Source organism: Haliotis cracherodii, unplaced genomic scaffold, assembly GCF_022045235.1.
Source record: "Haliotis cracherodii isolate W230 unplaced genomic scaffold, xgHalCrac1.p SCAF_4, whole genome shotgun sequence".
Lineage (NCBI taxonomy): Eukaryota > Metazoa > Mollusca > Gastropoda > Lepetellida > Haliotidae > Haliotis > Haliotis cracherodii.
In genome coordinates this window covers 22,610,945-22,683,033 of record NW_027266297.1, presented here as the reverse complement: position 1 = coordinate 22,683,033, position 72,089 = coordinate 22,610,945, and the positions used below count along the sequence as shown (strand labels likewise).

The 72,089-nt window shown below is 40.2% G+C and overlaps 5 protein-coding genes across 8 annotated transcripts; 2 read left to right on the top strand and 3 right to left on the bottom strand.

Moving 5' to 3' along the window:
• Window positions 1–8,674: 8,674 nt before the first annotated feature.
• On the bottom strand, window positions 8,675–9,886 carry LOC139479324 (uncharacterized). The gene has a single exon (XM_071262184.1). The coding sequence runs from the start codon at window positions 9,884–9,886 to the stop codon at window positions 8,675–8,677; it is 1,212 nt and encodes a 403-aa protein (XP_071118285.1).
• Window positions 9,887–15,991: 6,105 nt separating this feature from the next.
• On the top strand, window positions 15,992–26,821 carry LOC139479957 (phospholipid scramblase 1-like). Its single transcript, XM_071262905.1, has 6 exons — window positions 15,992–16,161; window positions 20,769–20,855; window positions 21,659–21,851; window positions 22,198–22,306; window positions 22,817–22,913; window positions 25,731–26,821. Exons 1-6 carry the CDS (start codon window positions 15,996–15,998, stop codon window positions 25,817–25,819), a joined length of 741 nt encoding a protein of 246 aa, XP_071119006.1. The 5' UTR covers window positions 15,992–15,995; the 3' UTR covers window positions 25,820–26,821.
• On the bottom strand, window positions 23,030–25,721 carry LOC139478268 (TRIO and F-actin-binding protein-like). The gene is made up of 4 exons (XM_071260682.1): window positions 25,694–25,721; window positions 24,175–25,113; window positions 23,610–24,089; window positions 23,030–23,478 (listed from the first exon to the last, which is right to left on the bottom strand). Exons 1-4 carry the CDS (start codon window positions 25,719–25,721, stop codon window positions 23,030–23,032), a joined length of 1,896 nt encoding a protein of 631 aa, XP_071116783.1.
• Window positions 26,822–30,515: 3,694 nt separating the features above from the next.
• Window positions 30,516–50,752, top strand: LOC139478760 (C4b-binding protein alpha chain-like). Its single transcript, XM_071261372.1, has 16 exons — window positions 30,516–30,833; window positions 31,241–31,331; window positions 32,189–32,368; window positions 33,397–33,576; window positions 35,818–35,994; window positions 36,434–36,613; window positions 37,808–37,987; window positions 38,714–38,890; window positions 42,151–42,327; window positions 42,650–42,829; window positions 44,441–44,583; window positions 44,737–44,821; window positions 46,426–46,527; window positions 47,257–47,355; window positions 47,551–47,712; window positions 48,895–50,752. Exons 1-16 carry the CDS (start codon window positions 30,516–30,518, stop codon window positions 48,984–48,986), a joined length of 2,523 nt encoding a protein of 840 aa, XP_071117473.1. The 3' UTR covers window positions 48,987–50,752.
• Window positions 50,753–55,111: 4,359 nt separating this feature from the next.
• LOC139478177 (peptidyl-prolyl cis-trans isomerase 7-like) lies at window positions 55,112–70,633 on the bottom strand. Of its 4 annotated transcripts, none has more exons than XM_071260534.1 (6): window positions 70,550–70,633; window positions 64,078–64,157; window positions 61,667–61,804; window positions 59,684–59,790; window positions 58,083–58,274; window positions 55,112–55,345 (listed from the first exon to the last, which is right to left on the bottom strand). In XM_071260534.1, the coding sequence occupies exons 2-6, from the start codon at window positions 64,124–64,126 to the stop codon at window positions 55,313–55,315; spliced, it is 519 nt and encodes a 172-aa protein (XP_071116635.1). In that variant the 5' UTR covers window positions 64,127–64,157; window positions 70,550–70,633; the 3' UTR covers window positions 55,112–55,312. The 4 variants fall into 4 exon arrangements, with proteins under 4 accessions (XP_071116635.1, XP_071116637.1, XP_071116634.1 ...); XM_071260536.1 differs by lacking the exon at window positions 70,550–70,633 and adding an exon at window positions 70,363–70,461; XM_071260533.1 differs by lacking the exon at window positions 70,550–70,633 and adding an exon at window positions 66,432–66,531.
• Between the last annotated feature and the right edge of the window lie 1,456 nt (window positions 70,634–72,089).

The window sequence follows — 72,089 nt, the reverse complement described above, 5'->3', positions numbered from 1 at the left end:
CAATCCATTTTCAGCATTAGCCGGGTCTGGATTTCTTTCCAACTCTAACTTTGCTTGGTGCAGCTTTTATTTTAAGCGAATGACATTGCCGTAGCCGCCATTTTCTGCCGTTTGTCAAACCAAGGGATGCCACGACGTCACCACTCTCCGCGTTGATATAGTTCGCTTTAAATAATTAAAGTTTGATGTTTAATGGGTTGTTTTGTAATGATTTATGTTTCTGTCGGGACGGTCGGGTAGCCTAGTGGTTAAAGCATTCGCTCGTCACATGAAGAACCGGGTTCTATTCCCGACATGGGTACAATGCGTGAAGCCCGTTTCTGGTGTCCCCCGCCGTGATATTGCTGGAATATTTCTAAAAGCAGCGTAAAAACACTCACTCACTCACTCACTCACTCACTATGTTTCAGTCAATATAAAGACATCGCGCATCATGGAATTTGCTCACGTAAGGCACTGTCTTCATCAGCTGATGAACGTCAACAAATACAACTTCAATCCTTAAATAACATAACATTCATGGCTCAGTTTGGCACGTTCACACTTCTCAATGGAACTGATGTCAATAAATCCAAGAGATTCGGGTGATGATAAGGCAAGGGTGTGTTGAGTCAGGAATGGGAATCCTTCTTAGTTGTTGTTCTTGGTCCAGTTGTCAGGTAGTAGTTCGATAGGGAGGGACCATAGGCAACTCATGTTGCCACAACATAGTCCTTGAACTCCTCACTGTGTTTCACCTCAGGAGTCGCTTCCATGGCTTCTATCCATGTGTCCTGCACCTGGCTGACAGGGAGGAGAGGAAGTCTAGCTGAACTACTTTGAACTGAAGTCTTTACAGCTTGTAATTGTGATAATCAAAACTGATTAAGTGTTAATAACCCAATTAATAATCTGATGTTAGGAGATTATAATATACTTGCTGCTACATAATCTCATGTAACTGGTTTCTATAATAAGCCACTTAACAATCACATAATATGTAATAACTTCACTAGAAAAATATATAAGTATTAATTTATTTAATGATGATATTTAATTTCTTACATTCATACCAAGTGATTATTGCATATTACTGTAGTTCTAAGGGATTATTCCATTATCAATGATAGTGGTAGGCCAGTTGTGGTTACATAACCCCTGAATCTTTTTTGGACTGTAGTTCTAATGGGCTGTAGTAAACCCACCCCTACACCCTGTCACGCATCACTATGAGGAAAGAGATGTAAAGTGTTTGTTCCAGAATAAAATGATCAGCTCAAACACAGTATAAAATTACACCAATATTTTGTTACTAAATAACTGGTACAATTTACTTAAAATCACACATACATGAATATGTAAATAATAACATTTACCTGTCAAAAATAAATATGAACGTTTGAAACATCAACATAAATATGACTCACACTACTATCACCAATGCATTACATGTACCGCCCCACCCCTGGTTATAATACCACCCTAGTAAAAATGCCATGTTTTTCTCAGTACAAAATTTCCTGGTTATAATACTAATGCCAGCTTGTTTCAGAACACACATTCCAATTCTCAGATGATAATGCCATTTTGCCTTAATTTTGACAAAACATGGTTGTATAGATTCTTTTGGAGATAATTCCCTGTTATAAATCAACAAACTAATTGCATTGATCGCAGATGATTTCATTGCTAATCCACACACGGAAAATCATTCACTTTCTTAAAATAACAAACCAATTAGTTTGATGTTTTGATTATGTGGACCCGTGAGGATCCGGTTAGAATTCAGCAACCCATGCTTAACGTAAGAGGCGACTAACGGGATCGGGTGATCAGCCTCGCTGACTTGGCTGATGCATGTCTTCGTCTCCCAATTGCAGGGATCGATGCTCATGATGACTTGATGTTACTTGATTGTTTCGTCCAGACTCGATTATTTACAAACCACCGTCATATTGCTGGTATATTGCTGGGGTTGTGGTTGACGTCGGCGTAGCCGTCTATCACATTCATCCCACGGGTATTCTGTCTGGTTCAAATCCGGTGATCCATGCTGTATGCGCTCGATCCTGCTCGAATACTCCGTTGCCGTTGGCTGCAATTGGGAGGACGTGTGGTAGGAGAATTTCGTTGATGTACCGTTGAGCCATAAGACTGCCCTGAATATGGACCAAACCTGTCCTGCCATGATGATAGATAGCCTCCCACGTCATAACGCTACCCCCTCAAACCTGTCCACAGTTTCCGGCGTAACGTTCTCCCCGACGTCTGTAGACCCGTGCTCTTCCATCCCCTCGACGGAGGAGAAATCTTGATTCGTCGCTGAACAAGAAACCTTTCCATCGCAGTTGAGGCCATACCCTGTGTTGACGACACCAATGCAGTCGTTGTTGACGATGTTGTCGACTCAATATGACGCTTCGAACAGGACCTGCTGCTCTTAAACGGTTTTGTACGGACTGGTCGGAGATTCTGCGCAGTCCGTGTATTTGGGATGCGGTTGAGGATATCTATATCCTGTCTGGGAAACTTTATAGCTTCCCTTTAACACGAGGGGTTGTCTATGCAAACGTCCCTTTGCAAATAGCTTGAAAACTTAGTGGCACATCTGGGATATTATTATCTCTTTCCTTAACCGTTTATACATGGAATAAAGTAAAAAGGATCGCTCTATATCCTGTCTCGGAAACAATATAGCTTCCCTTTACCACAGACGGAAATAACCTGAAAACTTAGTGGCACATCTGGGAGTCTCGCATTTCTCACATGGAAATAGTTTAAAATACGTGTTTGAAAAAAATATTTTATTTTTCCTTAAACATACATGCATAAACTAACGTAAAAAGAGTCGCTCTATAGCACCTGTTGAAAACCATATAGCTTCCCTCTGGTGGGGGCTAGGGGTGAGGGGTGGGCGTGGGGGGTTTGCAGCGATTCTGCTATATCTTTTACTCGATCTTATCTTCATATCTTCTTATACAATCTCTGCGTTTCACATCTGGAATTGGTTGGTGTCTCGGGGTGTGTTACTGGTATTAAGTTGTTGATCATCACCCTTTCTTGGTGAGTGTGCCTCATAACTAAAACAGCCACAAACCGTAACAATGACGACATGCTATGTCTTAGACGAACGTATTGTCTCTGAAATTAACATATTTTACAGATACAATCAGTTGTTAAATACTAGTTATGAAATATATTAATAATAAATACTCACTTCATTTTCAGAGACTAAACAAATCTGTAGAGCTATAATTGCCTGGAAATTACAACACACGTAAAGATTGCTATCACCCATCACTGACAGGCCACTGAAAGTGTTGTCTGACAGGAATATTTACTGACGCTGCTGCCTCTCCCACAAAACACACCCTCTCACTGTCAGTCGTGGGCAGTTTAGCTAATGTCCAGAAATCTCTCGAAAAATCCGACAACGATTTCAAAGTTATTTAATATTTCTTCAAAATCTAAAGATTCTGTTTGCACTATACTTGTAATGGGATGCTCTCAGTGGTAGCGAGAACTTGTATCCGATTTTATGAGATTGAGGTAATCTAGGCATGTGATTAATCCTGTTTTGTTTATTTAAAGCAGTAATTGTTTATTGTTGAGCAAGTTTATCTCTGCAGCCGTTGAAATTTGCAGCTACTCGCCGATTCGTCTCGCATCAAAACGCGAGGCTGTGTACTCGCGGGCAACACCAACACAACAACAACAATCGTATATTTCGCTTCTTCAAGGTCATGCTATGACATATTGGAGGTACAAATGGAGATTTATTGTGACACGAGGCAGGAGACAGACATGCATCAACTATACGTTTAACTGCAACACACTCATACATTTAATTAAGCATCTTGAGGATTTCTTTTACAAACTGTGCTAGTTTTCTTTGTTCAGGTAAACTTTCCGTATTGAGTAACATATCAAGTAGTATCGAGTATGTCTTGTAAAATACTTCTTTTGAATATATAACTTACGCAAGTTATGCAGAAAAGGACATATTAGTAGATAGTGATATTCGACAGCTAAGTTATGTTTATTACAGTGACTACAAATTCTGTCTTCCGCGGTATATTTTCCCATAGCCCCTTTTCTATTGGGTATTGGCAATCTAACAACTTTTTAAATACTGTGAAAAGCGACGTTTCGGTATGGATCCTTATACCGTTGTCAAGCAAGACTGAATGGGGGACTGACTGACTGATATAGAAGATTTAACGTGCGCTTTCCGACTACAGCGTATTTCGCACACGGGCCTGGCCGGACCATTTAGTGTATTCCGAGAAGGGTGAAAGTGGTGTGTGCAACCCAAGAGGGGGCTTTTAGGGGTTGCTTATATTGATTTTTTGAAATTTTTAAATTTGGAATAAATGCCGAGGTGGGTGGAGGAGGGAACTAAGGGAGCTGGGTGAGGTGGGTGTTTGTATGTTTATTGGATTTTGGTGAGTGAGTGAGTGAGTGAGTGAGTTAATATTTAACGTCACATCGGCAGTATTTCAGCCATATCGTGACGAGAAGTACATTAATAATACACATAATTATACGAAATAAAAACCTGTCGACGAAGGACAGTAAAATTACTAGATTTATCACAGATCATGTCTAAAACTAGTAGTTAGCAATAGAAATATAACAACATACGAAACAATACAAGATAAAAATGAGCTATAGATCGCCAGCCACTGAAGAGAGATCACCATGCTAGGGTCCATGGGGACTTACAGTACTTTTGCTACCTGCATGGACCCTAGCCGGATTTACATCATCCCTTCAGCTGTTGGCGATTATTGACAAATTTAGCAAACATTTAAAATAACACATATGCTACGATTAAAACCGTGGTACAAATAAATATACTTTGAAAGACGTGGTCTTACATACCCTCTTAGGGGGACAATAATTTTACACTACTTCAATCCCCTTCGAGGATATAGCCACTAACAATCTCAGTTATTAATTTTATTCGACCAATTATGAAAAAACTGATTATGTACAGAAAATAACATTCAAAATTTATGCAATAATTCAATTTCCTTTAAAAAACCAATAATTAAATGAGAACTAATAGTATTAAAAAGATCCTTCATAGATGTAACCTTGAAATAGTTATCCCTTGTGATGGAAAAATCAATGCAGTCAAGCAGGACATGCTTGACCGTGATTCTTTCATCACAAGGGACACAGAATGGAGGATCCTCACCTTTTAAAATATATTCATGAGTATAACGTGAATGGCCAATACGACATCGTCTTAAAATGACCTCTTCAAATCTGGACTGACAACCCAAGTAGGTATAACCGATATTCGCTTTTATTGCATGTAATTTATTTATACCCACTTGGGTGTCCCACTTCTTCTGCATTAGATCTCTGATGTAAGATCCAATGACAGGTTTATAATCACTGTATGGTAAAAGAAGTGGTGTCACAGATTTGTTGAGTGCTGCTTTTGCGGCAGCATCAGCCAGTGTGTTACCAACAATCCCAACATGGCTTGGTAACCAACAAAAAACGATGTCATATTGGCCAGTCGCAAGATCATTAAATAACTCAAGAATTTCAATTAAAAATGGATGTTTACATGACATATTTTTAATAGCCTGAAGGCACGAAAGTGAATCTGAAAAAATAATGAAGTCTTTAGATTTTGATTTCTTCTTGATATATTGTAGTGCTGTTAAAATTGCGTGCGCTTCTGCTGTGAATATGGAACTATTATCGGGTAAACGTGAAGATACTGTTCTGGATCCAATGATGGTGGCACTAGCAACTGCGCCACCATCCTTGGATCCATCTGTAAATATAGATTTATATGTGTCATAAGTGTTTCTTAATTGATTGTATTCTTGTTTATAAATAAGTGGATTTGTATCAGATTTCTTAAGTTTAGTTAATGTGAGGTCTACAGTTGGTCTTACCATCTGCCAAGGAGGCGATGAAAATAGTTTTGTGGGAGCTATATCCTGAAAGTTAATGTTCGCAGCAGAAACGACTGATTTAATTCTTATTCCTAGGGGTGGAACAAGAGATGTTTTCTTATTGTAAATATCTTCGTACAGAGGATTAAATACGCAATTAAAGGCTGGATTTGACTGAGTGGAATATAATTTAGTGATGTACTGTAAAGATAGTTTCAGACGGCGTTGTTTAAGAGAAGGCTCATCCGCCTCAACAGACAGACTTGGAATAGGAGAAGTGCGAAAGGCTCCAAGGCAAAGCCTCAGTCCTTGGTGATGGATAGTATCAAGTTTTTTTAAATTACTTTTACAGGCTCCACCATAGACGATGGAGCCATAATCAAGTTTGGAACGGATCAGTGACCTGTATAAGTGTAGGAGGGTAGTCTGATCCCCTCCCCACTTTGAATTAGAAACAACTTTCAACAAATCGAGTGCTTTCTGGCATTTAGCTTTAAGAGATTTAATGTGTGGTAAGAAAGTTAAATGGCTATCAAAGATGAGTCCCAAGAATTTGGCCTCTTTAACAACTTTGATAGGGGTGCCATTCAAAAATAATTCAGGGTCTTTATGCGGCTTATATTTTCTGCAGAAGTGTATGCAGTTAGTTTTAGACATAGAAAAATTGAACCCGTTTTCGAGAGACCATTTATGAATTTTATTGAGACAGATTTGTAACTGCCTCTCTATGGTATGCATATTTTTACCACAACAAGATGCATTAAAATCATCCACGAACAGTGATCCATCCACTGAATCACTTAAAACCTGGGACAAACTATTAATTTTAATGCTAAACAAGGTGACAGACAAAATACTGCCTTGTGGGACACCCTGATCCTGATTATAATGATCAGACAGGGTGGAACCCACTCGGACTTGAAATTGTCTGTCTGTTAAAAATTGTGATATAAAATGAGGCAAACGGCCTCTCGAACCAAAGTCATGTAAATCCTTTAGAATGCCATGCTTCCAAGTAGTATCGTAGGCTTTCTCAAGATCAAAGAAAATTGATACTACGTGTTGTTTGTTTACAATAGCATTTTTCACAAAGGATTCTAATCGTACTAAATGGTCGATAGTACTTCTATTTTTTCGGAAACCACATTGGATATTTGTAATTAGATTATTGGTTTCCAGATACCAAATTAATCTATTATTAACCATTCGTTCCATGGTTTTACATACACAGCTTGTTAAGGATATAGGTCGATAGTTCGAGGGATCTGTATGATCTCGGCCAGGCTTCGGTATTGGGACTACAATGGCGTTATGCCATGAAGTAGGAAAATTCCCTGATGTCCATATTTGGTCAAATATATCTAAAAGTGTCTCCAGACAAGAATCTGGTAAATGTTTTAAAAGCTGGTAATGAATGTTATCAGCTCCCGTTGCTGTGTCATGAGCTTGCCCAAGGGCGGTATGTAGCTCATGTAATGAGAAGACTTCATTATAGTCTTCACCATTATCAGAAGTGAAATTAACTTTGATCTTTTCCTGTTGTTTCTTAAATTTCTGAAACTCCGGGACATAGTTAGAAGTTGAAGAATGTTTCGTTGACGTTTCTCCAAGTTTATTGGCAATATCTGTTTTATCCGTTAATAACGTGGCACCCTCCTTAAGGTGGTGAACAGATGATTTTGAACCTTTTCTTTTTATTTTTTGCACCATATTCCACACCTTGGATATGGGCGTGCGGGAATTTATTTTGGAGACATAGTTTCTCCAAGACATACGCTTATTTTGTTTAAAAGCACGTCGTGCCTTGGCATTTGTAATTTTGACTCGATCTAGATTATGGACTGTAGGATGGCGGCGAAAATACTTTTCCGCTTTCTTCCTATATTTTCGTGCCTGTTTGCATTCGTTGTTAAACCATGGTTTACGAATATGAGGAATTGCAGAGGACTGTGGAATTGCTTCATCAGCAATTTCATTCAACAAGTCCGAAAACAACTGTATCGGATCTTGAACATGTTGAAAAATGTCAGGTGTTAATTTTTCAGTGGATAATAATTCATATAAAGACCAATCAGCCTTTGTAAAAGTCCACCGAGTTGTTGGTGGACGATCAGTAGGGTTAACAGTTTTAAGGATAGTAGGGAAATGGTCACTCCCACAAAGGTCATCATGAACTGACCATTCAAATTCGTTGTAAAGATCTGAATCTGTGATGGAGAGATCCAGTGCTGAATATGTTCCTGTAGCAGGATGTAAATAAGTGTTTGAATCGTCATTAAAAAGGCAGAGATTGTTGTCTGAAATAAAGTCTTCGAGCACTTTTCCCTTTCTGTTTGTATTTGGACTTCCCCATAGAGGGTTATGCCCATTTAGATCGCCCATTATGATACAGGGCTTTGGTAACTGATCATAAAGATTCTGAAGATCAGCCTGCTGAAGAGTAGTCGAAGGAGGAATATATAAGGAGCACAAAGTAAGTGCAATGTGCAAGGTAAGTCGGACAGCTACAGCTTGAAGATTGGTATTTAGGGGAACAGTACTGTGGATGATGCCTTGTCTGATCAATATAGTAGAACCTCCAGTAGCTTTCTCACCTGGAGGTGAAAATGAATGATAGCAATTGTATTTCCGTAAATCAAATACATCGCTGTGCTTAAGATAAGTCTCTTGGAGACACAGTGCTGATGGTGTAAAGTCCTGAATTAGCAATTGTATCTCATTAAAAATTTTCCTGAGTCCTCTGCAATTCCACTGAATCAAATGAGGCGTGTGAGTCATGGCGGCTCAATAGGTAATCTCACACGCGAGCGTGAAGAACTCCTAGCACTGGCCTGAGAAGACGGAGTTACCTCCATATCCAAAGGTCCAAAGGAGTTGTGGACAGGCACCTCTGAAGGAGAGGGTGTCCGAAGATGTTGTCTATTTAGTTTTTTTCTTTCTGTCTTCGACATATGAACATTTCCTGGCTTTTCAATGTCTGGTAAACATTGTGAATCAGTCTGTGATTCTGAGGATGATGTAGTGGGTTGACAATCAGATTTGTTGGGCTGACTGACAGATGTTGTATCAACTGGTTTCACAGAGTGAACCCACGTCAACTCAGTTTGACATTCTATTGATGAAGTAGCAACAGAACGAGACACTGCAGCAGAATAAGATAAAGTTGACGGCACCTGATTTGCTACTTGCTTTTTGGCTTCCAGATATGAAATATTGTTGGTGTGTTTCAGTTTCAATATCTGAGACTCAGTTTTCCATATAGGACAGGCCTTTGACCAGACTTCATGTTGGCCATTGCAGTTGGCACACTTAACATCTGCCCTACAGTCAGTGCTGTCATGCTGACCACCACAACGCTGGCAAACATGAGGTCGACCACATGATTTGGAACCATGGCCAAACTTTTGGCAAGTATAACATCGGAGCGGATTGGGGACATACACCTCCACTCCGATATTAACATAACCAGCTTTAATTGAACGAGGGATACTAGGTCTATCAAATGTGAAGAGATAGGTATTCATGGGAGTGATAACACCATTGACCTTTTTGGTGAAACGTTTAACAGCAGTCACTGCCTGATCCTTTAACTCTGTAACAATTTCTTGTTCAGACATATCCGAAAGGCATCGAGCTCTGTCTCGAACAATTCCTCTACTGGAGTTTAAAGTCTTGTGTGCTGAAACAGCAACCTCAACATTTGCAAACTGACTGATCGACAAGAGATTTAGAGATTGCTGTTTCTTCAGACACTCCACAAGAATAGAACCACTACGGAGACGAGTGACATTTTTCACTTCTCCACAGTGTCCGTTAATAGCTTTTGAAATAGCAAACGGATTCAATTTTAAAGGTAGTTTGTCAGCAGCCTCGATCACCAGGAATCGGGCCCATGAATCGGAGTTGGTGGGAATGTTCCCAGAATCATCATCTTCAAGACGTCTTTTTTTGTCGTTACGAAGTGAAGCAGGTTGTTTGGTAGACATGGCGAAAGAAAAGTGTTTCAGCATACCTCCTCCCCACCCCCCATGGAGTGTCAACAAGGACAGTGTTGTAGCGCATCGGATTTCCAGCATGCAAACACCAGGGATACAGGGATGTTATACTCCAGCAAATATGACTTGAATAGCTATATTTATCTACCAGATGTAGTGCCAGGCAGGTTCAGTCCACGACAAGAAACTGGAGACATACAGAATACAGAGGTCAACATCACCAGATTGGCCCATGAGCCACCGCCTTCTGGCGTAAGACTCTAGGCAATTTATTCCATCAAAAATTGGTAATTCATACAAAGTATGCATGGCCAAGTCCAAAATATACATTATAATACAACACAGGAGTGCATATACAATATTACGCACAGGGCCTGGCATGACCAGCCGATTGATAAGACCGGGCCCATCTTACCACCCGTCTAGGCGAAGTAAGGGTCGAAGTAGTGTGTTGGGCAAAGGAACACAGTTCCAGGAACCAGTGCCCTCAACTACCAGACTCCCGTCCTCCGCCGACACAGGGACGCAACCCACGGCAAACAGGTTGCCCATTTTAGTCGCCTCATACGACCAGCAATGGGAGGCTGTGGAAATATTCTGCCCCGGTTCCACACGGGGGAAGAGCTATTAGCGCTACCCAGCACTCACCACGAGGAGGTTGCTCTTCACGAGTGCCTATTGGATTTTGGATTGGTAGATTAATTAATTTTTAGATGCGCTTAATTAGGTCTGAATGGGGGACATAGTGCAGAATATATATAGTAGGTGGGGGATTAACAGTAGAGGATTAACAGTAACAACAATAGTATACATGAGTCGGATAATATAGGTAGGTGTGACAACAAAGGGATGGTGCTGTCACAACACGATGGACAGAAAACACATAGCTGGAAGCCAATAGGGTCATGAAGTCAATAAACGGGATGAGTGATTATTGTTTGATAAGTTCATAGTAGGCGGGTGGGATGAAATAGCCTTGATCTCTGTTGATTGATGGCTTGTGGCGGCGAATGTGGACTGCTTCTGTTAGTTTTCTTTTGGTGAAATCATGGAGGTTGTTGGCGAGGATTTGGACGTTGTCCCAGTTGATGGCCTGGGGGTATTGAGCGACTCCTTTTACGTTATGTTGTACCTTAATAGTTAAGGAAGGTGAACATAGTATTTCAAACCCGTATTTTAAAATATTTTGATGCGAAAAATGCGAGGCTCCCAGATGTGCCACAAAGTTTTCAGGCTATTTCAATAAGGACGTTTGCATAGACAGCCCCCGGTGTTTAAGGGAAGCTATATAGTTTTCTAAACGGGTTACAGAACGATTCCGTTTACGTTATGTTATACCTAAATAGTTAAGGAAGGAGAAAATAATATTTCGAACCCGTATTTAAACTCTTCACATGCGGAAATTACGAGGCTCCCAGATGTGCAACTAAGTTTTCAGGCTATTTCCACTGGGATGTTTGTATAGATAACCCCCCGTGTTAAAGGGAAGCTGTATAGTTCTCCAAAGGGGGATTGAGCGACTCCTTTTACGTTATGTCGTACCTAAATAGTTAAGGAAGGTGAACATAGTATTTCAAACCCGTATTTTAAAGTATTTTGATGCGAAAAATGCGAGGCTCCCAGATGTGCCACAAAGTTTTCAGGCTATTTCAATAGGGACGTTTGCACAGACAGCCCCCGGTGTTTAAGGGAAGCTCTATAGTTTTCTAAACGGGTTACAGAACGATTCCGTTTACGTTTGTTTATAACTGAAAGCTGAGGAAGGAGGAAATAATATTTCAAACCCGTATTTTAAACTATTTCCATGCGAAACATGCCAGGCTCCCAGATGTGCAACTAAGTTTTCAGGCTATTTCCACTGGGATGTTTGTATAGATAACCCCCCCGTGTTAAAGGGAAGCTGTATAGTTCTCCAAAGGGGGATTGAGCGACTCCTTTTACGTTATGTCGTACCTAAATAGTTAAGGAAGGTGAACATAGTATTGCAAACCCGTATTTTAAAGTATTTTGATGCGAAAAATGCGAGGCTCCCAGATGTGCCACAAAGTTTTCAGGCTATTTCAATAGGGACGTTTGCATAGACAGCCCCCCGTCTTAAAGGGAAGCTATATAGTTATCCAAACGGGGTACAGAGCGATTCCTTTTACGTTATAGTATGCCCAAATAGTTAAGGAAGGTAAAAATAGTTTTTCAAATCAGTTTATAAGTGCACTTAATACAAGTGTATGGTGTTATACGCTTCAACGGTTATATCACGGCGTGGGGTGGCTGCAGGAATCGGCTTCATTCGAAACATTACCCTGATGAAAGAAATCGAGCTCGGCAGTTTCGGCGTAACTTGCCAAAACTTGATTGAGACACTGAGCTACCTTATCGTTAATATGGACATATTACATTTACAAATATTACCGCGCACACTGGAATCTGTCGAGACAGGTTTTTAACTGATCAGCATTTGTAATACAAGGCGATATCATTTGTGCCGAATGTACTATGATTCATAATAACACTTCTTTGAACTTTGTTTCTATTTACATGTGTTATCATCTGTTATAATATTCCTAATACGGACCTCTGTCTAAATCAGACTAACTTTTGACCCCACAACAAGTAAAACGTTCATTTCGCCTGGATGTCAAAACAATGACTCAATGAAGTCCAAAGCAGATATTCCACTGCACTACACAATACACATTGAACGTTAAAAGCCCCATGCATGAATGCGCAATGCGGATGCGATAGGGTAATTCTCTCAAATGTTGGAGGCAAAAGGAATTTCAAAGCGGTGTTCTCAGCATTCCAGAGAATTCTGCGCTCGTGCTCACGGTAGACTACACCAAATGCATGGTGATAAATGATGATTGGAGATCTCCATTTGTTTGTTGTTTAACGCCACACTCACCAGTATTCTAGCTATATGACGGCGTCTGTAAATAATCGAACCTGCACCAGACAATCCAGTGATTAACATCATGAGCATCGATCTACACAATTGGGATACGATGACATACATCAACTAAGTCAGCGAGCCTGACCACCCGATCCCGTTAGTCGCCTTTTACGACATGCATGGGTTGCTGACGACCAAATTCTAACACGGCGCTTCACGGGTTAATATTGTTAGTAGTGGGTGACCACGCCTGGATGAACACCACCAAGCCGATAGTCCTTCATTTCCCAATGATCGTCCGTATGCCGTGTGATTGCGTTATCAATTCGAATTACGAATTCCCCGATGTCTAACAATAACATCAAAGAGGGTCGGAATTTGCTCACGTGAGAGGGCACTGTCTTCATCAGACAGCCTACCTACCCACATACCTACAAATGTAGATTAACGAGCACAACTAAGAAATCATTTTTATGAAATAGGATTGTTAAAAATACTTAAACAAAAATGCCATTAAAATGTCCACTTAAAGAACGATTTTGTAAATTCTGTAATTGTGATACTGTTGAAGATGAAGTTCATTTTCAATCTTACTCTGATCTTAGATTTTGGGAAAGATGTAGCTTCCCTAGATCTTATTTTATATACGTAGTAGTTGAAAAGCTTGTACATTAATTTAATGTCAAGTTCTACTTTTCTTAACCCCCTCGCCGCACTTCGATCTGAAATGCATAATTGGCGTCTCAACGACCATGGGAGGTATTTACAGGTTGTTACAATTAGCAATCCCCGTCATTTGAATCGGCCAGATGTTGTATTTTTAGTAATGAATTGGGTATTGTTTGTCATACATGATGTGACACACTAATGCAATATTTTCCCCTTCGTTAATGGTACCAAAAAAACTAGAGACTAGAAGGGGTTTGGCAATGACACTATGGTCATATAATTTCGTCTACCGTAAACAAACCATTTAATCGACTTAGAATTGATTAAGTATGCAACTAACTCTTCTGACAAACAGCCACAGGATCTGGCGAGGGAGACTTGGCGCCAGTCTATGTAACCCTGGGTTCACGCTTGCTGGCACTTCTTTGTGGCTCCCGGCACACGGCACATAGGAGCCTTCCCCCACGATCCAGTCAGAATTAACCATCGGGAATCTGGATAAACTACAGGGCTAATTGCTATCATTATCAAAAGAACAGTCTAATATACTGAAATCAGTGTCTCACTGTGACGTAGCTAAGGGATTTTATAAGTTTTGGCAACTTTGGAGATACAACTTTCGAAACATTTGCGAGGGCAAGAGGCCTAGCCAAGCGGGATCAGTAGCCATATCTATGCTTGTAGACCTCTGCGGCTTGAAACCTTCTCCAAAAATTAAAATAGTTGGATTTGGCCGAAATATGTTTGAATTGTTACCTTGTTTCGTTTTGTCGCTGAGTGTACATCTGACTACACTTCTTAACGTTATGACAGGACAGACCGACTGTCAACAACGTGGCCGTGGCTGGACGTCTCATAGACTAGGGTTAGAGTAGCTTCCTTTTGACCAAGGGCATTTACTCTAGCGGACAGACCGATGGATTGCCGCGAAAGGCATTAAAAACAATTGTTGTTTTGCGTTTATGTTGCTTCGCCACTGTATAAGAAATAGATTTCAGTTGTAATTTGGAACTATACTGTCACTGTCCGACTGACACATCCCTTACCCTGTGACGTAATAAATATTAATGCGCGCATCCAAGGAAAACTCGCAATGTTTCCGTAATGTTTGTGAGAGAGTGAAAGCGCTTTTGAAGTACAGATTTTAAGAATGACATTATTTGATAAAGAGGTTATCACGCTTGTGTGTTTGGGGATGGTAAATAACCTGTATTAGGAATAAACACTATGTATTTAATACAATGTTTATTCTTAATGCAGGATATTTACCATCTCCAAACACACTCGCGTGATAACCTCTATTTACCTGATTATAGTCAATATAATTCACACAAACCGTTCCATCTTCTTAGATCACGTGAATGAAATGATTTGTTATATAAATCCGAATTTTAATACTTGTCACAATTTTCTGTTTTCAATACTTCATCAAATTTCTTCAAACGAAAAAATATATAAGCCGACAATGAAATGAGAGACCGACTTCACATTACATTTCAATTTAGTCGATCAGGTTGTTTCGGTGCAGATTAGTTTTCATTGTTTTGGTATTTGTTTCGCTTTTAAATAACATAGGTATTAATTCTGTTAATAAATAAAAATTATGTAATCACCCACTGTTAAATGAAATGGCAGAACAAACGAACGAACAGATAAATAAATCAAAATCGATTGCATAAATATGAGAAATGTTAAACAAGGCTACACTAATGTACCACCAGGAGACAATCTTTGTGGCCGATTAAACGAGTTTATTATGTTTTTGTGTGCTCAAGTTACATGTTTATCTCATAGAGTGACCAGGCACAGGTGATATTTCCACGAGGGAAAATGTCAAGTTTGTCAGGCAACAATTTCCCGACATGTTATTCGAGTGAAATGTTTTTTTAACGTCAGCGAAACATTGCATTACTTTTTTCAAATAAATACATTATATATATCACTAAATAATAAAAAGGATCACCATGCAGAATCAACACAGAGAACATGATGGATAACCTCGCTCAGTTGTCCCAATGTTACTCTAGTCACGCATTAAGGATATATCACAGTAACATAGAGAGGTATCTGTCGACACAGGCTTGTTTATACAGTCAGCTGACTGTGAGTTATGAAGTAAAACCTCCACCAAATAGCCGCTTTTCATATTGTGACTATACCCATTCAAAATGCAGTTCCTCTCTCCCGTTTCAATATTTTCGATGCCACGTAGAGAATCCATGCTTGATCATGAACCTTCTTCCTCAACATCTTCAAGTCGCAATCTTTAGTCAAGTAGACAGTCATCTCCATCTCGGAGGAACTCAAATACATTTACGAGCCTCGTTTCTGATGTAGCACTTGTGTCCAGCAACACCAGCAGCAATATCTACCGATACCGGTATCTTGTGGTTTATAAGTTTGTGAGAGCTGCTTCCAGTGATGAATAGTGATAAAGTATGTACACATGAACAAGAGGATTTATACTGGACAACGGATAAAAGGTTTTACGACATGCGTCTATATAACTAGGTCAGAGATAAGACCTAGCTACAATGGAGTATGGATAGACCTATCCTCACACAGCCTTCTCCTTCCCGATATACTGACCCCAGACCCCCGGGCACGTCCCGGTCCCCTCAGGAACCAGACCCACCCCCCAGGGATATAGCCTTACTGGAGAGACAGGATGAGTTGAGGATATACCAGCAGCTGGACCTGTTGGACGGTAGGTGTCTGTGTGTATGTTATAGTCAGTAGTGACCAACATGTATCAGCCTAGACTATAATAGATGTCACAAAAACTAACACCCTGTGACATATGTATAAAGATAAATTATAATGTTTTTGTGGATCCATGAAAACAGGTACTGTCGGATACAACTTGAGGTGTCTAATGAACCTATTTCATTCAGTGAGGTTGAGATAGCTGTTAATCATCTCAAGAAAGGTAAAGCTGCTGGTTTGGATAATATTCCTGCTGAAGTCCTACAAAATAATCACTGTATTAAGCTACTCCACACATTTTTTGTTTTGAGAATTCAGTTGCACCTAATGAATGGAATAAAGGAATCATAAATCCTATTCCAAAGTCAAATAGTGATCCACTTGACCCACTTAGCTATAGAGGAATAACTCTGTTATCTATTCCATGTAAGGTATACACAGACATCCTAAATAGGAGGATTCAATCCTGGTTAGAAGATAATAATACATTAGTAGAAGAGCAGAATGGATTCAGACAGAATCGCAGTTGCATAGATCATGTTTATGCTCTTTACAACATCATCAATGTGAGAAAGTCCACTAAAAAGTCAACATTTGTGTGTTTTGTTGACATAAAGAAGGCATTTGACTCTGTTGACAGGCAATGCTTATGGTTCAAGCTTATGAAGTGTGGTATAAAAGGAAAAATTCTTCAATGCATACAGTCACTCTACAACAATGTGCAATGCACAGTTAAATTAAATGACTTGTATACAGATCCATTTGATGTGAATTATGGTGTTAAACAAGGCTGTAAATTATCCCCAACTTTATTTTCTATTTACATCAATGATCTTGCTGAGGAATTGAAAGGTTTACAATGCGGAATTGAAATAGAGAACTATATGTTATCTGTTCTCCTATATGCGGATGACCTAGCATTAATCGCCCCGGATGAAGAATCTCTACAGAAAATGCTATGTATACTCAGTGAATGGTGCAGAAAGTGGAGGTTAAAAATAAACTGTGAGAAAACACAAGTTGTGCATTTCAGACCCAAGTCTACAATCATTTCAGATTACCAGTTTAAATGTGGCTTAAATGTTGTACCATATACAGAGAGCTATAGATACCTGGGCATCTGAGTTGAATCAACATATGGACATGCATAAGACTGTAAAAGAACTTTGTAAATCTGCCAGTAGAGCACTATCTGCATTGTACACTAAATTTAGAAGTTGTGGTGGGATGTCCTATGAAGTGTATACCAAGTTGTACAATACCCTTATCAAGCCTGTTTTGTTCTATGGAGCTGGTATATGGGGGATTAACAAATACAGGGAGGTGCAAGTCATCCAAAACAAAGCTTGTAGATTTTTTCTAGGAACCGGTCAAAATGCATCTAACTTGGCGATTCGCAGCGATATGGGATGGTCATCAAGTGATGTGGATCAAAAGATAGAATTATTTAGACAATTCTTCAGATGTGAATCAATGCCAGATAGCAGAATTCCAAATATTATTCATAAGTGGGCAATGTATCAAAGTAAATCTCTTGATAAAAGAACTGAAATGCTGATACGAGACTTAAATGTGGATGGGATTATCAGTGACAGTGACAATAACAAGAAAAAAGTGAACTTACTGAAGGATATCTTGAAAGAGAAAGATAGTGAAACATGGTGTAAACAAGTGTGGGATAATGAGAACAAACCAAATGGTAACAAGCTAAGGACTTTCAGACTTTTCAAATTTGATGTGAATGTGAGCCACTATGTGAAATGTGTGAAGCGAAGGGATTATCGAAGTGTTTTATCTAAGTTTAGGTGTGGTAACCTCCCTCTGTTAGTCGAAACAGGCCGCTATTCCAAGCCACCTATTCCTTTAAATGATAGAATATGTAAATTTTGTGCAGAAAAAAATAATTATGTTATTGAGGATGAATCACTTTTAATAGATTGTTTTGTATACAGTGACCTGAGATATCAACTACTACACAAGGCAGCTGAATTAAACCAAGACTTTTATTATTTTAATAGCATTCAGCAATTATCTTATTTGATGCAAGAAGTAATTTTACAGCCGCTTTTAGCAAGCACATTATACAGCATGTATAGAAGGAGAGTGCATCTCTTCTAGTCTTAACATTGTATATAATATTTTTATTTTGTGTTTTATATTTAATAATGTTATATGTTTTAAATGCTTTTAGAGTGTCTCATAAGCCCTAGAGGCTGGATATTGTACTTGCTTTTGTTTAAAATGTGTTTTATGTACAATATGTGACACTTAAATAAACATTTCTTCTTCTTCTTCTTCTTCTTCTTTCTTCTCTAATACTACCTGAGTTTCTGTCTTACACACCGCGATCATCGAGGTACAGTCTTATATATCCTGAGGTACAGTGACTACAGTCTTATACACCCGGAGGTTCAACAGCGATTACCAAGGTACAGACTCATGCACAAGGAGTTACCCATATACATATCCGACGTCACAGTCTTATACACACCTGGAGGTAGTCTTTTATATCCGGAGGTACAGTCGTATATATCCGAAAGTACTGTCTGATACACCCGGCGCTTCTGTCATATACAATGGTGGGCGAATCGCCCGGATGCCGTAGATATGTGGACGTCGTCTCTCTGACCTCACAGATACACCCCTGGTAGCAGGGATTGAAGGGATGTGAGAGTTGCCGTCTGGAACCTTCTGTCTGGAAGATGCATGGTTTGTATCATATGTGTTGGTGTGTGGTTGTCACGTGTGGGCGGCCGCTACAGAACCGATCTCTGACGTGGTTGTTCTAGTGTGACGTCGCCATAGGTGCCATAGGGTACCCCCTTTGACGTTGAATTCAAAACGTTCACACATCGTGTTTGTCTTAGCTCTGCATTTCCGAAGCTTGTTTATAGTGTCACTGATATGAGATTGGATATTTGGCCTTTTATAGAGAATATCAGAAGCAATATCTCCAGAATATTCTTCACTTCTAGCCAAAAACATGCACTGCGGTCAAGTGTCAGTATTCATTGTAAGTTTATTTCGGAGGATTGTTAGTTTCAGCTAATTGAAGCGCTCGTAAAATAAAGTGACTCCCTTATTTTTTAAAGTCCATGCTCCGTCCCAGCGCTAGAGACCTTGTTTATACCGTTATCGATTGACTCCCGGTACCGACAACCTCATCCGCGAAGCTTCGCAATCTCATTAAAATCACCTCTTAGTTCTCGCTATCGCTACACAAAGATCTGAGGACATCCCATTACGGGGCACGTCAGAACGACCTTCCATCCGTCCAATCAAAGAGTCGCTTACCAGATCATGAAAGTGACAGTCGGAATGTGTTTTCTAATACGTGCAATCTTGAAAACGTTAACACGGGTATTCCGAACGACTGATTCCGACAAAATCATCGTCTATCTCTCGCTTCCGTGGGATAAACATTTGAACGGAGGAGGCGTTGCACGGCACGTGGGAAGCACTGTCATACAATCTCAACTACATATTAGACATCCTGGAATGTTCGTTTGTTTAGTTTTCAAAATTTTAATTTTCAACATATTTTTCAAGCGTAGACTGAAATGAAAGTCGCCAGGTTGAAACGGGTGCCGTAAAGCTCGAGAAAGCTGCTTTCTAATTGGCTGATGTCGATTTCTTGATAGTCATTTCAGTGGTCGGTAAAAGTTCGCGAAAGGTCGTTCTGAAATGACCCGTAATGGGATGTCTTCAGATCTTTGTTTAGCGGCAGCGAGAACTTTGAGCTGATTTTAATGAGATTGTGAAACTTAGCGAGGTAACATTTTCTTGGCATTGTCTGAAGTATGGATTTATTTCTTGGCATAGTGTAAAGTGTGGAATGGAGTTTGGATTGGAATACTGGAATACTGAAATGGAATTTTACAAACTGTCGATTCAATTCACGATATTATACCAATAAGGGTATGTACAACACAGGGTTTGTTTTCAGCGCGAGATGAGTATATGCCATTTTTGCCATTCCAAATTCCATTCCAATATTCCAATCCAAACTCCATTCCATACTTTACACTATGCCCATTTTCTAGGAGGCTGGCTGTACCTGTTTTAGAGCAAGAAGAGGTCGCTTTGAGATTTTCTACGAACTGACTTGAGTCTTATCTACTGATAAAGAGTGGATAGGATACTTGTAGGAAAACATCGACTTAATTCCTGCTTCAAACACTGTTTCCTGGATTGAAACACGGAGCACTGACTTAATATGGCCTATTACACACTGCTGCTGTCACGTCCTTGATCCATTGATCTGTTATGATAGTAAACACAATCTGGTGTGTTTCCATATGATTTGTTAACTAGTTATTGATCTTGTATGTTTATTTACTGATTTTTCAGAAAATCCAAACGTACCGACACCTGGGTTAACCTTCGCTTGTCAACTTGGGAATCAACTCGTAACAATACCAACGACATTTGGTTGGTTGCGGTTATTCTGACGTTTTCATAAAAAAAATTCAATGGTTCAAATCCACGAATTATTATGTGGGTACATAGCAACGTGTTTACGTCTGTTAATCAGTACCTGTTGACTGACTACACAAGCGAGTTCATGTCATTTCTGTTTATATTGACGACTATGATACATATTTACAGCTACCTTCCTGAAGACAAGTTTTGAGCGGTACAACACCTACACTATATGTACCGGTGACGATGAAGCATGTTACTTCGCAAAGGAATGTGAGTATCTTGGATGATTGAACCAAGTCAGGATATATGTGGTGTAGACCTGTGGAGATCCAGAGTAGAATAGGTCTTCAGCAACCCATGCTTGCCGTAAAAGGCGACTATGCTGGACGTAAGAGGCGACTAACGGGATCGGGTGGTCAGGCTCGCTGACATGGTTATCCCAATTGACATCATATCCCAATTGCGTGGATCGATGCTCATGATGTCAATCCAATCACAAGATTGTCTGGTCCAGATTTGGTTATTTACAGACTGCTGTCATATAGCTGGAATATTGCATAGTGCGGCGTTAAACAACAAACAAACAAACAAAAAATCCTACCTCTATGAACATAATACATATATTGAAGTCAATTTTCAATTTAAGCGGAACTCGTATATCATTATGAAACCAATAAGGGTCTTGAAGTTGTCATGACTGCCAGGTGTGACACTGAGACGTTGCCTCTCTGTTATAAAGATAGTGAGTGAGTGGGTGAGTATGGTTTTACGCCGCTTTTAGCAATATCACGGCGGGGGACACCAGAAATGGGCTTCACACATTGTAGCCATGTTGGCAATCGAATCCGTGTCTTCGGCGTGACGAGCGAAGGCTTTAACCACTAGGCTACTTGACAGCCCGTTATTAAAATAAGGCTCATATATGTCCTTGAATTTGAGTTAGCAGACAAAGTTTTTTTTGACAAGAATCAACATTCTTGCTAGGACTGCGGATTGGCCCAACCCTTGTTCCTCTGGTACAATTTAGATCCCAGTTAAAACTGTGTCTTTTTAATAGTGTTTGTTTGTTTTAGCAAGTGAGACAAAATGGCGTATCTGCCTCCATCAGCGACCAATGAGAGTGGAGGTTAAGGACAACTATGGGAGCGTCGTGATGCGATTGGACAGGCCCTGGCGGTGCCGCGCGAGCTGGCTGTGTTGTTGTCACTTACAGGAAATGTTCATAGAACGGCCGCCAGGGGTCGTGTTGGCAACGGTCAATGAGAAGTAAGCACTGGACAAAGCATAACATGTTGTACTACCCATAGAATCAATATAAAACACATCATATACATGTTGCTACATGTTGGCTAATGCTGAAAAACTTGCAGTGCAAACTTGCAATTTCATTATGATAAATAAGATACTATTAATTCACAGGCTCAAAATATTAGTTTGTTATTCTGATCAATGATTTCTGGTTAAATACAGGCAGATGATGCAAAATAAAATCCCTTGACATAAATATAACATCAGGACCGCTGATACTGACATTAACATTGACATGTCGAGTGGGACATATAGGGCCTTTGTCTTGAAAGTTCAACTTCCATCTACATGCGTCTGTTTCCAGCTGGACGTGTTGGCGGCCGGAGTTTGATATCTCTGTGTCTGGGCAGGGCGGCTTCCTGCTGAGAGGGGCGTGGTCGTCATGTCGCTGTGCTTCACATAACAAATTTTATGTGAGTTGCTCTCTTAAATACACTATTCTAAACTTTTCGAACACAATTACCAAACACTTGATTGTGCACAACATGGAACAGAGTTATTTGGTATTTTAAAGCTGCAGTAAGCATGATCCAATGGCGTTGATACGGTCATCCCAGTCATACATTGTAACCACCCGATCCCCAATCAGTTCTTGCGTGAATCGTGGGATGCACGATGTAGTGGTTTGGGGACTATGTCCTCTGGACGAAAGACTAGACATGGACATCATTGGGACGACGTGTCGGCTGGCCATTATTAACACATGAAATCGAGGTAGTGGTCACAAGACTTCCGGTTAACAATACATTGCACCTAACAACTAATAACAACCTTTTCACGAACGTCTGCTGAACACTTCACAAGAGGGGCCTTTCTGGCTCATATCGCCCTGTGAGCCATGCTAGAAAAGCGTAATCCATCATCTCACCGAGTGACATGTCCGACTATATTTCATAGTTATTGACTTTACGCTCGTGTTTCAGGTTTACGACCGATCAGGGGAGAAGGTAGCGGTTATTTCTAAGACGTACGAGAACTGCACAGCGAGATGCGCCTTCCTTAATGATTTCAAGATCGAGTGTAAGTAACGTTTAAATAAGCTTATCTCCAATATATTACCACTATTTATTGTCCAACTTAACAAGATACTTATGTCAAGCTGGACAAACGTGTATATATAGTTGGCAGCCTCTCGTCTACTTTTGGACTGTCTTCTTGTGGACTGTCTTCTTGTGAACTGTCTTCTTGTGGACTGTCTTCTTGTGGACTGTCTTTTGTGAACTGTCTTCTTGTGAACTGTCTTCTTGTAGAATGTCTTCTTGTGGGCTGTCTTCTTGTGGGCTGTCTTCTTGTGGACTGTCTTCTTGTGGACTGTCTTCTTGTGAACTGTCTTCTTGTGGACTGTCTTCTTGTGAACTGTCTTCTTGTGGACTGTCTTCTTGTGGGCTGTATTCTTGTTGACTGTCTTCTTGTGAACTGTCTTCTTGTGGACTGTCTTCTTGTGAACTGTCTTCTTGTGAACTGTCTTCTTGTGGAATGTCTTCTGGTAGACTGTCTTCTTGTGGACTGTCTTCTTGTGGACTGTCTTCTTGTGGACTGTCTTCTGGTAGACTGTCTTCTTGTGGACTGTCTTCTTGTGGACTGTCTTCTTGTGAACTGTCTTTTGTGAACTGTCTTCTTGTGGACTGTCTTCTTGTGAACTGTCTTCTGGTAGACTGTCTTCTTGTGGCCTGTTTTCTTGTGAACTGTCTTCTTGTGAACTGTCTTCTTGTTAACTGTCTTCTTGTGGACTGGACTGTCTTCTTGTGGACTGGACTGTCTTCTTGTGGATTGTCTTCTTGTGAACTGTCTTTTGTGAACTGTCTTCTTGTGAACTGTCTTCTTTTGGACTGTCTTCTTGTGGGCTGTCTTCTTGTGGGCTGTCTTCTTGTGAACTGTCTTCTTGTGGACTGTCTTTTGTGAACTGTCTTCTTGTGGACTGTCTTCTTGTGGACTGTCTTCTTGTGGACTGTCTTCTTGTGAACTGTCTTCTGGTAGACTGTCTTCTTGTGGACTGGACTGTCTTCTTGTGGGCTGTCTTCTTGTGAACTGTCTTTTGTGAACTGTCTTCTTGTGAACTGTCTTCTGGTAGACTGACTTCTTGTGAACTGTCTTCTTGTGGGCTGTCTTCTTGTGGACTGTCTTCTTGTGAACTGTCTTCTTGTGGGCTGTCTTCTTGTGGACTGTCTTCTTGTGAACTGTCTTCTTGTGGACTGTCTTTTGTGAACTCTCTTCTTGTGAACTGTCTTCTTGTGGACTGTCTTCTTGTGGACTGTCTTTTGTGAACTGTGTTCTTGTGAACTGTCTTCTTGTGGACTGTCTTCTTGTGAACTGTCTTCTTGTGGACTGTCTTCTTGTGGACTGTCTTCTTGTGGCCTGTTTTCTTGTGAACTGTCTTCTTGTGAACTGTCTTCTGGTAGACTGTCTTCTTGTGGGCTGTCTTCTTGTGGGCTGTCTTCTTGTGAATTGTCTTCTTGTGGACTGTCTTTTGTGAACTGTCTTCTTGTGGACTGTCTTCTTGTGGGCTGTCTTCTTGTGGACTGTCTTCTTGTGAACTGTCTTCTGGTAGACTGTCTTCTTGTGGACTGGACTGTCTTCTTGTGGGCTGTCTTCTTGTGGACTGTCTTCTTGTGGACTGTCTTCTTGTGAACTGTCTTCTGGTAGACTGTCTTCTTGTGGACTGGACTGTCTTCTTGTGGGCTGTCTTCTTGTGAACTGTCTTTTGTGAACTGTCTTCTGGTAGACTGACTTCTTGTGAACTGTCTTCTTGTGGGCTGTCTTCTTGTGGACTGTCTTCTTGTGAACTGTCTTCTTGTGGACTGTCTTCTTGTGGACTGTCTTTTGTGAACTCTCTTCTTGTGAACTGTCTTCTTGTGGACTGTCTTCTTGTGGACTGTCTTTTGTGAACTGTCTTCTTGTGAACTGTCTTCTTGTGGACTGTCTTCTTGTGAACTGTCTTCTTGTGGACAGTCTTCTTGTGGACTGTCTTCATGTGGGCTGTCTTCTTGTGAACTGTCTTCTTTTGGACTGTCTTCTTGTGGACTGTCTTCTTGTGAACTGTCTTCTTGTGGACTGGACTGTCTTCTTGTGGGCTGTCTTCTTGTGAACTGTCTTTTGTGAACTGTCTTCTTGTGAACTGTCTTCTTGTGGACTGTCTTCTTGTGGACTGTCTTCTTGTGGACTGTCTTCTTGTGAACTGTCTTCTTGTGAACTGTCTTCTTTTGGACTGTCTTCTTGTGGACTGTCCAGAATGAAGTATCCAGAACACAGCTGAAAGGTTATATGAGACATTTCGCTCGGGAAAGCTTCATTTACGCCACGGTTCAGAACCTCGAGTAAGGATAAAGTTCTGTTCTGCAGTCGAATAAGATGTTTTTCGTTTTGGTATCCCTATACAAAATGGCAAATATGTGATATGAAATTATAATTTTGCGAAATGAATATTTTTCTCCCCGCGAAGTCTGTTCACTAACTGTCAATCAGAAAATCGACCAACATACTTGGTAAGCAAGCAACCCTTTGAGTTTTCATTTAAACATTTCATTGTTTTTTGCTTTATTCGACCGCCTTTTCATTTTCTTACATCTCTTCAAGGGGACACGGCTTTCCCAGTCATATAAGGCGCCTCAAATCGCAATGCAGAGTTGCGTCCATTGGGCACACCAGAAATCTATGATCATATGTTTGAATCTCATTTCGCCACGATTATGTTTCTGGTTTGTATATCTGGGATACTCACTCACTAACTAGATAGCTTTAAAAAAAATACGTTTGTTTTTGAGAAAATACGTAAAACTAAGTGACAATAATGAACATGTTACTGCAGTTATATATGAGATTTGCTTCCATGTCGTCTAGACCTGTCGTCGATGTCAGCCCAGGACAAGATGCTCATCTTCGGGGCGGCGTTCCTAGTGGACTTCAACTACCTGGAACTTCGAGTGTGACGTCACTGACGCGTGTACTTCATACCACGTGACCACGCTGTGTTGGCTAAGCACCGACCTTGGCATCATCCATATATATAATATCAGGGCTGGATGTGTTGCAAGATAGTAATATGAATATGCAATAGCGATCAAACTAATATGTTATATATTTATATATACTGTTTAAACTTCATTCTTTATTTTGCATTTTACATACAATATGTATATTGTAACGCAATTTGTAAATATCTATGTATTTAAGGCTCACTAAATTACTAAGGGGTAATTATTTATTACTATGTTGATATTTTCCCTTCGATGTACAATTCTTCATTTTGTGCAATTTATCTTCATTATTAATATCCAGTACCGAGATAGTGTACTTGCAGTGTGTCGACCAAGCTTCCATCTGCGTTACAAATATGTTCTTTGTCTGACGCCGCCGACGTCAAGTTTTACAAAACTGCAGCTATCGTAATTGAACTGTCGCTTTGGGAACAATTGGATCATGTTTGTAGTATTTTTTCAGGTACAAAGGAAACAAGAAACTGAATAACCTTTTACAGATGTACACCGCACACAATAAATATACCAATGCCTTACAGAAAGCACTCATGAGAATATGTTTCAAACATGATGCATTACATGAATTATTCCTGGATGATATCACAATGTCGCACTTAACTACCCGGACTGCGCAGAATCTGTGACCAGACCGTACGAAACCGTTTAAGAGCAGCAGGTCTACAAGCAAGACGTCCTGTTAGACGCGTCATATTGAGTCGACAACATCGTCAACAACGAGGCCGAGTGGGCTACCAGTCTCCAGGATGTGATTCGCATACTCGTCACTTCCATGGGCAGATGTCAGGCCACTATCGATTCAAACGGGGGAGATACGCGTTATTCACCTTAGACTTTTCCTTTGTGCCGATAACTGAGATGACTACAGTCACCAAGTGTTCTCTCCACAACATTTTGGCTCAACACCTTGTACGGTTCCTCGTATAAATGTATTTTCCTACCTCACACAAATCTGGCTTTGCGTTTCTATTTTTAAAGAGTATATATACTGGCAAATTTTTTAAAACTTAAAAGTGTCATTTGTTTACATTTTTTTCATGATTCGCGGTAACATATACGTCTGCCAAATGTTCTTGTTTCACAAAGAGGAAGACGTAAGAAGAACAGACATGCATGCAATATTTAAATAGTTGCATGTACATCGAAACACTGAAACATACTCACAGTTTTGGACTTCACACAATTTAGTGCTCCGTGTTCTTAAATCCGCCTTGGTCGCCAGATTATTTAAAGTAGATTGATACATTCTTATGAATGGCCACTTCACTTCTCACTAAGTCCATTTATGTTGGACTCTCCATGTGGGTAAGTGAGTTGGATTATACGCCGCTTTTAGCTATAATCCGGCAATATCGTTTCTGAAGACACCAGAGACGCCAGTGTGCCCATGAAGGGAATCGAACCCGGGCCCTCGGCGTGACGGCCGAACGCTTTAACCATTAAGCCACATCACCGCCATCAATTTATACAGCAGAGAAAGGATTTAAGATGCTGGTTCATCCATTACTTGTATGTTGTACAGAAAATGAACAGGTTTGTCATGTCTGAAAGTAACCTTATGTGGTAACAGTATACAATATCATTAATAGGTTACAAATACGACAGAGGATAGTTAATTATGTTCAGTTTGTATTCAAATGGTTTTATCAGCTCCATGGGAAGTATATAACACAACATTAAACTCTTATGCCTTACCTTGCTGTATTTAAGTAACTTGTTTTACAGCTGTGAATAATTCAGGGTCAATAATTTGTGTTAAAGTTTGTCACTGACGAGGCCTTTGATAACATATCAACTATACGTAAGCGCCCAAGGCGCCGCGATTCGCTGTGCAGAGTTGCGTCCCTTGGGTACGGTAGAAACCTATGATTGTGGGTTCGAATCCCGGTTCGCCCCGATTGTTTTTATGTTTGTCAGCACCATACCCGTGCTCGTGGGTTTCACCGAAGTGGTAAACGTCTGAGACCTGCATCACTTCGGGCTTTCCTCCTACATTAAGCTGACACGCCGCGATATAACTGGAATACTGTTAAAAGCGGCTTTGAAACCCAACTCACTCACTCACTCACTCACTCACTCACTCACTCCCTTCCATTAATGTTTGTTTTCAAAGATATCTGTCATCCTAAGTATGGCTGCCCTACAGGAAAGTGTAATTATTCCCACTGACAAGGCCTTAAATAGCATAACCATGTATATGTAAGCTTTGCTACATTATTTGTTTGATCAAAGACCTTGGTTTAAGTGACATATCAAATCCTGCCACATCCACGGGCAGTGTGTTAACTGAGAAAGAAATATGCCAAAGCCATCAGTACTATGAACTTTCGGATTGACTCTAGACATGTCAATTCCACTTTTGTACTAGATTCCAAAGCTCCATAAATATCCGTACAAAGGGAGATATATTGCCAGCAAATGCACCATTAAATCAACACGATCAAGGAAGGATTTTCTAATATTCACAGAAAGCATTTGAGACATAATAATATCATGTGAATTTCTCAAAGGATTTGTTTGAATATTTGCAATTTCAGAAGAGAACCAAACTCAGTTATGTCAAAACAACTCATTGTTCAACTTTGTACACCACTATCCCACGTGACAAACTTCCTTCCTTGATTCGTGTTGCATTTGTCACTTAACGTGACTTGACATACGGTAACATACCTCTCTTCAGATGTTCAGGACAAACAGTTATGCAAACACCATCTAAAGTTCACTGAGGAAGCAATATGTGAAATGTTGGAGTTCCTAATTTGTACAGAGCATCAATGTGGAACTTGGGGATAGGGCATTTCATATATCTACATAGGGAAGGGTTATAAATGTCATATATAAATAGAATTGTACTAAAATAAGATCAAGGAAATTAATAAATGAGAGAAAGGAAACATGGAAATTCGGCTATGCGTCACATAAAGATAAAAAAAAGTACAAGTATTTAAAGATCGCAGCCGGATTTTGAGACAATGGAATATCGACGAGTGTATGTTCTGAAGTTTAAACCATGGCATCGAAAACCAGTAAACAATCGCCAGAATATCAAACATTCGATAAAAAAAACACTTACCAGATCATTACTAGTTTCAACACACATCATGCTTTTTTATATATAAAAAGGTTGTTGAGGTCCTTGTGATGTCGGGCGTTGTCTTGTTACTTGTTGCATAATGGGAAAGACGTGTGGCCGAAGAATATCATTCGTGTACCTTTGTACCATTACATTCCCTTGAAATTGTCTGTTCCACCAGTGAAGGAGATGGCTACCCACATAATCACACTACCACCGCCAGATCTGTCCATAACGTTCTCCCCGACGCCTGTTAACACGACGTCGCTCACCCGTACGGCGAAGCATAAAACGTGACACTAAACCAAATTTATCTCCATCGCAGTTGTGACCATACCCTGTGACCTTGACATCACTGACGTCGCAGATAAAGATGCAGGTCCGTCAAAATGACTCAAAGAAAAGGTCGTCCTTCGCGAATACCTTCATCGCGTAAACGGTTCCATACTCTCTGGGCAGATATCCTACGCAATTCTGGTATTGCCGTAGTTGTAGAGGTGGTCGTGGTGGTTCTTTCACGTAAGTGATGTAGCCGTATGAATCTGTCCTGTGCTCTAGTAGTTGTATTCGACCGGATCTGGAAAGGTCCTGTGTAATTGATAATGGTTCCACAGTCTTGTAACGGTGATTGGAAAAAAACTGACTACGACCGAATATGATTCGCCGGTATGCAGTCGGCCGATGGCGTTGTTGCGTTGGGCTTCGGTCAGTCGTAGTATGTTTTCGCTGTTCACTTTCTGTAAGATTGTAATGGCATACAAATGTAAACCCAACGTGATGTCGCACGTGCATGTAATGTTGTTGCGTTTCGGCGCCAGACTCTCACGTGTTTGTGTTCTTGAGATTTTTTCCATATTTTCACAACTTTCTGCAGTAACTAATTCTTCCACACAAATAAATCCAAATGCATGCGGAAATGACCAATTCATCTTTGATATTAATTTTGTATGGATGTCGGCAAAACTCGGACACTCGGCAACACTGTCATATATTTACGATTTTACTACTGTCGCGTTTCTTTTTATGCAGAGTATATTTTATTTAACGAACTTACACATATGTTTGTTTTAAGAAATGCATTTTTCTTTCAGTGAACCTGGCATATGGAACCTGGGGTATTGAGAATAATGTGTGCATATTTTGAACAATCGATAACCATTTGTTGATTAGTTGTATCATAAAATATGCATCTAAAATCCATCTTGCGTTTCTTTTTTTTGCACAGTATACATAGACGACGTATTTTTCAAGATCTACCCGAGGCTCCACAAACATTTTGAAGTTGATTTGTGATTGTGTGTCCATGGTAATATGAACTCTTCCAAACAACGGCAACGAATTAGCATTTCACATACTTTTTTGTCTTTCATCTAGAGTATTTGCCTGCAGTGTATTGATTCCTAACCTCAGAAAGTACCAATTGATTTCTTGATAGAGTCCAAATCAATAGTTCACAACGTATACACGTTTAAATTGTTTCAGAGGCAGCGACTTTCGTTTATCAAAGGGAAGAAGTTTACCAGAGTTTTCAACATTCCAAAAGGGTCGCTCGTCAAGATGGGAGGTGATCCTTTGCTGTTGTCGCGTATGGTATGGGTGGGTTTCCTATGTGGACAATGCAGGTCCCTTGGCCTGGAATGTGACGGCTGTGAAGTTCTACAGTCTAGAAAGCTGGACATTGTTCCGATGTCTGTAGCCAAGGTGTCTGTGTTCCAGCAATGTTGTAACCTTTGCGCCAGCATGGAACGGTGCGGAGCAGTCAACTATAACGTCAATACAAGACACTGTGAACTGCTTCATGTCGCCAGCAAAGGTGGAAATGTAACAAACACAGCATCGTACATTTATGGTATCTTTAAGCCAAAACGTGGACAGGTAAATTTAAAGCCATTATGATTTTCAAATGTTTTTATTTGTACATGTACCATACGATTCGGTTGCCCATATAAGCACAGGACCAAATTAAATAACCTTCAGAAACAATTTCATAATATTTACATTTATATGTATTTACAATAGTGGAAGTAGTCAAGGCTGTGAGATAGGATGCATTTATTCTTTATTAAGTTTGAAATATCCCCGAAATATTGAAAAGGTCCCGTTTGTTTTTAGACACTCAGCAAATAGTATTTTTGCTGTAAAAAAATATCATTTGCAAAAAGTCGAGTTTATAAAGATATGTGTCGTGATAACACCACGCAAAAGTTACTTTTCCTCGTACTTGCTTGAACTTTCATGAATATACGTACATGTCAATACTGTCTATATTTCTTTGACTGCAGTCAGAAAAGAACCTGTGCAGGACTCGTCCATGTAAAGCCAATCAAATTTGTGTGATGACTTCATCGAACGATGATCACATTTGCTGCGAAGGTATATACAGACTTAAACTTATTGACCGATCATTTGCTATTCGTGCATGGGGAGAATATTAAAACCTTGGTACCTTTATATAGTTCACCGTTATCAAGTGAACATGTGAATAATGAAACTAATATCACATAATATATGATGTTTAAAGTCATGTCATACTATATAGGTTCAAAAGTTAAAATAATGTTTCAATACAACATTGACATAGATAATTTAGATTGACGTGAATTCAACAATAGTTTTACATAGGTTAATGATGTCGGTAGATTCAATATTAGGCTGTTGCTGATTCAACAGAAGATATACAAAGATTGAATTGACAGAGCTACAGATAAGCAGCGTATTTGCGTAAATTTACCCCCACCCCAGACACACGCCACCCCCCACCACCACCACTCCCCTACCCCCACCCCCCACCCCCCAAATATTCAAAACCCAATTACGTTTAATTAACTTTCGTACAGAAACGCATGCATTAAATGAAAAACTCAAATGTATAAAAACAGCTCGCGTAAATACCCAATGAAGCTATTTTAGCAGGCGTACAAAGGAGCTGATTTCCGAAACACAATTACGAGCTAATTTTCTTTCCGAGTTAAGCTTATATGTTTAGAATAGTTATATACATCTGAAAACATTATTTCATCTTTTTAAATCTTAAAATGTTCATTAATTTTGGCAATGAAAAATGTAATAACCCAATTAAAATAGAAACCCTAGAGTAAACACTCAATTGCTCAACAGAGCTATCTGGAGCTCTGAATAATTGAATATAACATTCGACATGATTAAATGTCAAATCAAATTGAGAAACATGTTTTTTATGTGCACAATTACCTAATGGTGTCACGGAACAGGTGGCACCTGTAGTAACCCACCTGCTGTCAACCGTATGAAGGCGGAGATTGACTTCGTGACACTGACCACGGGTCAAGCCAGCTACAGTTGTGACACGGGCTACCAGCCCCGGGGCACGTCAGGAATCAGTGAATGCACTGATGAGTCTGGCTGGTCCCAGGTTACCCTGGTGTGCCAGGGTAAGTTATATCTACTCAATACCTCTGTTGTATGTCAGAATAACTCGTCACCTCCCAAAGTCTACCTTGTATGTCAGAGTAAGTCTTCACCTCCCAAAGTCTACCTTGTATGTCAGAGTAAGTCTTCACCTCCCAAAGTCTACCTTGTATGTCAGAGTAAGTCTTCACCTCCCAAAGTCTACCTTGTATGTCAGAGTAAGTCTTTCCCTCCCAAAGTCTACCTTGTATGTCAGAGTAAGTCTTCTCCTCCCAAAGTCTACCTTGTATGTCAGAGTAAGTCGCCACTTTCCTTGTGTGTCAGAGTAAGTCGCCACTTTCCTTGTGTGTGAGAGTAATTCGTCACTTCCCTTGTATGTCAGAGTAAGTCTTCACCTCCCTTGTATGTCAGAGTAAGTCGCCACTTTCCTTGTATGTCAGAGTAAGTCTTCACCGTCCCTGTATGTCAGAGTAAGTCTTCACCTCCCTTGTATGTCAGAGTAAGTCTTCACCGTCCCTGTATGTCAGAGTAAGTCTTCACCTCCCTTGTGTGTCAGGGTAAGTCTTCACCTGCCAAAGTCTACTTTGTATCTTAGACAAAGTCGGCACCTTCTAAGTATGTCAGAGTAATTCGTCACTTCTCCTGTATGTCAGAGTAAGTCTTCACCGCCCCTGTATGTCGGAGTAAGTCTTCACCTCACTTGTATGTCAGAATAAGTCTTCTCCCCTATATGTCAGAGTAAGTCGGCACCTCCCAACTCCCTAGTGCCTCCCTTGTATGGCAGAGTATGTTGTCAGCGCATCCTTTGTATGTCAAAGTCGTCACCTCACAGTGCCTCCCTTGTGTGCCGGATAAAGTCGTTGCGAGACGTGAATGTGAACTGTACTTACACTACTCGGTAGAACATTTACATACGGTAGTCTTAGCGCAATGATTGCATTGTGGAAAGATATATTGTTAATTTGTGTTACATGTAACATCAAGACAGATATGTAAAAGCTTATATTTGTTTATTATAACATGCACGTTTTTCACGTAAATCATGCTCTAGGTGTAAACTGTGGCCATCCACCGCCTCAATCCAACCAGAACGTGACCTCGGTGACATCCACCCTGTACCTGGACCAGGTGAGCTACAGCTGTGACGTTGGCTACTACAGAACTGATGGGGAGGGCACGAGTGTCTGTCAGGAGGACGGGGTGTGGTCAGTTCCCACACTCCAGTGTCAAGGTGAGATGCTGCCCCCAGTGTCACTGTGATGAGTTAAAGTTGTGCTTGTCATAAGTGGTTGTCATGGATAATAAAGTTGACAGTTTCACTCGAGGCACGGATGACATGTTTATCTCATCTCAATGCCTGGTCAAGTTGATCTCTCATGCCCTCATTAATTATACATGTTCATGGGTTGCAGATCTGCTGCAGTAAACAAGTTATTTACAGATAATAAGCAGGTCATGAGATGAGAAAAACATAACTTTTTACAAGAAGAGACACATTTTCTTTTCATTGTACATATTCTTACTAACCATAGTCTGAAAAACATGTGTCTTTGAAGCGAGTGAAAATCGTTCCGGTATGAAGCGTTCTTTCACAAGGTGAAATAACATGTTACGTTTGCTGGAGTAAAATATTGACTTTAAAGGTGAAGTTTAGGATGAATATAGAATTTTATTACAAAAGATATCCTAAATAAATCCTTATGATTGCCTGGATGTGCATGTTCGCCTTGGCTACGCTGATTTGATTTAGAAACTGTTAACAAAGACACCATGTGTATCCCTATCCGTTCATGTATCAAGTTATATATTTCACTGCACAATACAAATCAAAAACGATAACTTTGCTCGAGTGAATTATTGATTTTTGTATTTGAGGATGAATTTCAAAGGTCCTCTAGCTTCCTTGGTCACACAGGTTCGCCTCGGGCTCGTCGGATTTAGTTCAGAAACTGCCCATAAAACCCTGCATGTTTATCAAGCTTGTTCACGTGTTACTTATTGTGCCATTACACTAGAACCAATGACGAATTGTGAAAAGAAATGTATATATTATTCTTGAGGCTTGAGTTCAAAGAGACGTTAACTGTTAATTACATCATCAAGTAATTAACGTTCAATATCGGCAGCATAAACTGTTTTCGAATATATTGAAGATGAGGTGAAATGGGGTTTAACGTCGCGTCCAAGATTATTGCACTCATATAGCGACGTGCATGTACGTGTGTGTGTTTGTGTGACTGCTTGTACTAGTCCGGACTGATGCCGATTTATAGTGCTAGCTCACTGAGATACCATGTCGCAGTTTAACATGAATATCCCACTCAGACACAGTATACTGACCCCGAGCCGACCAGTCCTTGTTTTAGCCCCTTAGTGCAGAGCGCCAGACAGGGTAGCAACAAGTACCATTATTTAACGTCTCTTGGTATAACGTCTTTAATTGATTGAAATTTCTATGGATCAAATAATGGATCCCATGAAGAGTGATAATGAAACAGTTGATATAGCGGCCACATTCAATGACTCCCGCGAGGTAGAATTCCAGTTCAAATCTACGTAATCGATCGAATATGCGTACAGAAAGCCGGCTCGCATGTTTTTTACCTTTGCATTGTCATGCGAGGAAAGATGGGATGTTGTTGCTTTGTGACAGTATCATCATGGCGAGACAGTGCATGTCGGGAGCGCACATACAGCAGGCAATATGCATGTTTAGGGCGGGGGCCTCATCACTACAGGTTGCTGGTGATCGCAATAAATCAATTAGGACCACCACCCACAGGCAATGAAGGGCTCGAACTGAGGGTAATTGGTAATTGAAAAGTACATTCCTCCAGCAGTTGTGTAGGTACAAACATGTCAAGTTGACCAGTTTTCTGAAGAAAACTGCACACATGGCTTCACCTACACGTGGTGTTGTAAAAAATGGCGTTTTATCATATAACTTGCTTTATTATAGATCTACTGCTTTTTTCAATTTTCTGTTTTAAAATCACGTACATCTGTACTGTTTTAGTGAACAGTGAGAAAATGTTAACATACTTTCCGTATGATGATTTTTAAATGTGACGTAAAAAAATCTCAGCATCTAAAAATGAAGAAAGAAATCAATGACTCTAGCCAACTCTACTGCAGGAACCTCACCCAAAGCATACCCAGACGGTGTCAAGCAGTTATTCACTTATTCACGCGCGTTTTTATCATTTAGATTCGCAGCATTTAAACATACAAACATTGACCATGGATTTTACATTAAGTAATGCACTTTCCGTAAGAGCATATATAACTGACTTTTATATGTTTGTACGAACTCTTTACACAAGAAATAATTAGACCATGAGGTAAATGGCTAATAATTTTTCTAATAAAAAAGTGTGGATGAGGTGTTCCGAAAAACAACATGGTTAATCTATGCTCGTGAATAATTAACACTGTAATTCAAAAGGTGTTTGTAAATACTTTGTTATTGTAGTCGTTGACTGTGGAACACCTGCGGATATTCCGGAAATGGTTGCATCCGCAGAGGAAACAGTCTTCATGAGTGTGACCAACTACACCTGCAGTCCTGGATTCGAAACCGTGAATGGCACCGGGGTCAGTGAATGTCATGCTGACGGTGTGTGGAGTCGCCCTACACTGACCTGCACTAGTATGTACTTCGTCTATTTTAGGACCGGCCATTTGATATTCTGGGGTCGGATGGGTGTGGGGCTGGGATTTTATCGAAAGAAAGAAATTGTACCCAAATCTTTTTTTATGCTACAGATTGTTGAAAAAGAGTAAATATACGCACGTCTAGTAATTGTTGGTAGGTGTTTAAAAAAGCAGGCTTTTATTTAAAAATATCTGGTTTCGTAGCTCTTGATGAAAAAACACAACCCCGAAACCAAAACCAACCCCAACCCTACCCAACCCAGAATATCACATGGTTAGTCCCTTTGTATTTTATCATTTTGGTCTTGGCTCACTCAATTGTCGAGCTACGTGTCTGGCGTCTTTGGAATCCAAAAATAGAGTTGTTTAACACGGATATTAATTAAATGATTGTTGATATATGACACGGTTCATAATGTGTAATATGTCCTCAGAGAAGGACTGTGGCCATCCACTGCCTCAATCCAACCAGAACGTGACCTCGGTGACATCCACCCTGTACCTGGACCAGGTGAGCTACAGCTGTGACGTGGGCTACAACAGAACTGACGGGGAGGGCACGAGTGTCTGCCAGGAGGACGGGGTGTGGTCAGTTCCCACACTCCAGTGTCAAGGTGAGTTGCTGCCCTCACTGTCACTGTCACTGTGATGAGTTAAAGATGTGCAGGACAAGCCTGGTTAGTGAGTGAGTGAGTGAGTTGGATTTAACGCCGCTTTTAACAATATTCCAGTTATATCGCGGCGTGTCAGCTTAATGTGGGAGGAAAGCCCGAAGTGATGCAGGTCTAAGATGATGCAGTGATGCAGGTCTAAGAGGTTTACCACTTCGGTAAAAACCCTTGAGCACGGGTATGGTGCTGACAAACCTAGAAACATAATCGGGGCGAACCGGGATTCGAACCCACAATCATAGGTTTCTGGCGTGCCCAAGGGACGCAACTCTGCACAGCGAATCGCGGCGCCTTAGACTACTGGGCCACCCGTGCCCCCGACAAACCTGGTTAGAATGGTCTTCTCCCACTACAGGAACTATATGAGAATGGCGAGATTGCTTACATGTGCTTGTATTACGTACATATGCAAGATGAGTATGTGGTGTGAAATTACATCTGAACCAGGAACAAAAGTGTCCGAGGAAGTGTTCAGTGTAAACAAAAGTTGGCTACATGCATTTTTGGTTTTAGCCTTAGACAGAGAGTTTACTCTCTCTCTTTGGTAGCATATAACATGATTGTATTATTTATCGCCTAGTGCTAAATCCGTCAAAACTGAAAACTCTTTCCACAATCATAAGAAATATCTGCTAAAAGCAGAGTCTATATAATGTACGATTCCTACTATATCATGAGCATGTGTTTATAATTCACTATCAAGTAGTGATGAAACAAGGTGTTCGCGAAAAGGTGAGCGTATCCTCCCCCACCGGTGGCATCTGTCACAAACACATGCAAAGGCAAGTCAATTCTTCACCTGAATAAAAATAGGGAATATATGGTAGGGAAATGCACATCGGAAATCATCTTGGTAACTGATGCTTCAAATTTAGAGGTGTCCTCCGCATGTCTACCATAAATCATTTTGAAAGCTTAACTGAGGCCCTAATTAACAAGAGTCATATGACAACCTTTGTAATGCTCGTAGAAAGGGCATGCTCAGTTGTTCCTCAAGAGATGTGAAATGTAGACACCAGAGGTACGAGCTGCTGTAATATTGCTCTACATAAAGGAGAGTTGATTATTGGAAAGTTGAAGTCATCCCCCTTATCATACAATAGCATTTACAAGCGATGTACCATCTTTTGAACACAGCGGTTGAATGTGGGGCGCCTCCAGACAGGGATGGTATGGAGATAGGTGGCGCTAACTCTACGGTGTATCGGAGTCAGATGACCTACGGCTGCAGTCCCGGGTTTGAATCTGTAGGTGGAGAGGGCTCCAGCATGTGCCAGGCTAATGGATCTTGGGGAAAACCAAGCTTGAACTGTACAAGTAAGAACGACTTGTTAGCATGTCCCTGTGTGGTGTATAGATATATCTCATGAGTTTCCCGAATAGTAATGAATACACCAACATGTGTTCCTCGTCGAACAGGTACCTGATAATATAAAACGTTAACTGGTGAATTATGCTATCAAAATAATGCATGTACAAATTGTTTGGCATTAAAACAACCTGAACCTATTTCACTTCCATCATGGCAGAGTCAATCCAGAGATTGATATCATAAGCATCAATCCAATCAATTAGGATACGATGACATGCATCAACCGAGTCAGCGAGCCTTACCAACGTTTGTCCCTTCTTACGACAAGCACAGTCGCCTTTTTACGGCATGGGTTGCTGAAGACCTATTCTACCCCGGATCTTCACGGGTCTCAGGGCGATTAAGTGATCGACCTACTCGACGTAAAACCCCATTTCATCTCACCTCACCTCAAATTGTTGGATTTCAAGAAACGTTCAGGAGATAAAGATGATGTATGTCACATTTGAGTATTCGGTGTCGAAAACTGTCATACGGAAAATCTCATATTGACCACAATTACACTAACATATAATACTTGTACATATGTCAAATTAAACAAAACACGTCGCTAATTCCATGAATCAAAACGTGTATTATAAACCTGTGTGCTTCCATATTACAGGCAGCAGTCTCATGTGAATGTTTATTAGGGACATTGCTGATTTTATTTCAGTCTTGTTATGCTTCAGGGAAGGATTGCCAGGCGCCCACGTCGATCGCCCACATGACTGTCAACAGGACTTCGACTCTGTATGAAAGCGAGGCTGAGTACACGTGTAGCGTTGGTTATAACGCCACGGGGGGACACGGACGTGTCATGTGCCAAGCTGACGGAACGTGGGAGACACCATCTATCACATGCGAAAGTAAGAAAAACATCTTGTTGTGACACACCTTCATTATCGACCCTACGTCACCCACTGAACCATCCCACCCTGTCATCCGAATGTGTACAGCATGTCGGACCAAATGCATATTTGTTTCAAGAACATCTTTTTTAAAAGAAACAAAAGAAAGTCTGATTGGAACAACCATTTGAATACCAGCAACATTGTCATATAAATCATGAAAATAAAAATATTCTTTTCAGATGACTAAATCCTAATTGATAGGCATTGGTAGCTGATCTACTGCTAACGTGGTAACAATTTACATTGAACTTAGGGGCACACTTGCACGAAACGATCTCAGCGCTAAGATGATCGTAACTCCCATGCTTTAACATAGGCTTACGATAGTCATAGAGCTACGGTCGCTTTGTGCAAGTTGGCCCTGAACTGATTTAATGGTGACCTACCGACGAAACATAAGGGAACTGATGAAATAATAGTGAAGGTGTAATGATGATAAATATTTGTAAAATTAATTTCGGGTGGGAAGATCAATATCTGGTGTGTCCACCATGTTGGGCGATACTTGTACGACACCTTTATCACATACCATCGATTAATTTGCGTATGTTTTCCCTTGGTATTGCCCGCCATTCCGCCTGAAGAGCCACCCCATGAAGATCCCCAGATGCCTATTGGGAATATGTCAGGGGACTTCGCGGTCAAGTCAAATGTCCGTGTGCTTTCTCGTCGGAGATAGTTCGTGACGACCTGGGCACGATGGGGTCTGCCATTGCCATCTTACAGTTCAAAACTTTCTGCCGATAATTCTTGCAGATGGAACGACAGGATCAAAATTTCGTCAAAATTCACTATAACCAGGTCAGTTCGCCTGCCATGTGGGATACCGCTCCACACCATAACACTACCGCCCCCATACTGATCATGGTCAAGAATTGTTGCCCTGGCATGCGCTCGCCGCTACGTCGCCAACAACTTTTTCTGTCATCTGTGAATCGGAGCCCCAAACTCCATTCGTCTGTAAACATGGTGTATCGCCATTGGCGCGCAGCCCATCCCTGGTGTTGCATAGCCCACCCAAATCTTTCACCACTATGGTAGGCTGTTAGGGTCACAGGACGCCTTGCTTTCAGGAGGGCTGGATAGAGGCGTTATTGTACAGAATTCTCTATGGATAACACGGCCAGATCTGAATCTATTGCGTAGTGCGATTAATGTAATAAGATGCGACAATCTTGTCTAAGTGTCGTTTTTAGCCGGGCCACCCCTATGTCTCATTTTAAACCCTCTTGTTTGAGAAATTACACTTTGTGATTTGCCAAACATTCGGGCAACTTGGGATACTGACGTGCCCCCTTCTATCGTACACACAATTGGCCATTTTGTCTGTTCATTGAGAAACGGCATCGGAAGCATTTTTGAGCGTTTGTATTAGTGATTTTGAGTTCCCCTATAGGCGCACATACTTTATCTTCTGTTTGCACGTGCATCACGTGCTGTTCATGCATAATGTAAAATTTCATTGTGATTAGATGTTGCTTTCAGATGCAACACCACCGTTTTGTAAATTTACCTCTCAACATCTACGTTCAAATCATTAGTTCCCTTATTTTTTGTCGGTAGCATACGTGAGAATATTTCGAATTGCAAATATTGCACCAAACAGGTTATCTACATAAATTACCATGATAACAGTTCATGACGAAGGATTTACACTAAAGGTATCACTCGATCTCCACCCGTACTGACTGGAATCCATATTGAAACTTCTTTCGTGACCATCACAACCCAGACAGTCTTGAACCTTAAATAACTGTTCAAATTGATTACATTTTCTCTTCAAATCAAAGTGCACACCTATTTTAACCTGTCTCCATAAATGGCGGTTATGTTATACGACCTATATAGGACGGGATCGGGCGTTACACGGTTTACAGTGAAGTCAAGTTATATGCCTACTCCACGGCTGGACCCGTGAATATCCGGGGTAGAATAGCACCCCATTCTTGCCGTGAAAGGCGACTTGCGGGGTATGGTGGTCAGGCTCGCTGACTTGGTTGATGCATGTCATCGAACCCAATTGCGGATCGATGCTCATGATGTCAATCACCAATCTAATTAAATTCAGATCTTAGTTCTGGCTATCGCTAAACAAAGATCTGAGGACATACGGGTCACGTCAGAACGACCTTTCATCCGACCAATCAATGCCCCGCTTACCAGATCATGAAAGTGACAGTCGGAGTGTGTTTTCTAATCATGCGACCTCGAAAACGTTAACACGGTGCACTCCGAACGACAGTTACGGTCCGTAAGACTGATTCCGTCAAAATTATCGTCTATCTCTCGCTTCCGTAGGATAAACATTTGAACGGAGGAGGCGTTCCACAGTACGTTGGAAGCAATGCCGTACAATCTCAGCCATATATTATACCTTTCGGAATGTTCGTTTGTTCAGTTTTCAAAATTCTAATCGAGAACTGTGTCAACATATTTTTCAAGCGTAATCTGAAATGGAAGTCGCCATGCTGAAACGAGTGCCGTAATGCTCGAGAAAGCTGCCGTCTAATTGGCTGATGTCGACTTCTTGTTATTCATTTCAGAGGTCGGTCAAAGTTCGCGAAAGTTCGTTCTGACGTGTCCCGTAATGGGATGTCCTCAGATCTTTGTTTAGCGGCAGCGAGAACTTAGATCTGATTTGAATGAGATTGGTCAATCACTGGATTGTCTGGTCCAGACTCGATTATTTACAGACCGCCGCCATATGGCTGGAATATTGCTGAGTGCTGCGTTAAACAACAAACAAACAAACTCCGTGGCTGACCAATGTTTTTTGTAGTAGCGGAATACCCCGTGACCGTAATCTTCTTTAATAACTTCTTTCAGTGGCATTTAGAAGTTGGTGTGATGAAGTAAGACGAGTTCTATGGATGAACAACTTCTTTATTACCACTTGCTTGATAAAGGTGTTAGGATCTACACCGAAACGTCGGACTAATTGTAATAAAGAAGTTGTTCATCCATAGAACTCGTCTTACTTCATCTTCTTTAATGTTTTGCACGGGCGACTCAGCGACTTCAGGTGTCGCAACTGACTTACCTGAGGTGCGTCCTCTGCATCCGGGTTCGCATTGATTCGCATCATACCCGTGGTTTCAACAAATGGTAAACGTCTAAGACCTGCGTCATTTCAAGCGTTCCCCTAAAGCTGACACGCCGACATAACTCAAATCGTACATGTACTCGTCCTAATAGCTCAGAAACACCATGTTCAGTTGTAGACTGTGGCTCACCCCCCGATACGGAAACTATGCAGTCTCCCCGGTCAGGAGGAACAAGCTACCAGACAACAGCTGTGTACAGTTGTAAGACGGGATTTACGCAGTCGGGAGACAGAACCAGTACCTGCCAGGCCGATGGAACCTGGTCCCCTCTCGCCCTGCAGTGTCAAAGTGGGTAACCGGCGTCTGTTTGTTAGGATTTGGGAAAAATGCATATAGACAGACAGACAGACGGATTTGTTAGAGCAATGGTCGCTGTTTTACCGAAGAGGTTACTTTAAACTTTAAAATGTGTAAATAGGTGCGTAAACAATCATGTTTACAGAGGTTGAGATTGGCCTTAGGACTGTATCATATTTTGCCGCCCCTCCCCCTCCACACACACTCCTCTCCCCCACCCCATCATCTAGTAACATTTCACTGTATCTCTTTAAGTTAAGTGTTGCACTTTACCTCCACCACAATCAGCACACACCAGCGATTTACCTTACAGTTGTGGACTGCGGAGACCCGGCGTTCTCAGGTGCCTACAGCATCAACTTCAGTACAACGACGTACCTGTCATCAGCTAGCCTGGAGTGTGGCCTGGGGTACTACCCCTCCCATGAAGGGGATATAGTGGTGGAGTGCCAAAGTGACGGTAGTTGGTCAGACCCCATTTCCTCATGTGTGGGTAAGGCAAAAACCAACATATAAACAAACATATGGAAAAACATAGAGAGAAATATAGAGAAAAGCCTTGTAAACTCTGGGGCCGTGAATAACGTGTCGAGTTATGCGTAGTCCGAGACAAGGGAGTGTTGCTAAGTCGATTTTCCGAAATGTCTTGTTATTCTCTTTCTACCTGCTTCTCCTGCTGTTGTTTCAGACACAACAACAGTATTTTAAATTCCCATTTTGCGCACTGTTCACTTCGTCAGATGACATCTAAGATTACTGATTGGAAGTGTTACCACCAAATTTGAAGAGCTCAAATCAAGACTGATAACTCTAAATGTCCGAGACGAAGTCAAATAGGCTATAGTGTTGATAAGAGTCTGCCAGTGCCATACATTCATTTCGCCTTTAACCGTGTATCGAGATAATGTGTATCGATAATAAGCTCAATTGACACCCTTTAGAACTCCCGCATCCGTCCTTGGGTCTATTTGAGACAAGTTAGGTCCGCAATAATTGTGAGTGAGTGAGTGATTTTGAAGCACGGCTGCAGCTTTTTGGAAAAAGGAGGATGTATTTTGTGGCGTAATTATGATCACAAAAAGCATCAAAAATAAGTTCCGTTTGATAGTTGTGTTATTTGTATTGAATGCGCACACACGGCACACACCCTCTTTAGCCGCGTATGCTCTGTGTGAGTGCGTGAGTGTGTTTACGTCAGTGAGTGAGTGTTTGAGAGGAAGAGGGCATGTAGTGCGATATCATCTGCCTAGTGTGTAGCATTGTATAAAGATTACATTGGCATGGTCTATTTCATCCACATAAGTCACGACTGTTTTGGGGGGGCACGGGTGGCCCAGTCGTCTAAGGCGGCGCCGCGATTCGCTGTGCAGAGTTGCGTCCCTTGGGTACACCAGAAACCTATGACTGCGGGTCCTAATCCCGGTTCGCCCCGATTATGTTTCTAGGTTTGTCAGCACCATACCCGTTTCACCAAAGTGGTAAACGTCTGAGACCTGCATCACTTCGGGCTTTCCTCCCAAATTAAGCTGACACGCCGTGATATAACTGGAATAAGGTCAAAAGCGGCGTTAAACCCGCCTCACTCACTCACGATTGTTTTTTCCCTTTGCCAGTAGGAATACCCAAACTACCATTTATCACCACTCGCCCCTTTCCGTAACCTGCAAGATGACTCGTCCTCCTATCGATGAATGTTATGTGCGCAAATACGACAAACCAATCTGAATGCGCGTATGATTTCAAGTTCTTCGTCAAAGAATCCCTTAGAAATGATTTTTGATTTTACATATGTCTTGCATCTAAAAATATAACCAAGAAACAGTTTCATGTGTTCAATCATACTGTATAATTCCGCATGTCCCGATGTGCTTTAAATTGCATCTGAAATATATATATTATATGGGGAAATATATGTGAACCATTACGCAACGAGTTGACAATTGTTTTAGGTATGCCCGTTTGCGCTAAGACGGATCCCGGTCGCAAAAATGGCCATGAGAGGGGCACGAGTCGCTAATCGGCTTGTCCCGGAATAACACGAGTTGGTCACGAATGCCCAAACTACTTGACGCTTGTGTGTATGGTTGTTTTGCTAATGCTTCAGCTATTCCAAGTTGGCTGCTGGCAGGGACGGGCGTCTCTCAGTCCAACCAGGCGAGTCTACAGTGCAGGGACGTTAGGTCATCTGGTCCAATCACGTGTGACGTTGACGAGATTCTCGCGGGATGTTCATCCATTGCCACGAATGTACGTACACGCATTGTCTTCCATAGCTGTCAGTCTGAGTAGGCATGTAGCAACTACACCCAAACGTATGTTCCAGGGCCAGGGCTTGGCGGATTTCGCTGCAGTGATGTGCATAGTATTTCCACATGTAATCACAATATTATTACATTTCAGACTAATATAAAATACAGTTACGGACAGAGAGTGACTACCAGCGTCTCTACCGGCGGTGTTCAATGTGAGGGGAGGACGAAATATGGTACTTTGATTATTCATAGACTATTGAAAATCGTATGTTCATAACAATTATACGTGGGCGGGTCAAAGATTTCTAAGCCTGACTAACTTTCAACTGTGGGCCATAACAAAGTGAACTAGTCAATGTTGTACATTGTTTCAGTAGTTAATTGCAAGTGTATTTGGTCTGTTGAGGCCGTTTGTATATTAGTGACAGCCAGTTGAATGTGATAGGAGTTCAAATGGACACATAAATGGAAAAGAACGAGTACCGAGCAGTCATCATGTTTTTGACTTTAGAGAAAAGTACTCCCCAAGAAATCCACGACCGCATGTCACAAGTGTATGGGGATAAGGGTCCTAGCTATTTCACGGTTAAACATTGGGCAGTATGAGAATAAGCCTTGATGACCCTTGGTCTGGACGTCCCTCATCTCCTATTAATGAAGATTCAATCAAGGAGATAGACTGTCAGATAGACGTACATGTATTACCATTGTTGAACTTGAGGAAGACACAGGTCTAAACCATGCAACCATTGAAACTATTATTCATGAACAATTACAGTTGAATAACATAGCTGCTCGTTGGGTGCCAAAGTTTCTAAATTCTGATCTTAAGGAAAAACGAACTGACATTGCTAGAGAAAATTTAGAGCTAATTGAGGAGGATTTCGTCAAATTCAAAAAGAGATTAGTAACGGGTGATAAAACATGGGTCTACCATTATGATCCCGAGTCAAAACGTCAATCCAATGAATGGCACCATTACACTTCGCCGGCACCAAAAAAATGCAAGTCTTCAAGATCAGTGAAGAAAGTTATGGCCACAGTATTCTGGGATGTAAAGGGTGTGATCCTTGTTGAGTACTTAGAAAGTCGAAAGACGATCACCGGTGCCTACTGTCCTACGTCGTCTGAGAGATTTTATCCAAAAAAAGCGTCGATTAATGCTGACTGCTGGAGTTCTACGACTTCATGACAATGCCTCTTCTGACAGCTCTCGACTTGCAAAGGCTACTGTGCGACAATGTGGGTTCGAAGAGCTTCCTCACCCTCCATACTCGCCAGACCTGGTATCAAGTGATTTCCACCTGTTTCCTAAACTGAAAAAACACCTTCGTTGAACGCGCTATGACCACAACGATGACCCCAAAGCTGCCGTGAATGGTTTTTTCAGGTGGCTTCAGAAAGCTTCTTCTTGACTGGAATTTTTAACTTTTAATATGAGAAGTGTATTGAAAAGCAGGGCGATTATGTTGAAAAATATGATTAAAATTGGTTTTGTTTGTTATGCTCAGAACATTTTGATCAGCCCAATTTTATATCATGGCAAGGTTTGTCTTTCCATGTCACTTTTTAAAATAGAAATCGATTGTTTATTTCTTTTTCTGCATTTTATTAATAACTAAATGATTGTAGATGGTGACCTCTTGAATAATTTTTTATTTTGTTGTGGGTCATACCGCGATAATATCAATAGTGTCTGTCGTAGGACGAATATTGCTTTCGACTTTCGTGGGGGAACGAATGCCATAGTCAATGTTCGTGGTCATGTAAACGTCATGTAAACTGATTTTAAGGGGTCCGTCGAGTTCACTATATCCAGAGCTACTTGTTATTTCAGGTTCATACTCAGCTGATGCCCTGGCAAGATGCTGCAAACAGCGGGGTCTTCAGTGTGAATATATTCAAAGGAATCAATGTTATAAGAACTTCAAGATACTCGGTAAATATAGGTGACTCCTTCTCCATTGTCACAAGAATTCTCTTGAAAAGACTATAATTGTGACACCAGGTGTTTGCATGCAAAGGCAAGGCAAGACTTCACCTGGTCAAACACCGGAAAAATAAGGAACTTTATCGGAGATATTTTTTGTCACTGATGCATCACATTTGGAAATGTCTTACCCTAAAACTAATAGCAATAAAACAATAAATGTACAAATGTACCGAGGGGTTTCGTCTTCAACTGGTTTAAGGAGCCAGTGACGCATCCCCACGCGTATCTCTTCCCCAAGATGCGAAACCACAACGCGAATTGGACCAGTCCCGTGGGGTCTAAACACATTGATGTATGATTATTAACCGAATACGGTTCAACCAATTGTTTTAGTTTTGAGATAGCTGTGTTTGCCTTAAAATAGCAGAATTTGTTCAAGAAAATATTTTATATCAGGATTTTCCAAAACACAATTGTTGATTGTGTGCGGTGTTCGACGTAAGCGCGTGCCCGCAGGTCCATCGCAGGTAGATTTCGTGTCGGGCCCGTAGTACGGCCAGCAGTAAATTTACGGGTCGACTTATTGGTCTCTGTAACCTGAAGAGTTCAGTCAGGGCCTGCAGCTTCTAAAGTCTGACTCCTGATGGCCGCCTGGCGTTTTATATTTCAAACACTGATTGTATGGCCTGAAAAATTATTAACTCACATTTCCTTCTGTTTTTACTTATTTTGCAGACTGTACCCTCTCATGCTCAGAGGACAACTCGTACTGTTCACTGATACATACAAACCAATCTTGTGAAAGGCAATACTCATCCAGTTACGATATCACAGGTATGAGAACGTTCTTCGGAACACCATAAAAACGTTAGCGTCACAATCGGATATAGACTTTCAGTTTTGTAAACGGAAAAATGTGATAATGCTTTTAAAACAGCGAACTCTTTAAGTTATTCAAAGTTAAACTCAAATTCCTTTCCAGTGGATCTCGCAGCAGAAGTAATGAAAGTGTGTACTTCTTATTCAAAGGCCGAAAGATAATCTGCTGCACAAGCCCTGGTCTGTCGTGTCACGTGAGGTCGTTACAAGCCGGAACTGGAAACAACCTGACCTTGACGTGTGGTGCGGAGGAGGTGATGACCGGATGCAGCGGCTACATTGGGAATGGCATGCTGGGAGCTATCATTGAAGGTACGCACAGGAGGCGACTATCGGTAATGATGTTATTGACTGCTGCGCCTAGGTATCCTGTGACCGGAAGTTGCATGGAGCAAAGAATGTATTCATGTGTTTCTATCAGATATCAAATCGATGATGATAGTTTCAATTTTGCATTTGTATAAGGTGTGCAGCTCGAATAATACAACCAGTGGCATAAAATCATACTCACTCACTTAGTCGGGTGTCCGTATAGGGAGTCGTATTCAACAGTTTTGTGTGGACCGAAGTTGAACAATATTTCCCTTTATTAATGTCCCTTCTTTATGTTATATGCATGCATATCGATTGTATTTTTATATGCAGTAAGAATGTTGGAAGACTAAAATCATAATGTTACCCTTTAAGCTCTGATAACCTTCATGCCCCCTGTATTTTTTTGGTTTTGTTAGTTGTTTAACGCTGCTCCCAGCAATATCCCAGCTGAATGACTGCGGACTGTAAATAATCGAGTCTGGACCAGACTGAGCATCGATCCACGCAATTGGGATACGATGACATGCGTTAACCAAATCAGCGAGCCTGACCACCCGATCCCGTTAGTCGCCTCTTGCGACAAGCATTGTCGGTTTTATGACGGCAAGCATGGGTTGCTGAAGACCTATTCTAACCCGGATCTTCACGGGTGTATTTGTAATGAAAACGGGTTGACATACATGTCTCTGTGAAACGATCTCTACCCCGGATCTTCACGGGTCTGTCCCCCTGTAAGTTTAGTCAAGGTGCGTCTTGGACATTCCCTCTTTAACAAGGGTCCTTATAAATAAATGTATGTGTATGATGTCACACGGAAATGGCGTTATTACAGTTGTTCGCACATTCCGAACTGGCGCCACGGTAGCCATGTTTTGACATTTTGAGCCCGTTCTGCATGGGGCAATGCGTATTTTGTATTTGACTAGAATGTAGAAACAGTTTTTTAGGATTGTGATATGTTATAGTCTTGCAACACATTTGACTTAAACATCATGCCTCGCTTTCAAAATCTATTCCATAATATCTTGTGGAAATGCGCCCATGTAAAGCCATAACAACAACTGACATATATCACAAGATTTCTTTAACATAGCTGCCCCGCCCACCATATATGTCATTGGGCTTATTAATGAGTCATTTACTAAATGTGCATGCAATCGGAATTGTTTCTTCTTGCAGTAATCAACGGTGTGGACACGTGTGTGTTCAAGCTAGGAACCATTACAGTGAATGAGTTGCGTGGCTACGCTCACTGCTGCCGGAGTGGCTGAAACTGTAACATGACGTTACGACATCTTTAAAGGTATCCATCGAGCGTTCATTCCAATCGCTGCTTAGCCCTACGACCAGGCATACATTACAGTCATATTTTTGGCCCATGTTCGTTATAGCCACACTGCTGTCTTTTGCAGAATGGGAATTCCATTGTGGCATATTCAGCTTACGCGTAACTTTAGGTCTTCCAGCTTTTGGTTATGAGTCGATGGCTGCCTTTAAGTTATATCAGCTACAATAACGAACCCACTGTGCAGTCCAGGGTATTATGAACGTTCAAGTATTGCGGAATATCTCACGTAGTAATGTATGTGTGTGTGTGTGTGTGCGTGCGTGCGTGCGTGCGTGCGTATACATTGGCCACTTGACTATGGCCACGGGGCGTCATATTAATTCACCCAATTTTTCCAAGTCATTCGTCGGAGTCTTAGGTACAATAAAAATACATCAGTCAACCGCTGTGTTCGGAACCCAGACAATATAGTGTCTAAAGTGATTGTGTGTGGACCATGACTTAAGCAATGTTTCATTGTAACTGTATGTTCAAATCTTTGCAGCTGACGTCCCACGTAAAGATGGTGTCCTTTATTTAAATATGTTAATTGTCAAAATTGTCCTTTGTAAGACGTAGACTGATTGACAAGGTTAATAAAGTAGTAAAATGGAGAGAATTGTTGAATGGTTCATATGGAACGAGTCTAGCCTTATCGTGCTTATTCTGAACCTGTGCCATGACCCACCCCCGGGTGACTCCCCACACCACCCACCCATACAGGACTACAACACAAAATGTATGGTCGGCCCCACCACTCAAGCCTGGAGTACCTAAGCATTCTGTCCATTGTGACCCTTGCTCCCATTGAAGTGTTCTCTGTTAGTGGACCTCACTAAGGTCAAAAATGGTTTGTGATAAAAGGGTGTCCAATTTGAAATATAACATTCACCGTTAAATGCACCATTTTCATGCGCTTCTATACATATGTGGGTATATGTGCATATGTGTGTAGTCACCATATGGCTGAACTAGTGCCGATGTGACTTTATATCTGAACTCACTCGCTCACGTATACGTGTGTAGAAATTCATACGTGAGAATACTTGTCATGTGAACACGTTTACTCACGCGTTGACACCAGGAGCAAATTTGCATCATGTCTGGAGCAGGTGCAAATGTAAATGTAAATTTGCACTGTGTGTATATGTTGCAAAGTGAATGTTTATGTTAACGCAAGAAGATGATCTAATTAATATCTGTTCTTTTGCCAACACCAAACAAATTGTCAACAGTTGCCAACTTTTTGGCGTATATACAGAGCCGAGTGGACGGTGTTTTCTTTTGGTTTCAAGGAGTCAAAACTTTGTGTTCAATTTAAATCAAACACATGTTGCTTCACGCGAAATTTTACAGTGAAGTAACTCTCTTCTCCTTCAACTTTGATTGGGAAAAAAACCTGTTTTGTGTTGAACGTCTTGAACAGATTGAGGAATATGTGTGCCTTACACAATTTACATTCTTTATTTACACGCGTAAGTTGATTTTCATGTGAACGCATAGTAAATTTACATATACACACGCATGTTGGTTGGTTGGTTGGTTTGTTGTTTAACGCCGCACTCAGCAATATTCCAGCTATATGACGGCGGTCTGTAAATAATCGAGCCTGGACCAGACAATCCAGTGATTAATATCGTGAGCATCCATCCACGCAATTGGGATCGATGACATGCATCAACCAAGTCAGCGAGCCTGACCACCCGGTCACCTTTTACGGCAGGCATGGGTTGCTGAAAACCTATTCTACCCCGGAATCTTCACGGGTCTACACACGCATGTATAGTTACACATGTGAAAAATTACTTACGTTAGTAGATGTTGTGCATGTGAACGGGGTATGAGTATAGGAATGACACTAATTATGAGCATGGGTATATAACCGAAACACAAAGACAATCCTCATCCAGGCCCATTACTGCTAATTACCCCGACATTTCTTTTAGTTATCTTTCCTCGTGATCGACGCAATTATTGTTTTTATGTTCGATTATTTTCAAAGTGTGCTCTCAGTTCATCCTATATTTAAATATTTATCGTTTCATGTACTAACAAAGGATTTACTGCATGTTGTATTTCGTTAAATCACATCCTGCAGATTTCCATATGATACGCTGCAGGGACTTGTCCATGTAATTCTTAGCATGATCCCCATGAAGATCCGGGTTAAAATAGATCTTCTGCAACGCATGTTTGCCGTAAGGGGCGACTAACGGGATCAGGTGGTCAGGCTCGCTGACTTGGTTGATCCCAATTGCGTGTATCGATGCTCATGATGTCAATCACTGGGTTGTCTGGTCCAGACTCGATTATTTACAGACCGCCGTCATAATGCTTGCATATTGCATAGTGAGGCGTTTAACAACAAACACATCTTAGCAACGATGTAAGCAACGATCGGGTGAAAGATACATTTTTACAAAACTGTGGTGAAACTGTTTCAACTTTTACAATATCTTAGTAATTATAATCACTTAAAGTCACAACTTCAACCTGAAAATGATATTAATGTTGCAAATAGTATATTTACCAAGACAACATGTGAATTGAAGATGTATCCATCGTCTTATTTAAGTGTAATAAGTATTCTAGTTGAAAATGTAGGTATCTTTCTTTCTTGAATAATGACTATAAATCTGAAATGTTATTAATAAATGTTATCAACTCACAAAATCTACGACCCGTGAAGATTCCGGGGTAGAATAGGGTCTTCAGCAATCCATGCTTGCCGTAAAAGGCGACTATGCTTGTCGTAAAAGGCGACTAACGGGATCGGATGGTCTGACTTGGTTGATGCATGTCATCGATCCCAATTGCGTGGATCAATGTTCATGATGTAAATCACTGGATTGTCTGGTCCAGACTCGATTATTTACAGACCGCCGTCATATAGCTGGATTATTGCGGAGTGTGGCGTAAAACCAACCAACCAACCAACCACAAAATCTACACTATTTTAGTGGCTACTTATCTAAAACCTGCTTTTAATGGTGATACAAAGTGATTTGTTTCTATTGTCTTACTATATGGTGTAACCTGAACGTTTCCAATTTAATCATGTCAATGCTTCATGCTTTTATACATGTTATGAAAGTTGTAGGTGTTTTCTCTTTGGGACGTATGTATTTATATAATTGCCTTTCTTGAAAGGCATCACCAAATTGTTTTTGGCTGATTTAATATATCCTATATTAGATACTGGTACTGTTTTGCTTCTCTGGTGTTTATTTCGTTGTATCCTCTAGAACATCAAACATGGCCTAGTGAATATATCATTCATTCCAAGCTGTGGGCAGCTCTTGTCCACAGGCGGAGGATGTCATGAAGCATCCAAAACATTTAGAAAATCCATACAAAATAGAGGTTCAAACTGGTGACTACCTGCTCAATAGCTTTGATGCTGTTTGCTTTTCTGTAAAGTGTTACTGAATTTGGAAACATTGGAGACAAAGTCGCGAAATTTAGGGATAAGGCTTGGAAGTCAGTAGACTTCAGCCAGCCACTGACCGGTCATGAATCACCGAACACCACAAAGACAACCTGTTATCATGGTCTGATAGCTTTTTAACATATTTAAATATTGTCTCTTGGCATGCTTTGGGTAAGCAAACCACAAACACTGTGTGGGGAGATCATGAGATCGAGTCAGTCACCTCCTGTTGCCCATTCTGTGACGAGCTTGGCCTGTCCGGCTCGGGACAGACCATTTCATATTCTGGGATAAATTGTCCCAGAACATACTCGAAAAAACCTCACTGTGCTTCAGCAGACTGTCCAAATAGATATTTAAGCTGATTGTTGTAATCAAAAGCATATCTGGTTTTGCATCTGAAGCTGAAAGTAAATAAAGTATCTCGTCCCACCACCACCCCTGTGGCCTGTCCCTTAGTTGTGTTTCCACGGATTGACTGGTGCAGTAAAGTTAATGAGCATCAAACCGTGTGTTGTTATTTTTTTAATTGGTTGTGTGAAATCATGAATGTCTGTGTAGGTAATCAGGCACTAAGGTCCTCGGACACATCACTTCTGGAATCGGCTTTTTGCTTTGTTGTTTTACGCCGCACTGAGCAGTATTCCAGCTATTATGACGGCGGTCTGTAAATAATCGAGTCTGGACCAGACAATCCAGTGATTTACATCATGAACATTGATCCACGCAATTGGGATCGATGACATGCATCAACCCAGTCAGCAAGCCTGTCTGGACTTGGAAAACCCCTCAAGCCCATGCGAGGTGCAGAGTAGCGTCTCGGGCGACACAGAACACGATGTAGGTAGCTTCGGAGCCCCAAAGCTAGTTACAACATGGTGAAGTTGCAGTTACAACATTACCAAAAGCACCACAGCTGGGTAATGGGACACAACTGTCCTTACCATACCTGGTTCTTTAGGTTTTTGTTTGTTTGTTTGTTGTCGTTTAACGCCGCACTGAGCAATATTCCAGCTATATGACGGCGGTCTGTAAATAATCAAGTCTGGACCAGACAATCCAGAGATTGACATCATGAGCATGAATCCACGCAAACCCACAAGCAAGACATCCCACAAGGGCTGCTTGAACATAAGTTGCTTGGGCTTTCACCGCCAAAGATATATGTTGCAAAGTAACAATTCATAACTTCCTGCTACAGTGATCGAGACGTTTTACAGATTCAGTATTCATGAAATATTTCACAAATTTAAAGTTACTATGCTTTACTCATCCTCGATTATCCAGCGTATTATATCTCAAATCTATTATGAGCAAATTTGGTTAAACCAGAGCATCTGTATGATTGTGATAAACACAGGTTAATATCTTTAGTGATCCTTGGATTTGAACTCATGTTCAGTGGGTCCTGGCTCAAGCTCCTCACAGCGATATCCCGTTCGCGGAGCTCTCTATACTATCGCTGCCACCAGTCACAACTCCCTACAGTGATAGATGACCACAACCATGTTTGGAGTTGAACTCGCACCCGAATTACCCTTATGTTTACAAACAAGTGACGCCTGTCGTGACGCCGAATACACTTACCCCTGCTAAATTAGTTTGTTTGTCAATTTGAATTTCTATTTCATTAAAACTATCATTTTATTGATATAGTAAGAATGTAAGGGAGAAGTTGATTGATTTTCCCGTTAGTCTGCAATCTCGAACCAATCTGATTATACAAACAACAAAGTAAATTCATCTGGAAAACATGGTCAGTCATAAACCTTTTCAAAATGAACTATGATGGCATTCCCCAAAACATAAACAAAAGTATGAACGTGACTGCATTTGGGGTTAGAGGGCAAATGTTTAGAGGGCTGGGACTGGTAACGGGTACCTGGGTCGGGTGGGTACTGAGTAGGACCCGGATACCCACAGGACTACCCGGACCCGTGGTTAGTCATGTGATATATTGTTGAACTCTATGGTTACACTACAAGTCACTAATGTTCGCATTTCTTTCTGACTATGCACCCATTCCTTCTGATTTTTCATATGGTTGAATAAAGATATAACTTAAGTCAACTTCAGTGTATGCATCACCAGATCGTTTAATACATGTATCTAAATACGTTTTGCAAATGCTGTGGTAAAAAAAAATCCCAATCAGACATTTTGCATCTCTTGAGACCTACAGTGGGTGCCCGGGTAGGGTCGGGTAATAGGGGGGTGGGTACCCAGGTAATAAATTTGGACTCGTCCCAGCCCTAAATGACCGTGCCCTCACTGGTGCCAGCAAAGTTACCGAGAGTGTAACTAAGGTGTCACGTGTTGGGAAGGAGCTTGGGTCCTGGCACAGCCAGGGGATGCAACTCAATGCTTTGTTTGTTGTTTAACACAATAATATTCCAGATACATGACTGTAGTCGCTATATAGTTGAGTCTGAGACAGATAAACAAGTGGTCGTTATTAGGAACAAAGATCCACACAATGTTGGGGTACACTGATACCAAATCTACCAAGTCCCCGAGCCGGACTACAGATCCTTTTTGACACTGCATGCCACAAACATGTTGTCAGGGACTAATTCTAACTCAAATGTCATGGCTCAATGCAGTCATACAATGTTTAAAAATGACACAAACACACTGTGACAGGTTTAAGCCAATTTACTTTCAATGAAGAACAAAATAATAAGTGCTTGTATAAAAAACAAAAAAATAGGTCAGTGAGTGTGTTATTAAAAATATGAGTTGTGATTCTACTTCGAGCTCAAGATAAACTTGAATGCACCTCATTTGCTCCCTACAACATCAGAACCGCCATTGTTCTTCCTTAGTTGGCATTGACCCCATCACAGCTCTCCACAATCCTGAATCAGACATTTCTGCAAAAGCAACAAGGAGATAAATGAAGACCAGGCAATGGATACATTACAGTACAGTGTACTACATTAAGTAGGGATGTTACAAGGGGTGGTCGGGTAGCCTAGTGGTTAAAGTGTTTGCACGTCATGTCAAAGACCCGGGTTCGATTCCTGACACGGGTGCATTGTGTGAAGCCCATTTCTGGTGTCCCCTGCCGAGATACTACTGGAATATTGCAAAAAGTGGCGTAAAACCATATTCACTCACTCACTCGCGTATTCGGTGAATCGAACCGTATCATTCATGAACTGAATTCCTTATTCGTGGTCACTAGAATCGAATATATATAAATTTGCAGTCATGTGCATTTACATACCCTGACCCTTAAAATATCCATAAGAACATATCATATGCATAGATTTCTTCAAAGACAACACTCTCTTATATTTAATTTGACAGTATTGTAGTCACTGGTCACTGTCACATTTGAACAGACACCAGTACCTGGATAAGTGCAATATATAAATGTATTATAAATTAATAATTAATAAACCATGTCAAATAATTTATTTTGTTATTAGTTCACTGAATATCATAAATAATACATCAACTGTTGACTTGTTATTGCATTCGTGAATAAATATTTGTATTTGTTACCCTATATTCATGATACAAATCATATTCGCCTCAGTGCATTCGTTGCAGCCCTTACATTTACCCTCTGCCACTAGGGTAAGAGAAGTATGGTAAAATGATACTTCATGTCACAAACATAAAGATAAGTTCTGAAGCATAATGCATGTCAGAATGTTGAGATCTGATTGGTTCATGGAATCTTGATTAAATATTACATATCCTGCCTTATTCCTTATACCCCGATAAGAAGAAAACAGGCTGCATATGGATTTCTGAGCAGGACAATAAATCTCTGGTTCACGGAATCTTGATTAAATATAACATAACCTGCCTTATTCTTTATACCCCAATAAGAAGAAAACAGGCTGCACATGGATTTCTGAGCAGGACAATAAATCTCTTGCACCCCACAAAAAAAGCAAACTAGCTGCATGTTGTTTAGATGTCAATGAAAGTTATGTGACACAGCATAATTCACCTCACGTCAAATGAACAGCTGTTTTCTCTTTTCAATTTGTTTAAATAATTTCACAATGGCAGATTGAAACGCATCAGCAAGATAAATTTGTCAGAGCAGGATCACTCGAGGTATAACTGGTCTTGTGTGGCCATTGTAGGGTTTATATCCCCTATAACACCTAAAGTGTGATGCATAAAACCACATAATCCCCAAGTGCAACAGCTACAACTAATTATGTATTTACCTGAAACATGGATCTCAAGAATCTGTTTGTGTAGGTATAATATGTGCTCAGTATTCTTCCATCAACCATGTTAACCTTTTACTATGTAGCGCTATATTGAAGTTTATAAAAGATTCTATTGATTATTGAGTAATACTCCTTACACTACAGCTTGTACAGTGTTAGACAGTGTTTCATTCCTGCAAGTTTGCACACAACACGACAGAAAAGGAATTCACATTTTGACGTTTTTCTTTCTGTATGAGCATGATCACTATTGACAAACAGTGGTACAGCCTGTCAATAGTTGTATCAATGTATTCCATTGAACTATTGAACTGGATCTAACACCACAAAGAATGGTATTTTAGTTATATTCCTGCATTTCAGTTTAAAATGGAAAGCCTGAATGGAAAGCAGGTCTTCAACATAAACCATATGAGTACGGTGTCAACCATCTTCCCGAGGCAAGAGAGTTAACTGACTTTAAAAGTCCAGTTTCCACCCTTGCCGAACTAGGCTGGAATTACTGGGCTCAATCGTAGCGCCACCAGTGGCTATTACCAGTTATGTTCTAAGCCTCTCCCATGGACCAATCAGATTCCACCTCTCATATCACTTGCATTTGCTTCACACAAAATGGTGGCGCCCAGTCAGGACGATCTGATCAATGATCTAGATCTTGTGATAAAACGGGTCTTACATCGTGAAATGCATCAAATCACGTGTGCACCTTGATTAAAAACGTGAAAAGGTTTTGAAAATATCTGCTGACAACGAGTTGGCGGTGCACATGCTTTGCAAATCCTGCAATCGACCGAAATCTGCAAGACAGTTTACCAACCGGATTTCGATTTCGGTGCACGATTTTGATTGGACTATGCATAGACTCGTTAGTCCAGCCAAAATGTAACTCCATAATACCTGCCTAGTTCGGCAAGGGTGGTTAAGTCAGTTAACTCTCTTGCCTCAGGAAGATGGGTGTCAACAAACAAAGAATCATAATGCGGGCAAATCTGGGTATTGAGAATCTGACAAAGGTTTCTTGCACAACCAAAGGACACAACTCTGCACAGCAAATTGCATTACCTCAGACCAGTTGGCCACTACTACATTTGAAAACAAGGATTGTTGTTTGTTGTTTTATGCCTGACTGAGCAGTATTCCAGCTTTATGACGACAGTCTGTAAATAATCTGAACCTGACAATCCAGTGATTGATATCATGATCATCGATCCACGCAATTGGGATGCGAGGGCATGCATCAACCAAGTCAGCGAGTCTGACCACCCAATCCCGTTAGTCGCCTCTTAGGACAAGTATAGTCGCCTTTTACGGCAAGCATGGGTTGGTGAAGACCTATACTAACAAGGACCAAGATCTTTTACTGGCAATGGTGTTTCCATGACTGAAGGTACATCCATAGCATCCACATTACCTTTAAAGGAGCATCCCCTCTGTCCACCTTAACATTCTCCAGCTGCTTGACAAATTCCATCCCCTCCACCACTTGGCCAAACACCACATGCTTCTTGTCCAACCAGCTTGTGACAACGGTTGTAATGAAAAACTGTGAACCATTGGTGTTGGGTCCACAGTTAGCCATGCTTAGTAGTCCTGGTTTTTCGTGCTGCAAGGAAAGTGAGTGAGTGAGTGAGTTTGGTTTAACACCGCTTTTAGCAATATTCCAGCAATATCACGGTGGGGGACGCCAGAAATGGGCTTCACACATTGTACCCATGTCGGGAATTGAAACCGAGTCTTTGGCGAGACGAGCGAACGCTTTAACCACTAGGCTACCTGACCGCCCCCTGAAAGGAAAGACACATGGGGGCGCGGTGTTACTAAGGTCATTTTCATTAGTTGTTTACAGATTTTTTTCTTTCAAATCCTGAAGTCGGTGGTCGAACAAAAAAAAAAAAAGCACTTTCAATTTTGTTTTTAGCTTTTGTGTAAACATATGGTCAGTAGGTATTAGACATACTGATGGCCAAGGTCCAGAACAATTGTGTTAACATGCTGTTGAGACATGCATAAAAACGATTTGTGATATATTTTATTGCTAAATGGGATTTTCAGAGTTGGTGGTATTAAAAAAATCTCTCAATTCAGAATTCTAACTTTCTCATCTTTCCTGAATTTTACCATCGGCGGACCCGTAAACCAATTAATACAATAAATGCCTAAGGACGTTTTGTTTTGTTTTATTTGTTGTTTAAAGCCACACTCAAAAATATTCCAGCTATATGATGGCGGCCTGTAAATAATCGAGTCTGGACCAGACAGTCCAGTGATTGACATCATAAGCATCGATCTACACAATAGGTATAGGATGACATGCTTCAACCAAGTCACTGAGCCTGACCACCCGATACCGTTAGTCGCCTCTTACAACAAGCATGGGTTGCAGAAGACCAATTTTAACCCGGATTTCACAGGTGAGACAAGCATGGGTGGATGAAGACAACTTATCTTCACAAGTTCCTTAGGATGTAAAATGATTGAAATATCAATGTATGAACAACGGTAACTGTAAACTCAATTGCACGGTCAACCCCTCATCCTGGTGAGTTACTTCAGTCACCATGGTGACAGTCAACTACATTTCTCAGTGATCCACCTGTTGGTCAGTTATTACACTACAGCAACCATGGCTCATGGTAATAGCCCTGCTGGGTCAGTGAGTGAGTGAGTATGGTCTTACGCCGCTCTTAGCAATATTCCAGCAATATCACAGCGGGGGACACCAGATATGGGCTTCACACATTGTATTGTCGGGATTCGAACCTGGGTCTTCGGCGTGACAAGCAAACGCTTTAACCACTAGGCTACCCAACACCTCTGCTGGGTCAGACACCATCAGTCATATTCAACCAGTCCACGGCTCAAGTCAGACTAGTGCTTTATGTAAAATAGAGTGCTCTTGATTTTCTCCAGTTATGGATCAATGGACGTGAGGCTGTGTCTATCCCTGACTACTTGTTAATCAGTATCAGTGAAATAACAGCATCCATTGGGACCCTGAATGCAGACAGTCACCATCAGGGTAAAGTTTTCATCCTTGAATGTCTCTCCGTAGATACTTTCTCCTCCAGTTCCATCGCCCTTAGTGAAGTCTCCACCTTGGATCATGAAGTCCTTGATAACTGAAGACAAAGTAGTGGCACATATGAGGAAGGGAATACGACAACTCAGTACACAAACATGATGGAACAAACACACACATATTAACCTGTTTATTTCAGGGCAGATCTTGAACATGTTGAATCAAAAATCTGAAAACTATATCAGTGTTACTTCTTTGAGAGGCATTTAGAAGTTGGAGTACTAAGTAAGGATACAATATATCGATGAACAACTTCTTTTACTTCAAAATCAGGAAACTACAAGACGCCATCAACATCAAAAGACTTCAACCATCAATCAACCATGACCAAGGCTATTACATATAACCCCCGCGTAACATCAACTTATCAAAGACCCCAATCAGTCCTAATCCTTTTGTTTCAATACTGGCTTCATGCTTTTTTTTATATTACTGGCTTCACTGGTCAATATGTTTACCCATTTGTGTACGTAACGAGCTTCTCCACTTCAGTATAACTACATCTTAAATCTACTCCACTGTATAAACACTGCCTCCTTCCTGTATATATACTTGTCAACCATACCCTGTACATCACTTGCGTGATAATGGTGTCAAAACCTACATCAAAACGTCGCTTCTCATTGTAATAAAGAAGTTGTTCATCCATATATTGTATCCATAATCCTTGCTTAATATATCAGCGTATATACCATCTAAACCATAACAAAACTAGTGAGTTGTTTGCTGACTCAAAAATGGAAGCAGTCCCATACTCCCCTTTTCCCCCCGAATGCCCCAAAACTTTCCGATCAGAAACATGTATCTTGAACAATTTGGACAAATTATATGACAGGAAACCTCTCCATTATCTGTCTATATTCATATTTGATCCCTATTCATGCTAATGTTGTCTCAAGTAGCACAAGTACCACACATTAATCCATGTCTTTCATTTCATAATCATTCAAAGATGCTTCGTCTTTTCAGGAATTAAATAATTTCCCATATTTTGAAAATAAGGTTCCTGGTAACTTTGACCATGATCAAAGGTCACCAAGAATCTTCTAAAAATAAGATCTGACCCTAGAAATCATTATATAAATTTTCATTAATTCTGAACATAATCATGATAATACTCAACAATGTGACTGTGCTTTCCTCCGTTTGATCATTGAGCCCGACTAACACATTGTTTGTTTGTTGTTTAACGCACACTCAGCAATATTCCAGCTATATGACAGCATTCAGTAAATAATCCAGTCTGGACCAGACAATCCAGTGATTGACATCATGAGCATCATTCCACGCAATTGGGATGCGATGACATGCATTAACCAAGTCAGGGAGTCTGACCACTCGGTCCCGTAAGTCGCCTTTTACGGCAAGCATGGGTTGCTGAAGACATATTCTACCTCGAATTGCAAGTAACATAAACATGTTATGTGTGATAATTAGATAGAAATGTTTAAACAAAGTATTTTCATAATGATTTATGAATTTCAGATGTACACATATCACTATATATGAGTGTGACAAAGATATTGGTTCTTCCAAAAGTTTGTTAACATCTACCTAATTATTACGTATATCTTAGAGTTTGCTTCCCTTTGATCAATGTGACTGACTGACACACACCTTTAGTTTAATAATTTACAGTTAGGAATGTTTAAAAAAATATTTTCATAATTATTAATGTATTTCGTACCTACACGTATCATATACATTTGTGGGACAAGATAAGATTTCTTTTAAAAGTTTGTTTACATCTTTCAAACTAGTACTCATCACCATGTAACCGTCTTAAAACCAAAAACATATGAAGAATGGCGCATGGCACAGGGCAATAAAAGATTATGGACAGGCATGCCATGACACCTGATAGTTGGGCTTTGCTAAGGTGAGCTACCCATCAAGGGTTTGTGCAGTATACTTACTTCTATGGAACACGCATCCCTTGAAATGGAGGGGTTTACCGCCCTTAGTCGTCCCTTTTTCTCCAGTGCAGAGAGCTCTAAAGTTCTCGGCTGTTTTAGGTACTTTGTCCTTATATAGCTCAAACACCACACGGCCAACTGAAACAGACACAAATCATTTATATATTCATTATTCACAGCTGCAGAAATGTAACAATCATCCTTACAATCCAATAAAATGCCATAAAAAGAGACTATGATTGTCGTAGCCTCGACTAACGGTTTCGGGTGGTCAGGCTCGCCGACTTGGTTAATGCATTTCATCGTATCCCAATTGCGTGGATCGATGCTCATGATGTCAGTCAGTGGATTGTCTGGTCTAGACTCGATTATTTACAGACCGCTGTCATATAGTTGGAATTTTGCCGGGTGTGGCGTTAACAAACAAACAAACATAATGTGGGAGGAAAGCCTGAAGTGATGCAGGTCTAAGACGTTTACCACTTTGGTGAAACCCACGAGCAGGTGTATAGTGCTGGCAAACCCAGAAACATAATTGCGTCAAACTAGGATTCAATCTCACAATCATAGGTTTAGGGCATGCCTAAGTGACGCAACTCTGCGTGGCGACCTAGATGACTGGGCTGTCTGTTCCGCCAAAGAATGGTGACCAATAAAATAAATAAACTGGAATCCCCACAGTGTGATAGGCTTTATGAAATTACTGGCTCAGTGGATGTAACCTAGAACTGTAGATTCAAAGATATAGGCTGGGGTCCATCTTTAAACTGCAGTCTCATAAACAGCCAGATCACCATTTCTAAATTACAAAGAGTGGGTAGGGAAACCAGAAACACACATATTTATATCTTTTGGCCCATATTCTGTCACTGTTGGGATGCAGAAATGGTGTAAGTGCGTTTAGGAATGAAAGCTGCTATTTCATCATTAGATGCCACCTAAAAAATAAATTTCTGTACATAATCATTTTAAAAAATCAGTACACAGTGGAAAGCTTCACAATCTTCTAGTGCAAGCACTTGTAGTTACAGTTGAGGAATTCCATATCATTTCCTTAACAATCAGCCTGAGAGCATGTGCAATATCACGTCACTGAACATGCTGAAGGGGTACGCTTCATAGCACAGCAAACCACAAGATTTGAGATTGTTTTGGCTAATTTTGACTACATCTTGAAGAGCAAACAAGATGAGTGAAACTTGTATATGATGTTATATAATAAATAAGATATATATAAACAAGCAAACACGGATAAATCCTGAATGACCCTTCCCATGACAGACAGACAGACAAAAGGATGGTATGCTACATTATCGCGGTAGTTCATTTATAATGGATGGTCACGGCGAACGCTTACAAGCCTATTAAATGTGTCATATGCAAAATGTTACATGTTCTTGGCTCAACTTTTATGACACATCAATTAGGATTGATCGATGCTGATTTTTGAGTTCGGTAAACAAAGTATGTGTCATTAGCGACTCAAAGGTGGGCAACTCATGGTATGGCTATTTTGTTGTGTGATACATGTGGATTATGTTTGTTTGTTGTTAACGCCGCACTCAGCAATATTCCAGCTATATGAAGATGTTCTGTTAGTAATCGAGTCTGGACCAGACAATCCAGTCATTGACAACAGGAGCATCGATCAAGAATTATGCATAATCACTATGCATATGACCTAGGTTGGGTCAAGGGACTCTGTTTAAACAAATCTAATCAATTTTGAATGTAGGTCAAAAACATTCCAGAAACTATCATAAAAAAGTTAACGTCGGTTTTTAGTCGTGACTTACCGCAACGAGTCCTGTAATCGGTCATGCGGTGAAATATTATGCTTAGATTTGTACAAGTAAACAGTCGACAGGGTGTGTGGATAAGAGATTTACTGATACCGCGATAACATGGAGCCCGCAATAGTATAGAGTCTTATAGCTAAAATGGATGGAACTATCATTAAACTGCCCACATGTTATCAAAGATGAGTGGGCCACTGTAACATGATAATGCTCCCCATATTGCTTAAAGATGGGCCATTATCATGCCCATTGTTAGGTGATGTCATAGGATAGGGATAGGTGACGTCACATTTAATAGTGACGTCATCTGTCATCTATGACGTTTCCATATTTGTAAAAGTGGGTCAGTGACATTCGTGTTGATTGCAGTAAATGTTTCAAAACCAATATTGTTGTTTCTTTTTATTTGATAACAAATTCATCCAGTTTACCTATAATAACAGTAACGCTATTTTTCAGGGCATTATCATTTGCAGAAGCTCTCTGTCTTTTCAACTGCCTTTCTTCGTTGGGCAGTTAGTGGAACACTTCGGGCTTCTGCAAATGACAATGCCCTGAAAAATAGCGTTACCCTTACAATACTATATTATGAAGAACAATGTGATCACTTACCAACAACGCCACCTATGCTTATATCAAAGAAGACACGTGGGTTGCCCATCTTTAATCTGTTGTGGATAAAAATTCAGTACCTGCAACATAGAAAAACAAAGATTTATTCAACTGGTGATAATAAAAAATATATCCTGCTGTGTATCATACCTGTCAAGCTCACACGCACAGTTGAGAAATTCGGCCTACCTTTAGGATACAGTACCACAAACTTTTCACACACTGATCATACCCTATGACGTAATTTGTAGTATTTTGTTGCCAGTTACACTGGCGAAACAATGCCCTGTGACATCAGGGGTCATCGGGTGTGCATGAGCTCCTCCCAGTGATCTATCATCTCTACAAGAAATACAATTGAATACGCCAAGCAGTGTGGAGAGTTTTGAATATTTGTTTACAAAATATAGCCTGCGGCGGCGCATTTTATAGCAAGCGCTAGTTTTACGAAAGCACTTTTATTTTTTATATATCCTTTATTTCGTTTTTCTTGTAATTCAAGTGGCTAAAATAGTTATAAATGGGAACTAATATACATATATTATTTTTTCGGTTCATTAATTTTCATTATTATGCACAAGAACGCAGTTTATTAGGGATATTATTTTGGCGCTGAACACATCCAAATATCGCTAGTGTTAGGGTAGGTTACCCCAAACTCTATCCTTAGCCCTTGGATCCCCTTTACAATCAATCACCCCTTTACGATCATTAGGGTTAGGTACCCGTTTAGTGGCTATTAGATTACCCAAACTCTGTCCTTAGCCCTTGGATCCCCTTTACGGTCAATCATCCCTTTACGATCATTAGGGTTAGGTACCCTTTTAGTGGCTATTATAGATTTTATAGCGGCTCCTAATATTCTTCACACAAAAACGTCGAGTAAAAAGTATGAAATGGTTTTGAGTCGAATACTTTGACTACTGGAAACTGTCCTGGAACATTCACACAAGCCACTTTCACCGGCTACATTTTTTCAGTAGTGATTCAAAAGCGAACTCACTGTTGTGTCGTAACTAGTCATGCTTATTCCTCCCTCATTCCTTATTGTTATCCACATCATCCTTACAGTGTTCCCTACCACACTTTTCTGTCACAAAAATCACCATATCATTCATGTGTACTCGCGAGTTCGACGTCCGACGCCTGGAGCTGTTTTCAATTTGCGGCATATCGGCTCATTCTTCACCAATCGGAATCGTGTAGATTACGGAATGGGACGAGTGTGCCAAATGGCATCGGGATCATTCGTAAGTGTCCGTAGACTAAAGTCACGAGACACCATGCCTACCCGTAACCTTCATAAGTGTCTGTCACCTATTCGACCGCTTTTGTTCAGTTCCGTGACGTCATAGGCATGACTAAGTAAATTTGCACTAAGTTTAACAGTGTGGACGTAGCTCAGTCGGTTAGCTGTCATTCTAACAATCCGAAGGTCGCGGGTTTGCGTCCGACAGATTCTCACAAAAACTGGTTGCTTGTCTTGAGACGTGTGACCTACGGCAGAGATCGTCCTCACGAGAAGTTGTGGTACTGTATTCTAAAGGTGCTCCAGAAATTCTCATGAATTCATATAAAACGTAGATAAAAATATATTGAAATGCTTTTTTCTTTCGATTTATCACGATAGCAACCAACATGGCGAGAAAAATGATTCAAACCGTTGGGGGGGGGGGGTTTGCTTAGCCCTGGACACAGCGGGGCTTGCGGACACAGCGGGGCTTGCACCCTGGCTTATCACTCATTTAGACATCCAGGGGTTGACAGCCATGTGTGTATTATCCCCACCGAGGCTAGTATTGAATACGACTACTTTATAAACATTATGTACCAATGTGAACTATTAGATGTATACACAAATCTAAAACACTTTATTAAACAAAATCAACACAAATCCTTGGACATTAGGCTACACAGCCCAGTCGCTAAAGAAAGTCTTGTCGAGAGTTGGCATCCGGAGAAACCGGTTTTTACAGGACTGCGCTGCGTCTATACATGCTACAAGAGAGAAAAATCTATATATCAAACTGGATGATCCGAGTCCCAGCACATAAAGGATCATGGAGTATCAAGGCCCATGCCTGAACAACATTCAACTCTTAACTACAATGCTCAATTTACTAGTGAAGAATTTCAAAAAATATCGACAAATGGTTTGTCAGTGAGGCGAAATAGCCATGCCATGCACGTGCACAATTGTTGGATCGGAACATGTATTTTCGCGGTAGACATTTCGAAGACAGTAACCGGTACATACAAACTCCGTCAATCGGAACGTTTATGACAATAGCAATACCGACGATAGACAAAATATCCACCTTCTTGATACTATTTTCAAAGGTATTAGTACTGACCTACGGATGCAATGGCTGAAACAAGACAGATACTGTTAGTCGGCGTCGGATGGGATCCTTCTTTTCGCTTCGGTGAAAAATTCAAAAGTTTGGAATCGAAATTTAACGAACTGATATCTCCAATAATATGATCCTTAGGCAGGTTATGCTCAGTTAAATTTAATAAACTGGTTTGATGTCACAACAAATTGTAATTTAACACGCCCGAGTATATGTTTGTGATGATATCATGCGTAAAGCTTTCGCTTGGATTTTTTGTTTTGCTTTCTTGCTGTCTGTGATGTGTTTGTTTGTTTGTTTACGCCGCACTCAGCAATATTCCAGCTATATCACGGCGGTCTGTAAATAATCGAGTCTGGACCAGGTGAAACCGTCCACTGTGAAACTACTTGAAACTAAAGCCTTTCATGCAGAGGAAACAAATATTCTGGATTCAAGAGGATTATGTCGGACTGATACCCACTTCGACATACTAGATCTATTTTTCATATTTTGTATTACGGAGCAACCATTTAGTTTCTGGGTGGGGTTCGAAAACAAAATCTAGACAACGTTTTACAGAAATACATTAATTTTTTACATATTCATCGTACTTTACGAAACGAAATCATGTGCCCATTTTTGCTGCAGACAGGTGTCCAAATAAGTAAGTTCGTTGTTTCTATTTACTTTTGGACTGGTAATTTATTATGGGGGATGGTTGGATAGTGGGCGGTGTCCTGCATGAAATAAAATAATAGAAACATGTAAACATTATTTAGGGACTGTTCATTTATTATGGGGGGAGGGGTCATGAAAATATGTTAGATTTATTTATTAAATCTATCTATCCATGCATCCATCCATTTATTTTATTCATATATTTATTCATTCAGAAATAAATCGAGACCCTCACTTGAAGACAAGTTTAATCAATGTTTTGCGGTGGAGCTGATACCTTTCAGAAGCGACTTGGAAGTACTAAACAGATTCCCGGAATGGCGGCTATTGTTTCATAATAATTGCGGGAAAAAACACAACGTTACCATTTCCCCCGCCATTGAGCACATTAGAATTTTGTTTGTTCATGTGGTAGTGAATGTAAACTATAACAAAAACGTGTCCTATAAAGCCTTAAGAAGAGATAGGTACTCGGGTCGCTTTATGTCATCAGAAAAAAATGATAAAATGTGTATTCACAAAGACCCCTTCTCTGGAAAAGAGTAATGTGTGGCAACAGTTCTCTAACTCAGTCTTGATAATCATCTCTTACATAAGCTAACTTCAGTAGTCTCTGAGAAACCTTGCTCCCACGGCAGACACTATGCACTTTGTCAAATACAAATTTTCGAACTTACTCTTGACAAGTATCTCTTAGATAGACACACAAACTTTCATTCATGTTACGTTCGTAGTTTCTGAGAAAATTTATCCATATTGCAGACCCAAAACTCGATAAAACATAAATTAAGACACCAATTTTCGAAGTCCTTTACGATCATGACCAGTAATATCAGTGAGTAAATTTCATTTACCTAACTTGAACAGCTTTTGAGAAAATGTGTCCTCTTTGAGAAGCGGACGGACGGATAAACTCCGTTCGCCTCATGGCGATTCCTATTCATTTGTGTATTTGTCCTATTACTGAAAAGAATGTGACAGTATGTTTGATATTTTTTAAATGCGTTGAAATATACTAATATATTTGCTGTCATCGGCTCATTACTATACGTCCTCGGGTAGATTATCTACAAAGCATCAAGGTATCTAGAATTGAGGTGGTAAGGGTATTTTGTTTCCAATGCAGACCTACGTTGCCCTATGAAATTGAAACCAAACGATCAGAGGTTTCAAATCTCAGTAGCACCTCTGATTAAAATAGCTGTATTGATAGCCGCGCCCTCGCGGAAGCTAATATTTATAGAAAATAACTTCTTTCTCAATCATTGTTGGTAGGCAACTTGAAATAAAAAAACAATAAATATTTTTGAGTTTTTTTCTGTTGATTTTTTTTACGGTTTGCACAGTCCATCGCTTTTCAAAAATGTGATGAATAATTGGTGAATTGAGTTCTATAACCATATATATTTGCTGTGTACATCGACATATAGCAGTATTTTGTGAGCTCCTTCAGTATGGTATCGAATTCACGTGTTTTTTTCTGAATGTTTTTGTGAATTATAACACAATTGCACATAATTAACAACAAACAAAACATAATTAACAGGTTAACAGGTTCAGAATTCGATAGTGTGGTTTATTCGAGAACAATCTTTTTATCCAGTTGAACTATAACCTGTGCCCTTTATAAAACCAATTTTCGAACTGCCCCCAGAGGGAGTTCCCACTATAACAATACCTGAATAAATGTTCAACAGTTTCGATTAAGTCAGGTGAGTAGCTACATAAATTGTTGTCAACGTATCTCATTTTACATTGTAACGTATTTGTTTGGTAAAGTATGATGGTTAATTTGATATTGAAACCTTTGCAATCGTATTTGTAAGGCACTTAAATGGATAGAAATCATATTTGCATTTGCCTGTTTCTGTTATTTACTTTTCTAATATCGATTCCCATTGTGTAAAGTGATGTTTTAACACTCGCTATCTAATAATATTGCGTAATAGTAATCACTGCCTTTTTGGTGAAGTAGATGATAGATGGAAAATGGCAGGATAAGCTCATCTCATTTCTTACTGAATGTTATACAAGCCTTTCTGTATGTTACATTTTCGTAAACGTTGTGATATTGAGACACATTTATTCGAAAACCCTTCAGCGTGCCGGTTAAGTAATGTTGTCGTCGCAACAACAAAAAAGGCTTTTATAAAAGCTTTCTCAAAGTCTACCAGTAATAATAAATCTGGGATTTCAAAAAAAAAATCTGTATATTCTATGAGATGATAAATTTGACGTGTTAATATATCTTCCCAACATAAATCCTTTTTGACCTCATTTATATATAATCTCTATCAAGTAAAAATATTTAGGAGACCATCTCGGAATTAACAGGCGGCACATGAGGTGCAGTTTTACATAAGCTGCTGCCAATAAAAATTGTACACGTTCTTCAAGAAATGACTACCTACCCACAGCATTTGATCGCAATACCTAAATGGAACTTTTTGACTTATACTTTCTCAGATTCTTCATGGCTCAATATTTGGACAGTTATTTAGTGACATTGATGGGAAAAAAATATTTTTAATATGAAATAGGTATTGTTAAAATGGTATTGCTTGGGTAAGATTTAAACGCTAAGACTGGATATTTATGTTAATCAACTTATTCCTAATCAGGAAACCTAGGAAATCAAAGAATCTAAGTAACCAATCAGATCTGAGAAAAAATTCAAACTGGATATACAAAAAATAATATCCTGCTGTGTATTATCCCCCGTGAAAATTGCTTCATAAATCATGTACAAATGTGAATAGTTAGATGTATACACAACAATAAAATATAAAACAATTTTTTAAACAAAATCAACACATACATCCCTCGGACATCTCATTCCAATGACACAAAGACTATCTTGTTGAGAGTTGGTATACGGGAAAACCAGTCTAACATATACAGAAACCCCGTCATCGCCTTATCACTACCGCATATGACCACAGGCTTGGACTTAATAATATTGGATCATAGTATTATTCATTTGTCGACGTTGTATCAATAAGTTCGGACTGTGCTGTTACCTGTAGAAGCAGATAACCTGCGTCCTATACTTGCGACAAGTGAAAAGATTTAAATTATCAAAATGGATGATCGAGTCCCGGCAGATAAAGGTTCGTGGAGTAACAAGCCCATGCCTGAACAGCATTCAACTCTTAACTACAATGCTGAGTTTACTAGTGAGGAATTTAAGAAAATAGCGTACGGCCTCATACCCCAGGCGATGGAAGATAAATGGTTTATCTACATGGGGGAAAACAAAAATACGCTATACCTGCACAGAAGTTGGACTGGAATATGTATTTTCGAAGTGGACTTCGTAAAGACAGAAACCGGTACGTACAAAGTTCAGCGCGTGCTTGTCAACCGGAATATGGAAGATTATACGAATACCGACGACAGACAAGATATCGAACTTCTGGATATGCTTATCAAATGGTGTATATAGTATATCTACTGACCTAATGGATGAAATATGGAGTGCTGAACACGACCAAAACATAGCCTGGTTCCCTGGATATGCTGCGCTGGCGCTACACAGTACAGTTCAGGCACATAGACTTGCACAAGGCTCGAAAATCCGGTCCTATTTTTCAGGCAATAATAAATTAATGAAAATTTAAGAAAAAATATACCTTGCCTGAGTGAATCAGTCAATATTCACATTGACTAAAATTTTCAGTCAATATAAATATTGGGCCTGTTTATAGACACTGACTGTAACATATGTAAGTATAATCTGTTATATGCAAAAACAAATAACATAAATAAATCCATTTATCTACATGGAATGATTGTGGGGTTCAATTTGCATTTATTTAATCATCAGAAGATTTGATGATTAACTTTCTAAATTCATAATTGCTATATGATAATAATATCTACAAAAATATACTTTATATTACAGGTGTCTTGAAATACCATGAAATACTGTTGAATGAAAATCAGGATACTTAGATACATAAGGATAGTGTGTTGGTATGTATGGGAAATAATTTGTCAACATTTAAATAAGTATAATGTTACTAAAACAAGAAGATAAAACAATGATTTACATCTATTTATGCATCATACACATTTTGTGGGGTAGTCAGTATGATTTGTTGTTTGTTGGGACAAATCTCTGTAATTTACTACTATTTTAAGATCATGAGTATCAGAATTCGGTAAGAAATGATGGATCAACTAATTAACACCTGTGATGACTCAGAGCACTTAATGGTGGGACACATGTTATAAGGGGCAGAATAATATGGGTAAATCTCTTTTTTCAAAGTATAATGACTAGTATGTATACTGCAACTGAGTAACTGAGTGCTTAATAGATGCATGGTGGATTTTCATTTGGCCTATTCTAAAGAATAATATAAATTTAAATATTCAGATGCAACTTTAATTTTGATATAAAAAGTAACATTTAAAATCGTTTTTTTTATTATTTTGAAAGTTATTTCTTCTTAAAGTATTTGTAAAGGCACGGATGTATACTTACTATATAGGTCATTGGTAAAGGCCTGTCAAAGATGTCTGTGTGCTGCAAAGGTAGGCATATCACTAATTTTATTAAATTGAAGTCCATGGTAGTATTTGTTGAGATTTGAATGCTTGAATTGTTGTGGGAAATAACACAAAGGATGATGAATAAAATGAGTTTGCATTATTTCATCGATGCAATATGTTAGCCCTGACTGACAAAATGCCTGGCTGTTTTCTGACGTAGAAAATACCGTGGCAATATACCGTTTTTCATGACGTTTTTCCCGCTATCTTCCACAGTGACAATTCGTCTTGTAGTTGAAGACTCAACAAATGTTGATATTATAAACTAATAATCACTACAAAATATGTGGTAGTTAAAAATATTCAGTTGTAAAAGACCGTTTTTGAACGAAGGTGCAACAGGATAACTCTTTAGCTTGGCTCCGCCGTGAACAACTACCGGTCTAGTGTCCATGGGAACACAGGGGAATATCCCTATCGTAAAGATAAACGGCCTTTGTA

Excerpts from the sequence above, each read along its gene's own strand:
- LOC139479324 (XM_071262184.1), bottom strand. The coding sequence starts at position 9,886 with ATGTCTACCAAACAACCTGCTTCACTTCGTAACGACAAAAAAAGACGT.
- LOC139479957 (XM_071262905.1), top strand. The coding sequence starts at position 15,996 with ATGGATAGACCTATCCTCACACAGCCTTCTCCTTCCCGATATACTGAC. Across the intron at positions 21,852-22,197 it reads TTGGCAACGGTCAATGAGAA|CTGGACGTGTTGGCGGCCGG; the intron begins GTAAGCACTGGA and ends GTCTGTTTCCAG. Across the intron at positions 22,307-22,816 it reads CTTCACATAACAAATTTTAT|GTTTACGACCGATCAGGGGA; the intron begins GTGAGTTGCTCT and ends CTCGTGTTTCAG.
- LOC139478268 (XM_071260682.1), bottom strand. The coding sequence starts at position 25,721 with ATGGAAGCAAATCTCATATATAACTGCA. Across the intron at positions 25,114-25,693 it reads AAATCTCATATATAACTGCA|TCCACAAGAAGACAGTCCAA; the intron begins GTAACATGTTCA and ends CATTCTGGACAG. Across the intron at positions 23,479-23,609 it reads GTCCAGTCCACAAGAAGACA|ACAGTCCACAAGAAGACAGT; the intron begins GTTAACAAGAAG and ends GTTCACAAGAAG.
- LOC139478760 (XM_071261372.1), top strand. The coding sequence starts at position 30,516 with ATGGGAGGTGATCCTTTGCTGTTGTCGCGTATGGTATGGGTGGGTTTC. Across the intron at positions 37,988-38,713 it reads ACCAAGCTTGAACTGTACAA|GGAAGGATTGCCAGGCGCCC; the intron begins GTAAGAACGACT and ends GTTATGCTTCAG. Across the intron at positions 44,584-44,736 it reads GTTCATCCATTGCCACGAAT|ACTAATATAAAATACAGTTA; the intron begins GTACGTACACGC and ends ATTACATTTCAG.
- LOC139478177 (XM_071260534.1), bottom strand. The coding sequence starts at position 64,126 with ATGGGCAACCCACGTGTCTTCTTTGATATAAGCATAGGTGGCGTTGTT. Across the intron at positions 61,805-64,077 it reads AAGCATAGGTGGCGTTGTTG|TTGGCCGTGTGGTGTTTGAG; the intron begins GTAAGTGATCAC and ends TGTCTGTTTCAG. Across the intron at positions 55,346-58,082 it reads GAGGGGATGCTCCTTTAAAG|AAATGTCTGATTCAGGATTG; the intron begins GTAATGTGGATG and ends TTGCTTTTGCAG.